This window comes from Artibeus jamaicensis, unplaced genomic scaffold (assembly GCF_021234435.1).
Source record: "Artibeus jamaicensis isolate MK-2021 breed Jamaican fruit bat unplaced genomic scaffold, CSHL_Jam_final contig_373, whole genome shotgun sequence".
NCBI classification, from domain to species: Eukaryota; Metazoa; Chordata; class Mammalia; order Chiroptera; family Phyllostomidae; genus Artibeus; species Artibeus jamaicensis.
Window position 1 is genome coordinate 13,525,970 of NW_026521807.1, and position 72,089 is coordinate 13,598,058.

At 34.2% G+C, this 72,089-nt stretch overlaps 1 pseudogene; it reads left to right on the top strand.

The window, feature by feature from the left end:
• Positions 1-8,659: 8,659 nt before the first annotated feature.
• On the top strand, positions 8,660-31,730 carry LOC119049870 (leucine-rich repeat-containing protein 57-like; annotated as a pseudogene).
• The last annotated feature ends 40,359 nt before the right edge of the window (positions 31,731-72,089 follow it).

Genomic DNA, 72,089 nt, shown 5'->3' on the forward strand with positions numbered 1-72,089 from the left:
GATGACCAAAGATGCCCACATCCTAATCTCTAGCACCTGTGAATGTTACCTTACACTGCACATGTGATTAAAGTACAAATCCTAATTTAAGGTTAAGATAATGGATGGGAGAAATGGATAAAGGGGATAAAAAAGTAAAAAGAAAAAAATCTTGATATGGGGAGATGATCTGAATTATCTGGATAGGTCCATGATAATCACAGGGTTTCTATAAGAGAAAAATGAGAAGGAAATGGTATTTTGTAAGCCGAAGGCAAATGCATGCACTCTCTGGCATTGACGATGGAAAGGGACTGGGAGTTAGTGAATGTAGGAAGGCTCTAGAAGCTGAAAAGGAAAAAAATAAATCCCAAGAATCTCCAGAGGAAAGATAGTGCAGCCAACACCTGGATTTTAGCCAAGGTGAAACCCATTTGGCCTTCTGACACCTAGAGCTTTAAAATAATAAATTAGCACTTTGTTTAGTCACTAGACTTGTGATAGTTTGTTACAATAGCAATGGAAAGCTAATACATTACCCTTGGCTGTAGAAGGGGAGGGATAGGAAGACATTAGAACATAGAGCACAGGAAATACATGTGTGTGTGTATAAAATCATCAAGGATTCTTGAGACTACCCTCATGAAAATTTTGCAATATGATAAGTTTGGAACTTATTTATTGAGATCTTTTAATTATATGCAATCATATAAAAATAATCACTCTATTATAATGATTTTACTTAGTTTCTCTTCATACAGGTTTGCTAAGGACTGAAGAAGCAGAGTTGACCACTGCATTTGATATATGTGTATTATATTATCACATTTTTATACTTCTCCACAGTCATTTTATGTATGTAAATCCCTTTTCTATGTTATTTTATTCATTTAGAAAATCTTTGTTCAGAGTTATTCATTCAAACAATATGTTCTATTTTTTTAACTGGTGACAAATAAGTTCCTGCAATATAATGAGGACCAATGCCACAATTCACATTTTCAAAATGAAATGAAAATCCTTTGATTTGCACTTGCTCTCAGTCTTCATAATTATCCTTGACTAATTCCACAGTATAAGCATCAGAGCAGTAACATGTGAAACTTCTCAATGTTTGTCAGAATGACATAACACCTGAGGAGAACTGGCCTATTTTAAAGAGAAGTTCAATCAAAGTAATCAATAAATGGAACAGAATTGTTACTATTCTCCTACCCACTCATCAATTCAGAATTTTCACACTTTTACAGATTACAATCTAAAATTATGATTTATGACTGTTTCACATCAAATAAAATAATATTTGCCTCTAGTTACTATATATAAATCATTCTGTGCTAAGCTGATATATACCTTCCTTATTCCTCAGACTCTTAATACTAAAGGTTAAGTAACTCATGCATTCACTCCATCCTCATAAAAATACAAGTCAAACTTATTAAAATGCCTACTGGGGGACAAGGTTAACCAGCTGCATGTAGTTGCTATTTAGAGTTGCCAAAACTGACCTGAAGTGTATTCAAACAAATTCCTCTAACACTCTGGTGTAACTATTTTAAATAAAACCGTTTTTTTTTTTCTCTCTCTGAACAACACGTCCCTCTGTTCAGGACATCCTCATATGGTTTCCTTCCTCTGTGTAATTACCAATGCTGATTCCTCCATCCGCACATCTCCCCCTTCCATTTTCATCTATCTCAGACACAACTCTAATTTGACAATTTTGTTCCTGAACTTTTCCTTGATATTAGGGGATTTTTTTTACTCAATTTCTTTCTGGACCTTAATATTATAGTTCTCTGTAGAATTATTATTCCTTCTCTACTATATAGTAGATGCTTATAGATGGAAGTAGTTATTCATATTCTGATCAGTTACATCCACAGTACTTACTCAGTGTGGGTTTAAAACAAAACAGAACATCTGTAATAATTAAGTGAAGAGTGTGGTTTTGCTCTCCTCCCTTACTAGGTTGCTGTACATTTACAAATGAATTGTTAATAATGCTCCTATGAACATCGAGGTACATAGATTCTTTTGAATTGGTGATTCAGGATGTGGGAGTACAAGAATGGGGTAGGGGTGAGCAATGGGGAAAAAAGGTGAGGCCACTATAACTGAACAACAATAAATTTTAAAAAATGACTTGTTAGCTAGCTTCAGATTTCTATTCTTATGGCTTTCTCTCTTGACTATCAATGACATTTAGTACTTCTTCAGAGTAATGTTGCTTTAAAAAAGAAACTATGATGTAGTCCCTTTGTTTATTTGTTTCTTTATGTCCCTTGCTCTAGGGGATATATTGGTGAAAATATTGCTGTGTGCAATATCTGAAATTTTCCTGCCTGTGTTCTTCTCTAGGACTTTTATGGTGTCATGACTTATATTTAAGTCTTTTATCAATCTTGAGTTTATTTTTGTGTATGGTGTAAGTTGGTGGTTGAGTTTCACATTTTTCAATGTGGCTGTCCAGACCTCCCAACACCATTTGTTGAAGATACTATTTTTACTCCATTTTATGTTGCTGCCCCTTTTGTCGAATATTAATTGACCATAGAGACATGGGTTTATTTCTGGGTTCTCTATTCTGTTCCATTGATCTATGTGTCTGTTCTTATGCCAGGCCAGGCTGTTTGATTACAGTGACATGTAATATGGTTTGATACATCAAATTAAAAAGCTTGTGCACAGCTAAAGAAAATATTAGCAAAATAAAAAGGGAACCAAATGTATGGAAAAATATATTTGCCAAGTGATACCTCAGACAAGTGTTAAATCTCCAAAATATATAAAGAACTCACACAGCTCTACACCAGGAAAACAAATGATCCAATTAAAAAATGGAACACAGGCAAAGGACTTCTCCACAGAGGACATACAGAGGGTCCAGAGACGTATGAAAGGATACTCAACATCACTACCTATCAGAGAGATGCAAATTAAAACCACAGTAAGATACCACTTCACATGAAATACCGGTCAGAATGGCCATCATAAACAAATCAACAACAAGTGCTGATGAGGTTGTGGAGAAAAGTGAAACCTAGTCTACTGTTGGTGAGAATGCAGATTAGTAAAGCCACTATGGAAAACAGTATGGAATATCCTCAGAAAACTAAAAATGGAACTGCCTTTTGACCTGGCAATTCCACTGCTGAGATTATATGCTAAGAATCCTGAAACACAAATTCAAAAGTTTGTGTTTACAGCAGCGCAATTTACATAGCCAAGTGCTAGAAACAGCCTAAGTGCCCATCAGTAAATGAGTGGATCGAAAAAACGGTGGTGCGTTTACACAATGGAATACTACATAGCAGAAAGAAAGAAGGAATCCTACCCTTTGTGACAGCATGGATAGATCTGGTGTGTATTATGCTGAGTGAAATAAGCCATGTGGTAAAAGACAAATACCATGTGGTCTCACCTATAAGTGGAACCCAATCAATAAAATAAACAAGCAAGCAAAATAGGACCAGAGACACAGAAAGAAAGTACAAACTGACAGTGACCAGAGAGAAGGGGGATGGTGGGGGAAGGAAGGGGGAGGATCAAGTCAAAGAACGTGTGTAAAAACCCCATAGACAAGGGCAGTGTTGCAGGGGAGGGTTGGATATGAGGGGGTGGGGAGGGCAGGGGAGAGTAATGAGGAAAAAATTGGGACAAATGTAATTGAACAATAAAAAGAACTTAAAGAAACTATGAGAAATGTCTAAAAATGGAGAAAACAGATTTCACATTATAGCTACTCAGATTTACTTTAAAATACCCATATATATTGTCTAATGTATCAATTTATAATCATGACTCACCCTTACTTTAGAGATGCTTCATATTTCAGTGAAATTATTTGGTTATGTAATAATTCACTTAATTTCATTATTAAAGTTTAAATTTTATTTTAAAATTCTAAAAGAATGCTATCGTATTTTTATTCAGATCCATATACCTGATAAAATATAATAAAAAACTTGTTAGGCAATTAATATGAGCCACTCTCATATATTAAGGCTCTCTATATTAACTAATTTGATTTTTACAATTGCTTTATAGTAAGTATAGTTGCAACTATAATCCACATTTATGGGGTTGGCCAAAATTTTTTTTTCATGAAATAAGATACATGTTTTACTTTCACCAATAACTTTATTGATTTGGATATTTTGAGGATATGGTATGATGTTGATTGCTCTCGATTAATGTCTCAATTTGATTGCTATCAACTTCCAATGGTCCACCCAACTGTGGGGCATCATCCAGCGAGAAATATCCAGCACAAAACTTCACAAACCACTTTTGACGTGTTCGATCATTTACAGCACCTTCTCCATACAGTGCACAAACTTCTTTTTGCATTTCAGTTGTGTTTTTACCTTTCTTGAAATAATAAGGCATAATCTGCTGAAACTGTTTCATATGTTCTTCCATCTTCTGCATTATAATGACTGCACAAAAATTCTGTAACTTTGATAAGTTTTTTTAAATGTACCCTGATACGACAGCTGTCCCAATACAATCTAACAAAATTGTTTAAAATGAAGTTAAAGACAACTAAGGGCTACTAGAGCCATCATATGAAAAAACCATAATGGACTTTTTGGCCAACCCAATAAATAACATGCCTAAGTAAACACAGCTGTTTACAGCAGCGTAGGGATTTGAACACACGAAATGTGGTTCTCAGCCACTATATCTCAGTGCCTCAGTACATTCTTAAAGGCCTTTCTTGATTTCTCTAGGATGAGATTCATGCTATTGTTTCCTATTTCTTCTGCCCTCCTCTCTGCTGAGTTTGGGTATGTTAAAGGGTTTTTTGTATATCGTAAGTACTCATCTTCTCAAATAGTCTGCGTTCACAAGATTCGAAAGCATTGAGAGCAGAAACAGTGTTTATCATACCCTTATCCTAGTTCAGCTGCATTGAATTCATGAGTTTTAGCTTTTTGTGTTTTTTCTGTAAAATGACAATGACAATACCCGTATCAAAAACTAATGAGGGTATCGACTGAGATAAAGTATGTAAAATGACTAACACACTTCCTAAATTATAATTGTTGCTCAATTACCTCTATTTCTTTTTCCTTTAGTACTTTCTACTTTAGGATTTCAGAATAAAATATTTATCTGCATAGAAGAAAGAGCATGACAACACATTCATAAAAATTTTAAAGTTAAAATGGTCTGGATTTGGTATGCAATTACATTTTGAATGCATTTCCTACTTGTTTTTTTCTTCATATGACAACCAGAAAGCTGCTCCTGTCCGCACTGACCTACATGTTTCATTTACTCATTGCAAATCCGTTGGTCTCAAACACCATCGGGAGATGATGGTGGATGTGTTATTGTGTGTGTGTGTTCGTGTTCATGTGCATATATTTCTAGTCTTTCCGGAAATGCATTTGCAGGATTAATTATGGAAATGAACATACAGATGTAATGTCTAAAGTGGGCATTTTGTTGAGTTGTAGTTCAGTAAGGTGGTTATTAAAGCTCTCATTCAGGTCACATAAACCATAGAGTATGAATTACAAAATATATTCTTATTTAAGTGAGTCTGTTAAACTCAGAATAAAATTAAAATAGTAAGCCTTTTTTTTTACTGAAGAATTTTCTGAACTATGGAAGATTGTTTTCTATCTCCGATTCACCTATTAGCACTTTAATAAAATAGCTATTGATATTCCACAGACCACAGTTTCAGATAAATCGGTTTGATATGAGACAATTGAAGATGTTAAGCCAATATTTCCAATGATATGTATGATATGTGAATTGTTACTTGTAAACTGAGATACATAGTCCAGTAAGTTTAGAAAATTAAAAGATTTTTCTTTTATTGCAGGAATTATAGGTAACTTTAATATATTAAGTACATATGTTATTAATATGCCAGTAATATATTAAAATCTCTAAAAGGACATCTGCAGATGTAGTTTAGCCCAAAATAATTTGAGTGTTGGTTGCTTTTCTGTTAAAATCTCTGTTAACATTTTATGGAACATATGAAGATAGTTTTAGAATCTTTGCACTAGATCACTAGTTCTTAAAGTGTAGTCCCCTGACCATACCTGTACCACCTGGGAACTTGTCAGAATGTGAATTGTGAGGCCCTGTCCTAGGTCCACTGGATTGAACACTCTGGGGCTGGCTCCGATAATCTGCATTTTGCCAAGTCCCAGCTGATGCTGACAAACACTACTGTTTGAAAATCACTACGTTATATGTTTGTAAGATTGACCATAATAATCAGTGCAAATATTTTAAACAAAACCCAAATTAGAAATGTTATTTTTAAATGAATAAGAAAAATTTAAAGGTTTTGTTATAAGCTGAGTGCATCTCACAAAAATCGATGTGTTGAATAAACACCAAGTGCCTCGTAATATGACTAGGCATTTGGAGAGAAAGCCTTTTTAAAGTGGTTATTAAGGTAAAATGGCATCACCTGGGTAGGCCCTAGGCTTACCTTAGGACTCGTAAGTCAATAGGACTGGTTTCCTTATAAGAAGAGGAGATCAGGAAACAGACGTGAGGGTTTCTACAAAGGGAACATCACATGAGGACGCATGTAGTACAACATGAAGTAGTACAACATGAAGTAGTACAACATGAAGTAGTACAACATGAAGTAGTACAACATGAAGTAGTACAACATGAAGTAGTACAACATGAAGTAGTACAACATGTAGTACAAGTACAACATGAAGTAGCCACCTGTAGGCCAAGGAGAGGCCTCAGAAGACAGCAAACCTGCAGACAACTCAGTATTGGACTTCTAGCCTCTAAAAACGTGAGTAAATAAATTTTTGTTGTTTAAACCACCCTGTCTGTTATATTTGTTATAGCAGTCCTAGAAAATCTCTGCAGGTGTATACTTAAGTTATTTAACTTCTGGACTTAGAATCAAATTGTTTCAATGTTTGTTGCTGTTATAAAGTGTTATGTTTACTTTGTAACTTCATGAAAGCTCACAAATGTTGCAATGTTTTTGGAGAAATAATACAAAGTATTATTGCAATTTCTTCATTATCTCATGGAATATATAAACCATAAGAGTCAAAAGAGAAGTTTAGAGTAGTTAGTAGCGTTTGGTTTGTTAATGTAATTAGACTTTTACTTCCTTTGTTTTGTCTAACTGTATAAGTAAAAAAATTATTTCAGTACCAACTCTTCCTCTTGGTTTAAGGTCTTTTAGTTTTTCTTTTTGCTTTTCCAAGTAGCAATGATAACATTTGATACTTAGTTTAGAAAAGAAGGGTTTAATTGGAAAACATAATTTATCTTGTAAAAACTATTTCTTCTAATAGTAGAAAAATACATTAAAATAGAAACATTTGTTTGGGTGTTTTTTGCTTCATTTAAAAAACATTTATCTTGCACACCAGCGATAGATTTAATACCATTATAGATTTAGGTGACGTCAATGTATTAAATGAATTCGGACTTATGTGGATAGAATTAATGCTTTCTATGCGGCTGCTTGTTATGAGCCTTTCTCTGACGTGTATCTCAAGAAGGCTCTTGTTGATTAATCTAATTATATACACATGGTTTTATTGGAGCTTTGTGAATCCAGAGATCCCCATGTTTACTTAATGTTCTACAAGCAGAATTTAAAACCCTTTAGGCTTACCAGGATTGTTTCCATAATCCTTAACTGAGAAAAAGTAAACCTTAGGAATTTTGAAATACCCTACCTAAATCAAGAAGCTTTGGGGACAAATTTTGCCATTGGATTTCTTTTTTTAAAGAAAGACTTTAAGAAAAGCTACATATTTAGTTTGTGTGTGAATGTCATAGAATTAAGTAAGTTATATTATTTCTTCAAGAGTACATACAAATTTCCTTGCATTATGGTCCTTGATTTTCAAATTTGAAGAATGAATATTGTGTAAAAAGAATATGCAAAATAAAATTACATCATAGTAGACAGTGAATAAAGAAATATTAATAATTTAATGCAAGGCTAATAACTTTAAATTACTGCATTTTATGTATGAAGATAAAATAGCCAGATTTTATTAATTTTAATAACTTTAAATTAGTTTCATTGACACTCTTGAATAGTAGATACGCATCTGTACATTTTAATTTTTTTACTGGTCTCCCTAATGTGTCAAGAATATCATCCTAATGCTTGAAACATGCAGTTGGGTCTCTGATCTGTGATTTATCCTTCTTTCTGCAATTTGAGCTATTTTTACATTTTTCTTTGTATTGCTTGAGGAATAGTTCTGACAAGTAAGATTACTCTGTTTTCTATCCACTCCAGTGTTTGGGGTTTACGGTGTCATTTTTTAACAGAGCTTTAGCTCACTGACAGCCCAAGACAAACCCGAGTTTTGAAATGCAGTTTCACAGATCTGTTAAATTTTTGTTGACTGAATCATTTTATTTTATAATCAAAATCTTGTGAAAAATAAACCAGCAAAAACAGTAATGATGATTGACGTCTCTTCCATAAATTTTCTCCTCCCCTCACCTCTTTAGCTGCAGGAGAAGACTCGGAATGGCTGTAATGGGGCTGAGCACTGGAGGTGTGGGTGGGCGGGCATCTGCTTCAAAAGAAAAAGTGAAACAAATGACTGACTTCTTTAAAAAATAAAATATATAGTTTTGTAGATCATAATCATTTCCTTTAAGCAGCCTAGGAGGTTTGTTTTCTCAGTGCTGACTAACCATGAGTGGAGAAAAGAGCTGTCTAATGAATTTTGAGAACTTGAAGCAGCAGTTAGCTCCTAAAAAGGGAGGTAAATAGGTTCTTCTGAAGTTTAATATCAATGAATGTTCTTATTTGCGGTGTAACTTTAAGAAGTTATCATTTCAAAAGGAAAGACATTTTGATCAACAGAATAAAAATTAAAAGAGCTTTATGATTCAAAAAGGTTGAAAAACAAACAATGGCCTAAGAATATATAAGTGGGATTCGGGTGTCAAAATGCCTATATGCTCATTTAAGAATGCCTCTTGTCACAAAAACACATCTTATGATGGATTCACACTTTTCTACACTATTTACAGTGCCTGGAGACATCTATTGAGCCTTTATTGTTAGGCAGTACATTAAGCACTGTCTTAATCCTCTTAAAACTCAGGAGGGTGGGCCCTATCTTTATCTTTATTTTACAGATGTGAAAACTGAGGCATAAAGAGGTTAAGTAATTTGCTGGTGACAGCAGGAAGGAAGCAGGAGTTCCTAGGCGTTTTGAATTCTTATCTCTGAGAAGTCTTGCCTAATTGTGAAATAATTGTTGAAGGTTTCAACATTAAGAAACTAGAACATCTTTAATGATCAAAACTCACACTAAACCAAACCAAGAATGCTAAGGTATTGGTAGTCTCTTGTTCCAATGGAAAACAGAGAAGGTCTGTTGCTATTTGGGTCTTCATACCTGCTCTCTCTACTGGATCCTTCTTAACCACTTTCACTGTATTAACAAAATGAATTAAGGTTTAAGAAGACATTGTGATATTTTCAATATAATTTTCAACCTATATACTTTTGGTTAAAACACATTTTCCTTTTTTCACCATTCAGAAACCTTTGTTATCTGGAAAGCACACTTCCTTAAATCTATTTATAATTGAGTTTTTTCCCCAGTGTTTTTAAATAGACCAAGGACTCGTCTTTAAATCTCTTAGTGATATTCAATTAGAAATTTAGGCAGTGATTCAGTTTTTGCCTATATGTAATGTTACACCTAAAGAGATGGAGAAAAAACTTGAAATAGCAGTTCCTTAGCTCTGCTTTACATCTGGATTAACAGTAGTGCCTTGAAAACACTGGTTAGGTTAACAATATGAAAATGTCGTATGCAGCTGTAGTTAGTGAGTTTGCTTTCTTATGTGCATAATAGGAGCTTGTAATGGAAGTAATGTCATATAGTATTTAACTCTGACATTTAGTGTTTGCCCTAGTAGATGGTCTTCCTTTTACTTAAGTGCCATTACTTTTATGTAGTCCATTTTCATTGCATTTAGTCCCATTTTAGTAATAATGCTTGCATGATTTACCAGGCAAATGCAATCTTTGCCCTGAATGGCACAGTGCAAGAAAAAAATGGAAGCTGTTAAGAGGCTGAATGGCAAAAAAGTATTATTGACCTATGCTGGCAGCCATGTGTTTCAATTATTTTCAAGAATCCATTTGTCAAATAAGTGAAGCGATGGGGGACGTCAAGTTCAAGCTGGGGTTAGTGCCTTTCTACATCTGATATGATGTATCTTCTGTAGCCATTTAATTGAATTACCCAATTTATTTTTCAAGCAACAATGCTCTACCAAGAGCCATGACATTAAACAATTAAATATGAGTTTAAAAGTCTGCATTTTGTGTAGTTCATCATTCCTCTGCAGCAGAAAGTGAGCCCGTGGGTCTGAGGGTTCCTGACTTTGGTTTAGTAAAAGCTTAGATTCTGGAGAACTCCCTACCTGTCCCATGCGGAAACATTTAAAAAATAATACTTAATAATTCTATTTCTGTAGCAGAATGGTGATGTAAACATTTAGAATTTAACTGAAATTACTCTAACTTTTTGAGAAATAGAATGCTATCAGGAAAAGCAAATTGGGCTGTGGTCACTTTACCTAATTAATGCTCAAGGTGTTTGGTTAAGGATGCTTTTCTATTTGAAGTGGTTCCCTTTTGTGAAAATAGAAGAAAAATCCTAATTTTAGAAAAACCACCAGATTTTCAAAAACTTATGAAGAAAATGCAGTTAAGGGATACTTATGTTTTCAAATCACCAAAGTATATTGGGCTATTTTCACTAAAAAGTTATGGCAACTTTTCAGGAAAAACAACTTTATAACTCTTCTATTTATGGGAAAGGGGTGAAAGGAGAGAAAGATGGGCTGGAGGGAGAGGAAATTCAGAGGAAATGCCTACCTACTTTAGATGGGATAACTATTGTGGAAAACCTCTTCATTTTTATTTATGTAATACTGGAGTATTTTATGACGTGTTAAAAGTATTTCATTTCAGTTTTTCTTTTGTTGCTAAACTTAGACATGTAGATTCTTTTGATCTGAGGAGCATACTGAAATGCAGGGAACAGAAGCAACTTCTACATTTTTTTTCAATTAACATTCAACAATTAAATTTTAATATGGTCAGGGAATTGTTCAGATCCTTTTGTATAGGGATACTGCACCTTTAATTATCTGCCCTCTGGTGCCAAGCCTTTTCTTTGAGTGCTTCCATAAAAGCTTATTGCAGCTAGTTATTGAGCAAATTAGTACTTGAGTTTTGGTGAAAAATGTCTTTATTAGTCCTAAAACCAGAGTCACTGTGCATTCCCAGAAGGCGTGATTTTGTTTGATGAATAAATCTAGTAATTATCCTGCTGTTAGGGCTGTACCACAAATGTCATAAGCAGATAAACAGAGGGAGTAAGCCTTCCGTAAATTCTCTAATTATCTATGTTGGACTACTTATCGCCTGCAGATGATTTATGAGCATATTGATATATCCTTAAGTATGTTCATTTGAGTTCACAGATGCAAATAATTAAGGCACTAGTCATTTACAAAGGAGGCTTCAGGTCAGGGTCATTTCATTATAAAATTTCAGCCTGGCTTGTACTATAAAATAAGATATAGATATAATCTACTTGACCAGAATATTTCCTAAGAGACACTTAATTTTCTTTCCTTTTTCCCCTCTTTTTTAGGTTTTACTATTTCACCCATTATTTTTAGGACTTTTCCAACTTTCTCATTTCACCTCTTTTATTTCATTTTAAGAAATAACTGTTCTATTTTTAATATATCTAACTTGATTAGTGAAACAATCACTTGGTAATACCAGGTTCTTTAAAATATTTAAAATGTTATTTTAAAAATTCTAAAATATATTCTTCAAAGACAGGGGTCTTACTTTTTTTCCTTCTTTGACTCCCTTGAGGTAACTGATTTTTTAAACTGCAGACAAGCCTATAAAGAATGTTTTATTCTTATACTTACTTTTTAACTGACTAAAAAATCAAATGCATAAATCATTGTATTTAATCATTAAAGACAGCATACCTGTACATGATAGGGAAAAGAGTTTACTCTGAAAAACTGAATGTGTGCATTTAATAAAAGTATTTACTGCCAGTTCTGAAACACATCCAATTACAAACAGTTTAAGAAGATGGATGATCCTAGGATGTTTATATTGGTACTTCTTGAGCTATGATATTTAAAATATACCAATTAAAGGAGATTATATAGAGACATTTATATATGTGTGTATGTATGTAAATTAAGCAAAACAAATTTTTTTAATATTACCAGGAGTCAAGAGCTAAGTAGAATCACATGGATGTAATCAGCTACCTGCTTACTTTCTTATGTAAAAGGAAGAATCTGTTTCTGACCAAATCCTTATTAAAGTGAGGTTTAGCTATATAATTTTTGAAGAAGGCTACTGACAGTGTTCTCAAGAAATTTATTTCAGTCTTAGGTCACTGTATTTCTCATCTGATAAGATCATATTGGAAATTTATGAATACTTAAAAAAAATCAAGGACATTCCAGGAGTTTCTAAATAAGAGGGACGGTGGCTTAAACCTCCACAATCAATCCAGACCACACAGAGCCCTTTATAACAGTGATTTGTCTCTTAATATTGGAAGCAAATTCTTAGCAGAATTGCTCTCAAATGCAAATAAGGATCATTATCAGAATTTGGTATATAAAGGGATATTTCTGTTTAACATATCAAGATGGTATTTTATGAATCTACCATAATAACATGATTTCTTCTCTTATGTTTGCTTGCATGCTTTTTCCTTCTTCCAAAACACCCTCACAGATATCTCTGTACCCTTGTCCCTGTGGCACAGATCACATTCACTTTCGTGGGATTCAATGCCTCAGACTATATATTCTTTCTCTTCCATCATGAATTAAAACCCCCGTTATAAAGCCTATTAAAAAGAAAAAGCCAGTCAGTTTTTATTTTAGCTTCTCTATAAAGATGTCTGAATGCCAGTCCACCTCTAGAAATTAGCTTCCGATGAATACAGAACTGTAGCTCTGTATCTCACCGTACATGTAGTGTATCAATAGTATGTCCCAAAAATTAAGTCTGAGAATTAGAACTCGCAAAAAGAACCACTTTTTTAGCATTCATATGCAAAATGACATTTTACGAGTATTATGTCTTTGAAACTTTCTTCTTGGCAAATTGCTTTTTGGCAGATTTCTTTAAATAAGGTGAATATTCCCTTAATAATAGTTGGATGTTATCAGAAAAACCATATATACTTTTTGTAAATAGAACACAGACTTATCAATTAAATAAATATAAGCTAGTACTTTAAGAAGTAATGTTCTTCAAATATCATTTCAGCTCATATGAAATTATTCATCTAGGAAAATTAAAATAGTTTACACTTTTGTGTGAAGTTAAGTGATTTATCCAAGATCATGCAGCTAGAACTAAATTAGCTTGTGAGTTTTCTGACTCGCACACCCTTTTCCCTTAGATCATTGTGTCCAATTTGCTCCTACTCTTTAGTTCTCTATAAATATACTTTTTACTCAAACTCATCATTCTCTTACCACTGATTAAATAACTCTAGAATTATGTTAAATATTAAAAATTCTGACTTTCAGAGTATGTTTTTGCTTCTAATTGCTCTACAAATTTAGTAAGAAAAGACTTTTTCTCACTTTCAGAAGCTTAAGTTTCTGTTTTACATTTCAAAATATAAGCATGAAGGTCAATAATAAGAGATCAATAAAATGTGTGGAGCAAATTTGTGAATAAATTAAATATACTAAAATAAGTGTTTTAATATGCGCTCATTTTTTCATGGCTACTGTCTTCTATATTATCCTATCTCATCTCTCATTCCTATATTCAGGGTGTTAAACTCATTTTCACATGGGGCCACATCAGCCTCATGGTTGCCTTTAACAGGTCGAAATAATTTTAGGATTGTGTAATGAAACTACTCCTTAACTGTTAAGGGTTGAAATTACACTCAGCCCTTTGAAGGCTACCACAAGGCCATTGTGGCCCTTGGTGAAAATGAGTTTGACATCTCTGCTGTATATGTTGCCATATGTAGAAAATATACAGTGTCAAGGATGTTAGGACGTGGCTTGTATCTTCTAGAAGAAGAAATAAAACTAGTATTTAACAAGTGTTTTCTTCTGAGTGAAAACGTATTTTACGTTTTGTTATGTATTTATATACAAAATATGTATTTTAGATATACAGCCTATCTACGTTATATAACATATATGGGTATGGATATGTGCATGTATTTGTGTGTCTGGGTCTAAATTACCACATAGCTATTGACTTCAAATCTGTGTTTCTTCACTGGAATTATTAATTTCTGAGCAAGCATTTTTTTATTTTTGAAAAGTTAAAAAAACTAAGTAAGCAGTGAACAATCACATGTGCCTAGAATCGTGCTGAAACTATGACATCTCAGATAACTGGGAGAGGCTCAGGCATCATGGTTGCCTAAAGGTATATCGTGAGAATATTTACTTGGAAGATTGGCTGTGCAGGACCTTTACTCTACTGTTGGGAGGACAGCCACCAAGCTGCTGGGTCCTGGGAGACAGAGAAGTATCCTGCAGATGCTTAAGAGCCTAGGCAATTCTTTCCATACTTCTGAATTTGACTTGGTCGAGTTGGGGTATGAATGTTTTCATCTCTGGAAAAATCCTTGGCAGAAATAATTTAACTTTCACTTTTCTCTTTTAAGAAGTTCCCTCCAATTCCTTTTTTTGTTGTTTTCTTGGTGATACTGTTAAAATAAATAAAATGAAAAAGAGGAAATAATATAAAAATAATAAAGTGTCATTGAAAGGGCTTGCATTATAAAGTAGGTTGTAAATGATTATTTTAACTGCCCCCCAACACAGATATTGGAATGCCCTTTCATTTAATGTTGGTGTCCGAAATTGGGAATGTATAGAGAAATAGGTAAACAGCAGTCTCTCTATGTGAACCTTCAGTCACTGTCTACAGTTATTTATACAGGTAATAAATTTACTTTCAAATTGATCTCACTGGAGAAAAAAATGTGATGCTAGAATTTAAATAGCAGCATACCACCTGACCATTGTTCATACATAAAAAGGAATCAGATCCTGTTGAATCTGTGATAGGACTATTAACTGACATACAAGGATGAAAGTGCAAAGGCAGAGATCTAATTCCCTTGCTCCCTGCCCAAGTGAACATTTTTCAAAAAAGCTAACTAGTTAGAATCATTGGTTTTTCTTCTTTGCTATTCTATGATTCTTAGCAAGGTTTGAGCTTATTCCTATTTGCATGACTACACTAAATCTCAGTTTATCACAGAGAAAAAATGTCTGGTAAGGAAGGAAAGGAAAGCTCAGGAATACTATAAAATAATTTGCAGTTTTTATAGTAATCTTGTTTGTCTGACACAATTGTCAGAGTATTTTCATGTTAGACATAGAACATTTCTCTAATTCTATTGTCTACTTCCCTGCCACTGAAGACTTTCTTTTGCATCTTCTTTTCAATGAGAACTTTATATAATTTCATTGTCGAGTTATGCATGTGTGTATGTCATTTGTTTTAGGATCATTGTCTCTAAATTTGTATTTGATAATCTACAAAAACAAAAGCAAACCCCAGTGCAGCTCATCATAATATCATGACACTGGGAACTGTGCTTCCACTTATTGAAGAATTATGTAATGTAACTGTCTTTCCCTACTAACATTCTGATTGGTTCACAAAACTCAGTCTTATAACTATTACTATACATTCTTCATACTTTTTTTCAATTTGTTTTATTTGCTTTTCCTTTTTCTCCAAGGGTATCAAACTTGAGAGGAGTCAAAACTTAGGAGAAAATTAATTAAGAAATAACAATAGTTTCCATTCTATTGAGACTTTTAGAGATTTTTTGTTTATAAATCCATAGATGTATTTTTAAATTTCCTAATGTTTGTTATCCTGAGGATTTATTCTAAAGCCAGCTATTTAGCATTGAGTAAAAGTTCATCCATAAGTAACATATGAATTGGTCAGTAAGAGACGTGTTTTGGATTTTGCCATGAGTTGAGTCATTTCAGCTTAGCTACTTTGGGTTCTGTGATTAGAAGCAGTCTTGCCTGTGGTAAGAGGGTGAGTGTATACTAGATAGAAAAAGCCCTGGTAAAAGCACAGAGGTGTCAAATTAGACCCGAATATACTAGCTGAAAAAGACATTCCTTTGCAGTGTACCACTTTGCCTTACTTGATTCTGTACTCCTAAATGTTTATACTTGTAAAATTTACTTCTTTTGGTCATGAATTGTTCACTTTTGAAAATACAGAAAAAAGTTGAATAAAAATCACCCATCTACAGACCAAAAAAAAGTCAAAAACCTTAGTACGTGACCTCCTTTTTAATATTTTATTTTGTATATTCTTTCACAGTATTTTGCAGTACACATAAAATATCAGAGTTGTGAAAATGACTAAATAGACTGACTTTTAAATGGAAGCATAGTATTCGTTACACAGTAATTTTAACTTTTATCTATAGTCACACGTCTGACTTGTTCTCAAATTTTTTATTACCAATTTATTACACATATTGCCTGCTGTACATGTATTCCCAAGTTTTTATTTTATATAAAGATGTTATTAGTATTTTCAGCCAAATACAAAAATTCATAATTTATTTTAAAGATTTAAATAAAGGTATAATTACATTTAGATCCAACATTCTATACCAGCAGAGTAGAAATTTCTCTGTATGTTATTTGGAAAATATAGATACGGACTGCCTGTGTTATTCCCATCACTCTGTACTGCCTACAACTTCATCAACAAAGAAACACTTTTCTATGTTAAAGCTTCCTGCTGGTATCTAATTAAATTATAATCAATCAGTAATCTGTTAGTAAAAATTAATTTATTCATTTTTTTCCCTGACAGCTAGAAATCAGAGTACTGAGGAAACAGAACACTTATTAAAGAGAAGGGATTCTTTACTTTCTGGGTGTGTACATAAAGACCACTTTACATTATTGGAATTCAGTCAGGAGGAGGATAACATAAAGAGTCTGTATTCTTAGTAAAAAGGAAAAATTCTGAAATGAATCTAGAAACGAGAACTCATGATATGTAAAATAAACACACAAACAACAACAGAAGAAGAACCTTCATCTATTTCTATTTCATTGAATTTTTTTTTACTTGCCTGAGATAACTATTTAAGGATTTGGCAAAGTGTATATTCTTGTTCATTTTCATGGTATTCATTATCTAATATGGATCAAGGAAAATAAATGCAGATAACACAAAACCCCACAGATCTACACAGGAATACAGACTAATATGCATGTCTTAACATGTGCTTAATCATTAGTATAATAACAGACATTTTCTTACATAGGTACCTTTCTTTCCTTCTGTCTCAGAAAGGTGCTCCATACTGGCTTCCCCATGTTCCTCTGATTTCACAATTTTTTAAAATATGTTTAATCTTTCCTGTGTCTTTAGGCCTTTATCTAAGTATCCAAACAGATCCTCTAAAACACTTTATAAACCACAATTTCTTGGCCTTACCATCTTATCAAAAGCCACTACTCAAAATCATCATTCACCATCAATGAAAATTGATTGGGAAAGTTTTACATATTCTTTGATCTTCCTTCCCAAGATGAAATGATGTTTCAGCACTTTACTATCAGGCTTATGCATTTCCTTCTGAAAATGCTCTCATGAAATGGTGCATATCTTCAAATTCACAGCCATTGACAGATCTTATCTTCCCTAACTTCTCTGAAGTCGTGACCTCTTTCCATTACTTCTTGGCTTTCTCATTCTCTGGCTTCCGGTAATTTTTTTGTTTTTTGCTTCACTTTCTATTCCTCTGACCATCCTCTCTCAGTCTACTTTTTGTGGTTCCTTCTCTCATATGTGTTGTTTAAATGCTGATAATTTCTGGAGTTCATCTGTGCTTTTCTCCTTGTTGTGCATGATCCCCCTGCAGGATTTCCTTTGCTGCCAGTATATTGTCTACCTTCTGTTTGCTAGTGTTGCCAGATTCTATTTCTCTTGTATCATCGACTCTCTTGGAAACATTACCTGTATTTCCATCAGAACGGTTGCCCACCCTGCATTTGAAAATATAACCAAAGACACTGAAATAGAGAACAGGGGGACAGTGACCAGAGGGGAGAGGGGAGGGAATTCCAGGGGAAAAAGGGGAAGGATTTGCAGGAACTAGTATAAAAGGACACATGGACAACAACTAAGGGGGGTGGAAATGGGACAGAAGTGGGGAGGGCTGGGGGATGGGCTGAGATGGGAGTAAAAGACAGAAAACTGTAGTTGAACAACAATTAAATAAAAAATAAAAAAAGAAAATTTATGTTACCTAACAAAATTTAATCCTTATCCTGTTTTCTTGGTTTCTAAACTAGAAACATTGGGACATTCTGAGCTAATCTTTCTCCTTTACTCTCTCTGTTTAACCAGTTGCCAAATTCCATTGCTTCTACTGGGGAAATATCACCAGTAACTGATTTTTCTCATTCATGTAGTTGCCCTAAACCTCATTAAGATTTTCTATGTGGAGAAATGACTCCTTGTCTGGAACAAAAAAAAAAAACTTGCACTTCAGTAAAGGAAACATACATGTAAGCTGGTAATACTGTCTAGAAGTGACACAAGATACTTTGGAAAGATAAGGACATATACCAAATTTGCCTTTTTTGCTAATCTGGGCTATTTCAATAGATTTCTCACTTCTTGACAGCAAAATCATCTTTTCTATTTTCCTTCCTTTGTATTGTAACTAGAGTATTTTTCCAAAGAAACAATGTAATCATTTTACTCTCTGGCCTCCTATTGCCTAAACAGAAACTCCTGATCTGGGACACTGAATGGCTTTCAGGTGCCCATAAAACCCCATGAGAATAAATGACAAATCGTGGATGTATACAAGGTCTGTATGGAAAACTCCAACCATTACTGATATAATGAGAACAATTTGCGTGACATAAATGTAACCTCACCCAAGGAGAGGGAACTGGAATGTACATGCATGAACAATAGTGACTTCACTGTACTAGTCAGCGGGGGCAGTAGATGCCATGTGTACTGTGTGGCTGTCACATTCAAAATGACAGAGAGTAGAGCAACAAATCTGCATCAAATTTTGCATTAAGCTTGAACATTCCTCCATGGAAACTATTCAGATGATCAGAAGGCCACAACTATGGGCAACTGGTGATTGGCAGCTTCACCACGACAATGTACTTGCTCATGTATCACATCTCCTGCAGAATTTTTTGGTGAAACATCAAATCATCCAGGTGACTCAGCCCCACTGCAGGCCAGGTTTAGCATCCTGTGACTTCTGCCTGTTCCCAAAACTAAAATCACCTTTGAAGGGAAAGAGATTTCAGACCATCAGTGAGATTCAGGAAAATACAACGGGACAGCTGATGGTGACTGGGAGAACTGTGTGAGGTCCCAAGGTGTCTACTTTGAAGGGGACTGAGGCATCATTGTCCTATGTACAATGTTTCTTGTATCTTGTACCTTCTTTGATAAATGTCTCTATTTTTCATATACATGACTGGATAATGATGGACACACTGTGTGTGTAATTGTGTATGTATATATATGTGCATATATGTCTATATATGTGTGTATATACACTCACAGATGTACACACACATATGCATTTCTGGAACAGGGTCATCAGATACCAAGTAAATAAATTAAAGTACCACCAACCAAAAAATGTAAAACAAGCTTTTATGGCTCATACACACAATTGTAAATTGACCATACTTTATTCCTCACCTAGTCTTCCTCCTTTCCATTAAATGAATCTTCCCAGGCAAACCAAGTTTTCAAAATTTTCCAAATAGTCTCAATTTTTCAAATGCTTTTGTGCCTTATTTATTGTCTTACAAAACTCAGAATAACAGTTCCTGTCACCATATTTCTGTGAGTTGTTAGGATTAGTAAGACCATTCTTAGAATAATATCTAGGAGTATTTGTTACTAGATTCTCCCTGTTTTTACAGTATTTTTACAGTATTTTTTGTTTAGTTTTGAAAAGTTGTGCTTTGCTAAGTTCATGTATGATGCCAGTTATTCCTCCATGACTCTGTGATAGTTCCCACTGACCCTTTTTTTCCTGAGGAATGACTATCTTGATTCTTAAAAGTGTTTTATTCCTTTTCTTGGTAGATTGCCTGAATAAACATTGCTCAATATGTTAGTTGTTGCATATGGATTCTTAAATATTTTTAGTCCTTTGCTTCTTAAATATTGATTCTTAAATACCTTGATTCTTAACTTTTTTTTCATCCTTTGCTTAGTAGATTGTCCGATGAATAAAAATTGCTCTCTATGCTAGTTGAATAAACTAGTAAATATAAAGGAAATTTGAAGGTTGTTTCTAAACCAAGACCATATTTCTGACATTGATCTGGTAAGAGGGTAATAAAGCAAAGCATAGGAAATTTTAGCAGGAAAGGGTACTTTAAAGAAGGGAATTTTTTAGTTTAAAAATATGAGGCCCAGCTTCAGAGTGTATTAGTTCTGATGGAAAAAAAGATAATTATCAGTGAACTATTGGAAGAAGATAACTTTTCACTGGTTGGATTCTATTTTTCTCAACTTTTATTCCACAAATATATTTTAGTAAAGGTATTATATACTAAATATAAAAAATACTTTTTGGCCTCTTATTCATAAGTGGTTTAAAAGCCAATAAATAGTACAAGGATAAGAAGTATATAGCTTGAGGCAAAGCTATGGAAATACTGAGAATAACACTGTGCCTAGACATTTACAGGAAAAAATAATTTGGTTCCACTGGTGGTTGGATGTAAGAAGTGATAAAAAGGACAAACTAAAGATACCAACATGGAAGTCAGCCATGCTACCTCTGGTAGTAAGAAAGATGGAGAGTGTGTTTTCTGTGTGGTCAGAGGAAGGGGTATAGGGACCGACATAATGAAATCTGGGATTTCACCTTGTGAAAGACTCAACATAAAATATTGGATAAAGTTAAAAAATTTAGAGTAACTTTCTTTTAAAAACAGTATAAAACAAGCTACAGGGTTGATGTTTGTATATCAATAAATCCAGGACTAAATAATAAAAAGGATGATGTATAGTTATCCCACATGCATCATTTATTAAACCTTTATTATGTGTTAGGAATGGTACTAAGCATTTTCTTCTTCACTGCATAACAACCCAATGTACTAGGTACTGTTATTACTCCAATATTGCATTAAAAAGGAACCTGAGGCTTGAAAGGCTAAGGGACTTGCCCCAAATCACATAGCTAGAAAGAGGAAGAGCAGGGACTTGAATATAGAAACCTTTGTCCTGAAATCCATGTTTTCCATTAGTAGCATTATATTGTTTTCCTCTTAGACTGTTGAATGAACATTTCCACTCTTTCTTTTCCTTTTATAATTTTAATATTTTAATAATACATTTTATGTTGACACAGCTTTATTAAAGATTATATCCAATCCTTCAGAAAGACAGTACAGAAATATTTCCGTTATCTTGCATTGCTAAGAGTTTTCTCTTACTAAGTTATGTTTTTATTTGAGTAGTTTAATCTTATAATAAGATTATAATCTTAATCTTATAATAAGAATTGTATATTCTATCTTGACTAATATTGGACTTTTAAAAAGCCAGTTTAATGGATATTCTCAAGACTGTTTCTCTTTGGTTCAATATTTATAATTTTATAAATATTAGCTTTTTCTTAACATTTTGATTCATGCAAGCAATCTGTATATTTGAGTTCATTTTTATCCCAAATTTTCTTTAGGATTAATTTTGTCATGTGTGTGCATGTGTATATGGGTGAGTGTGTGTGTTTGGAGTTAATAAGCTTAGATACTAGGGGGGAAAACAGTGAAAAGATTATACCACAGATAATTAATAAAAATCAATTAGTTTGTTAATGAGTACTCTGTCAGTACCCAAGGTGGCAGGAAGCAGCTGGGGAAACAAATCAGGATCCCTGGGTAGGACATTGAGAATGCTTGAGTCCTGCTGAGAATTCAAGAGGAAATAACTGTAAGAAGCACTATTGGGTTAAAACTGGCTGAATTTCCTCTTGAGATTGCAGTTCCTCTAGCTAATAAATCTAGTAAAAATGTGATTCACCTTTAGTGTATGCCATAAAGCATTTTCTGAGGCTTTAAGTACATTGCTCACTGCCCTGTATTAAAAACAAACCCACAGTTGTAAATGTCAATGACTAAGAATATTAGAGTCCTTGCATCTTTCTCATGTTTGTAGAAAAGCTGGAAGTACCCATTACCTCTTCTATGACTTTTTACATTGTATTTATATAAATGGCAAAAGTCAAACATGAGCTGACAGGGAAATATAAAATCTGTCTTCCAATGGTCCTTGGACAAAAAACCCAGAAAATTCCTGTGATAGCAATTGACCTTCATAGAAAGTTTTTAAGAACAACCCAGTCTGCACATTTTTAATGATATTTGTGTTAAGATCATTCTCTCCAGCATAAGTTATCATGGATCATTTATGGGAGTAACACAGAAGGAATGATTTACATGAAAATAAACTAATTACATTTTCTATATCTTCTCTAAGGATTAAGGAAGAAAAAATAAGTGTATTGTAGTAGACACATAACTTTTGTGTGAATTTGTATATTTTTATTTTAAATAAACACAAATTTCCAGCAATTGGTATGAGCCTAAGTATGACTGCTAATGGATCTTTAACCCCTTTTGGATTAAAGACAAAATTAAAAAAAGATGTTTTTAGTATTGGTTATTCTTTATAATGAGAGTTAAAAATTTTTGTTTCAAATTCTCTCAAGTGGATTTATAGTATGGAATGAAGTATGTGAAATTTCAATAGAGAACTTTTACCTAATAACTCCCTCTGATTATGAGTCAGAGTCCTAAGGGTAAAAGATCATTGATTTGACTTATTCAACTAGTTAGCTTTTGTAGATAACATGTTCCCCTAATTGCCTACACAATGAAGAGAGATACCTCACACATTGGTAGGAGAGAAAATAGACTGGATATAGACAAAGAAATGACTTTAAGTAACTTTAGACTATTTTTAGTCAATAAATAAGTTAATGCTTTCTCCCTCAAATATATGTTGCTACAGTTTCTTTATAATATGTACAACTATGTGCTTAAAGACCACAATTGTGCAGTGAGCAAAAGCAGTGTCTGCATTCATTTAAGTAAATCAAATTATGAGTTCCTTTATAGCACTCTCTTAATATTAAGGTATTTCTTCTTTTTCTTGTAGTACAATTTTTAATTTCCTAGGAGGCAACAGTAATAGTCTCACTTCTATGACCTTACATTTCTTTTAATGCTTGGGATTTTTCAAATGTTCTAGCTTCTGGCTACATATAAAATACAATTAAGCTTTATTTCAAAATACATTAAAATGAACAAATCTCATATTCATTTTAAAAATAGAGAGATATTCTCGGACACATGAGAAATTTTTCTGTGAATAGGTGAATTTTAGAGAATATATGTTGTTAAATTTACCATTTTCTATTAACCTTTGCTATTCCATCAAGAAATTGAATAACATTTCTCACACTCACTAACTAGTTGTTTGATTTTTCTCATCACATAAACAGAAGCCATTCTGGAGACCTTTTCTTAGTTCCTAGAAGCCATGTGAGTTCAAAGGGACAGAATGGCCTGAACCGTGGGGTGGTGGGTCACCACCTAACCTCATTCACAGGTGCATGGCCCCTGAAGGGTGGCAGAGCCCCCGCACACTTACCACAGGATTAAATGTTAATACAGAAACCTCAAACATTAGCTACTGGAACACATCTCACCTCCGTCTTTAGTCATTACAGACTTTTGCATGGGAAATATCTGATTTTACACTTCCTCTTTAAAGATGACAAAATTGAGGACTTAAATTATTAGCATTGCCAGACTTGTGATTGAACCAATGGGCTTTGACACCAGAATGTTGAGGTTGAGATGCCTATTCTATCCCTGAATACTTGGACAAACTAATCTCTTTGTCTTGGCAAGTTTATCTGAAAATAAAGGTAATAATGGCTGTTTTATAGGGCTGTTGTCAAGTTAACACAAGGTGGGTTTTTTTTGAGAATTTATAATAAAGCATAGTGCATAGTAAGTGCTATATAAGTGTTTTCAAAAGAAATCATTTAATCATGCTAATGCAATCACAACATATAAACCGTTTCATGCAAAGATCGCCAACCAGTGGAGCTGCTGGAGGTAAACATTTATCTCTTCATTCCACATTAGCAGTTGTAATGGTAATTCAACAAATTGTGGAACCCTTAGCATTTGCCAGAATTACTGTTTGTCAGTGAAGATGATTTATTAAAAAATGACAGTCTCTACCTTCACAATCACATTCTGATTGAAGAGATTGAAACATACATGTAAGTAAATAATTAAAACACAGTATGATTGGTGCTATGGAATAGTGTTGGAAAAGCTATAAATTTCCTCTTGAAGGAAGGCCTCAAAAAGAATTTTTAGTGGTGCTTGAAGTATTAGAAATATTTCCAGTGAAGAAAGAGGAAAATATACCTTCATTAGAGCAAACAGGATGGTGAGCCAAATCTTTTTCATCTCTGCTGTCAGACTTCCTGATTCAGGCACCGGGTTAGAGGAGCAGCCCAGTGTGGGACATCCCCACTCTCACGCAAAAGGAGGAGCAGGAGGGTGAGCCAAATCTTGCACTCACATTTCTGCTTCGGTTCAGGTGTGGCGTGTGTCACATCTCCCGAGTTCTCTTAACTAAAGGAAGTCACAAGGCTGAGCTCCAAATCAACGAGGTAGTGATCAATATACTGCATACTTCTCTCCCAAGAATATTAATAGGCATATGGAAATGAGTAGGGGTTATAATCTCCTTCTGGAGATAAAGAGAATGAATAATTATAAACCATAATATAAACTATCACAGGCATTTACAGAATTGTAGTAAATTTGGTGTGTTGTAGTGCAGACTGTATAAACTGTGTAGTAAATAGAGATAAAACAAGATGCCACGTTGTGAAACATCCCATGTATTTTGCTAAAATACTTTGAACTTATCCATGATCAGAAGTACATTTTTGTTAATACAACCCTGTCTAAAGCATTGAGGAAGGCCTGGACAAGGAGAAAATGGAGGAAAAGACCAGTTAAGGGCTGAGATGTTATGGTAGCAGCAAGGAACTTACAAAATAAATTCAGAGTGACTAAAGAAGGTAGAATTGATAGAATCAGAGCAATGTGGAAGGTAAAGAGTATGAATTTGTAAAGAAAAAACTAAAATTATGAAGGTTTCAGCTAGGATGGCTAAGTAATGGCATTGAATGAGCTGGAGCATATAAAAATATCAGTTATTAGCAGAGAAGAGGAGTGGGTTATTCTGTCAAGATCAGGTTGTAGAAAAGATGAATGGAGGATTCAGAGAATAAGCCCTCTGAGCTGACTTCACAGGAAAGGGAATGGCTTTAGTGGAGTATACCTGGAAGAAGGGAACAGTGTATTGCAATGCATACAGATATTAACGAGTACTCATGTTCAGAAATTTCAAGATAGTATGTCCACAAAAATGATTGTTATAATCAAAGAAGAAAATAATGAAATAGTCAAATATTCTTGAGTTGTAGGGTTCTGGTCCATTTTCTTTCCCAATTTTTCATCTTGAAATATAACAGCATATGCCAACTGAGCATGGCATAAATGCAACAAAAAAAAACAAGGGGTAAAAAGTTTGGTAAGCTCAATAGTGTTAAAAGCCAAGTAAAAGTCAAGTTAGACATACGAGTTTTGAAAATGACAAAAAAGATAAGAAGAAAATATAAATTTAAAGATCGATTTCATTTTTGTATTGTTGTTCAAGTACAGTTGTCTCCATTTTCACCCCACCATGTCCCCCCACCCTACCCATCCCCACCTCCCACCCTCAAACCCACCCCCTCTGGCTTTGTCCATGTGTCCTTTATACATGTTCCTTGATGACCCTTCCCCTATTTTCCCCCATTATCCCTTTCCACTTTCCTCTCTGGTTACTGTCAGTTTGTTCTTTATTTCAGTGTCTCAGGTTATATTTTGCTTGCTTGTTTATTTTGTTGATTAGCTTCCACTTATAGGTGAGATCATATGTTTTTTGTCTTTTAAATGGATCAAAAAACTATGGTACATTTCCACAATGGAATACTATGCCCCAGAAAGAAGGAGCTGCTTCCATTCATGACAGCGTGGATGGAACTGGAGAGCATTATGCTAAGTGAGATAAGCCAGATGTTAAAGCATTTATTCTCTAATTTTTTAATATAAATCTATTTGGTTATCGACCTTAGTTTTACTTTCTTAAAGAATTGTGCATTTTATTTTAGAAATAGAGAAAGGACCCCTGGACAAAGCCAAAGAGGTGTAGGATTGAGGGTATAAGTTGGGGGTGGGTGAGTTGGGGGGAAGTGGTAGTGAGGGAAATGGAGACTACTGTACTTGAGCAACAATAAAAAAATAAAAAGGCAAAGGATTCACAGGATCAAGTATAAAGGACACATGGACAACAACTAAGGGGGGTGGACATAAGAGGGAGGTGGGGAGCACTGGGGGGCAGGCTGTAAAAGACAGAATACTGTACTTAAACAATAATTAAATTGAAAAATAAAATAAGTAAATATATAGTCACATAGAAATTGGTATCAGTAATTAGTGCTGGGTCTCTGTGATAAATTAGCCTTCATGATTAAGTGGATCTTTTATGTTTCATTTAGTTGATATAATCAGTCAATATTAATACTGTAAATATCGCATTATTGTCGTATAATGCTGATATAAGGAACAGAATAAAATTTTATAAATAAAAGACCTAGGCTGGCAAGCTAGTTTGGTTGGAAATGAGCAGGTATTCAAAGTCCTAATGAGTTTAAAACAATCTCAAGTCAGATTCTCAACATTTCTAAAAATTCAATTTGAAAAGTTACTCAATTATTAAATTCTGGAGGTCTGACTCAAGTTTACTTGTGATTGATTAATCATAAACACTAAATTATAAATCATAGTATTCATTTACCATTGACAAAGTACTATTTATTTGCATATGATGCTTTTTTAAGCTGTCATTTAGAATCAAAGGACATCTAAAGAGCTTCCCAGCCAAGAAAAAGCTAATGGCATTCATCACCACCAATTGGTATTACATGAAATGTTAAAGGGTCTTCTTTAAGAAGAAGGAAAAAAAGATAAAAATATGAACAATGAAATGGAAATAAAAACATATCTATCAACAATTGCATCTAAAAAGCAATAAACAAGCAGAACCAAAACTCAAATGAAGTCATACATAGAGAACATTTTGATGGTTGCCAGATGGGAGCAGGTTTTGGGGGATGGGTGAAAATTGAATGGATTAAGAAGTACAAATTGGTTGTTACAGAATAGTGATGGGAATGTAAAGTACAACTTAGGGAATATAGTAAATAATATTGTAATAACTATAGATGGTGTCAGATGGGTACAAGTTTTATGGGGATGATTGCTTAGTAAGTTATATAAGGTCTAATCATTGGGGCGTATGCCTGAAACTAATATAATGTATGCCAATTATAACTAACAAATAAAAATTATTTAAAAACATGGTAGACAATTCACATAAGAGAATACTATGTGCTTTGTATTCAAGCAAAAAGAAAAGACTTTGAATTGCTAGCGAACTAGGTAAACTGAACAAGACACCATTCTGTAGTCTAAACTTTAGGCTGTAAAGATAACTTTATCTGTATGTACAATATTGACTGAATTCTTGAGGCATGTTCCAAATACAGTGACTCAGTTCCATGGGTGGGACCAGAAATATAACAACTTGTCTTGGAGGATTCTCGTCATGAGGTACATTTTAGAAACATTGGCATGATAAATCTGCACATGCTTCTTAATTCTCCTTTGCAAATATGATCCATGCAGATTTCTGACTTCTATTACCAGGATATTAAGGTAAAATTTTATGTGGATTATAGCTCATTCCTAAGAACACTTCTTGAATGGTAAGATTCATTTGAGAAATAAGTATATCTCCCAATTTATGGAAACTTGGTCTCTGTAGTACCATGCTTATGTACCATGTACTGATGGGTTATTGTGCAAACAGTTGGTCTCTTTTATTTCATGTGGCTACCAACCACCTGAACTTCAAAGGTAAATTTTGGAGGGCCTGTGCCTAAATACAAGCTATATTTTATAATAGTTGACAATTAGTAAACTACACATACACAATAGCCTATCCAAAACCCTTGCCAATTGATATATTTTAAAATTCAGAATGATTTAAAGTTTACAAAAGAAAAATGGAACATATCCTATTTATTACATTATACACTGAGTGTGGTAGGAGTTATGCTTTATAATCAATGGAGAAAAGTGTTTCTGGAATCATGTGTGCGTCCTCCTGCTGTTGGGTCAGGTCAAGTTCTTACCAAGTAAGCCTGCCATGTCAAACTTAAGGAAAATCTTGAAATCTTTTCTTGTTGCTGTTATTGTTGTTTGACTTTTGAATAACAGGTCACAGATTGTAGCCCTATGAATAGTGATATATTAATGACAGGGATAAGAGAAGTGAAATGAATGCCTTTAAGTTTTAAAAGCTTCTTTTGTTTATTCATTAATTAAATATCTCAGTGCCTATCCCTTCTTTGTACCAGATACTGTGATTCCACATAACAAGAAGGGTCATAGTCTTCTTCTTAATACTGACATGATTTGAATTATATTAACTTGGACATTTCCCTCTTAGTATTTGGAAATATATATTTCTCATCTGTAATGTCCATTTTGTGTTATGTCTTTCCAAATTTGATCAGAGTTAATGAGCTGAGACTTTTCCTGGAGAATTTTACCTCAGTTTCAGAGACCAGGAAAGCCCGAGGGCCCATTCTCCTGTGCCAAAAGCAAGAATAGTAGCAGGTTTTGCTGAAATTGATTATGACTGTCTCCAGCTACTGGCAAAGCTGAAGTACGACCTGTCCATAGCCATGTAAGGATAGAGCAGAAATTAAAATGAAAGCAGGACATGGCAAAGGTAAAGTGAAAGATTTTGCTATTAGGCTAGTGCTTTGATCATAAAGATTCAAACATATCTATAACCCCACATCTGTGAGAATGTATTAAAAGGTTAATGAAGTTTTGTACCTTTTTTGGACTTAAAACTACATTGTCAGGTCAGCAAATATGAAGAATTTTTGTGCTGTAGATCGACCTAGGTAATTCTCCAAGGAGGGGGGATAAGATGCCTTTATGATTTATTTCAGAACATCCAGTATCTTAAAACTGTTCTACATGATTCTGAAGCTGTTTCAAAGGAACTATGTAGAGCTAATCCTGTTTAAAAAGAAATTGGGAAGGCTCAAGAAAATCCCTTAAGTGAGAAATCAGGACCATATAGTACTATGATTGAGATACAATTTATAGACCTTTGAATCAGATATTCACTGTTTTAATAATTTCAGGGAGACTACTGCTTTGCAGCAGTCTGTAGCATAGGCTTCCATCATAAGGCTGTGCCTATAATAGTGATACTGCCATGGGTTAAATGAGCAGAGCTTGAAGTGTTATTTTTTTTAAAAATTGAAAGGTTGTGGCAGTAATAAAAAGGTTGAATGATAATGCCTCTAATTGAACAGTTAGGCCTCTTTCCTATTAAGTCACTCTTTCATCTGTCTTTTTAATTATTTCATTATCATTTTGTACTGCAGTTCACAGTGAAATGACCATTTGTGTTTAAGTGAAAGCTAATTATTAGGACTGAATTATTGTGCAGTTTATTGATCCCTATGGTGGATTAAGGGCTCTAAGTTCGTCTAGACAAAATAGTTAGCAAAATGACAAAAGGAAACATATAAGACCCTTGGGAAGAATCCCTATGCTCCATAAGCAATTAATGCCTACCAGGTAATGGAATTTAAGTTTATACTAAATCCAGCAGAGCTTTGACATTTCAACTGCCTTATAAACACATTAGTCTAATGAATGAAGACTTATGAATTGTGTTTAGAAACAAGTAGGAATAGTAAGCTCAGGATATTTTTAGCCTTCCATTGATTGAATGAAAAATAGATCATTTTCTCTCTGAATCTGATGAAAAATGGAATGCGTTCTTTTTTAAGTTTATCTCTGTTTATTCTGTTCTCTCTTGATGGATGTGTATTAACAATTTCCATTTCCCAGAGAACACTAATCTCCCTTATGGATGTGAAAAGTATGCAGTGATAAACCAAGAAAGAAAAAGAAAAAAAAAGTATATATACAAGCATATCCCACACATACTGTGGGTTTCATTTCACACCACCTCAATAAAGTGAGAATCGAAATAAAGTGAATCATAATCTTTTTGCTGGTGGAAGGCCTTGCTTTCAATTTGTGATAAACACAACATCTGTGAAGTGCAATAAAATGAAGCACAGTAAAAGGACGCATGAATATACAGGGTGGGCAAATGTAGGTTTACAGTTGTTCATATGGAAAATAATAATGAACAAATAATCCAAAAATAAACTCTTGTTTACTCAAAACTATAAACTTACTTTTTCCTCAGCCTATATATAGATACAGGGTTTGGCACAAATAACACTCCTCTTTTATTACAAAATCTTTTATTACAAAATAATAAGCATGTAGTTCTGTAACATAGTATCACAATCAAGCACAGCACATGACATTTTAGGTGAAATGTTCAAGTTAAAACTATAAATTATTACAACCATATTATTACCCTACCAACCATAGTCAAGCATGTGCTATTTCTGCTAGACCCTGTATATATAATAATCATGGTATATGTTACTTATAGTATATAGTGTATAGTGTATAGTAGTACATAGTATTTGGTATATACACGTACACTTCTCTAAGTAAGAAGCCAGACACCTCAATTCAGTGTTGGGCAATTTTTAAAGCAATCTGTCAGTGATAAGCTCCACTGTTGTTATCTATAAGAGCGTATTCTTGGGGCTATACCCTGAATCTTCCTGTTCAGAGCCAGCTGTGAGCTGGAGGGCACCTGAGCCCAGTACCAGGATGGGAGACACTGCCTCCATGCTCTAGTGGAAACTGCACAGAAAACCGGTGTCTTATCAGCTTAAGGACCTGGGCTGAATGCCCTTCAGATTTACAGAAGCTGATGAGCAATCTAAGGACCATTGACTTATCTAGCAACAAAATAGCCTACCACCTATGATGGTAGGAAATTTCACTCTGCTGAAGAGCCTCTCCTTGAACAACAAACTATCTTTTTTGTTGAGTTATACAATCTGAAAACACTAGAGACACTAAGCCTAAACAACAATCACTTGAGAAAGCTGCAGTCTACCTTTGGGCAACTGTCTGCCCTCAGAACCCTGGGCCCGTCTGGGAACCAGCTGTGAGTACTGCACCCCAACTTCATAGCCTATAGCACCTGGATGTGGTGGATCTCTCCAAGAACCAGATTTGGAGCACACCCAACATAGTGGGGAACCTGCGGGCCATGGAACTCCACCTCAGCCTGAATCAGGTATCTCAGATCTCAGTAAAGGTATCTTGCTCTCCTTGTCTTAAAGTTCTTCACATGGGAGAGAACTTCCTTGAGCTCAGCATATTTCCAGAGCATCCTCAGTGATTCCCCAATCTGTCTGCTTGCTGTGAAAGGCAACCTTTTTCAAAGAAAGAAACTTTAAAAATGAAAAAGCTATGATAGGTACATGGAGAGGTTCATGGCCACCAAGAAAAAGTTTGCCTGACATTCTCCATGAGCACGGGAGTCCCTGTAGGACATTTGGAATCTGTTGCAATGTGACTGAATCAATCTCTTGTCAAGGATATGTGTACCAAGGAACTGATACTTCAGGAGATAATACTTCATTCAATCCCTTTTCCTTCCCCAGGTTTATCTTAAATAAGCTAAAAGGAATTCAACAAACAAAAAGAGTTCTCCACTTTGTCACAGATAGTGCAGTGGACAGTGTTGATCTTCAAAATCATCATTCATTTGGCTTTAAGAAACCAGCAGCTAGTTGCTATTTATACAGTGAGGGGTTGCTGCCTGGTTGCTGCTCCATACCACAGCTTGAAATTTCATGTTTGGTTTCCATGTGTTAGCTTTCATAAAATCAGCTGCCATCCCACCTCTGTTGACATTTCACAGTTTTATGAATTTCAAATAACTGGTGAGAAGCTGCTATGGTTAATCTAAGGATTTGTGTTTCATTCCAGTCCATCAGTTCAATTTTGGTATTTATACTTGGAATTTAAGATGTACATAAATATGTGACTGTCTTGATTAAAAGTGTACTTTGTCAGAGAAGCACCAATGCAACAGTAAGAGACGGTCCCCAAGGCTGCAGGAGCAAACTCTTCACTATTGTACCTGCCTTATTGGTAGAGGGCTTGGAGAGCTGAAACCATGTAGGCAAAACTTGTAAGAAACAAGGAGTTTTAGTGATCAAGATTTTCTTGAAGCTTTGAGAGAAATCATGTCTTATTTCCAGTAATCCTTCCCCCCCTTTTATATTTATAACTCTACTAATCAAATTGCCTATCAAAAACTACTACAGTATTTTTAAACAACCTATGTTTATGAAGTTTATTCTCTGAATGAGAGAATATATTAAATAAATAATTTTCTTGCTTCAGTTTTGGGAGATTATATTTTTCTATAAATTTGTCCATTTCACCCAGGCTTTCAAATTTCTTGTCTTATGGTTCATGGTAGGTAAGGTCTTACAATCCTTTGTATTTCTGTGGTGTCAGTTGTAATCTCTCCTCTTTCATTTCTGAATGTGTTTATTTTGGTCCTCACTTTTTTCTTGATGAGTCTGCTTAAAGGCTTGTCAATTTTATTTTTTTTAAGAACCAGCTCCTATACTTATTGACCCTTTGAATTGTTCTTTTAGTCTTTATATGGAAAACTGTATGGGATTTCCTCAAAAACTAAAAATGGAACTGCCTTTTGACCCAGCAAACAATGAACATTTCTCCAAATATTTTATAAGTACCTATCTAATAAATCAGAACTTATACATTTTTAAAAAGAGCATAATCTTGAGTGGACTTTGAGGAGACCTTACCTAACCCTTTAGTTGTATGACTTTTATCCTGAAGTGCCCTGTGTTCACAGCTCTACTGATAAGATTGGCATAAAGTTTTTAGAACTATAACTAAAGCTCTTCTTACATCAGTAAAGACTTTGGCAAGAACTATCAGAAACCATTACAAATCATTGACATTGAGTTAATATTACTTAGTGCCAAACTTGCTCAGCTTCTTGTCGGCTGCTGACCACCTAAACTGCCTCAGTTTCTCACCACCTGGGCTTCTCCCTAAGGCAGTTCACACTACAGCAGTTTGTTTTTCTCAGGCTAAGACAGCAAGAGAGAAAGATGACTCAAGATGGTAGCCTTTGTCTTTATGTAACCTAATATCAGAATGCCCAGAGGACATTTCTTTCACGACTTTATTTTCAGTTTCCTATAAATCTCTTAGTGTACCAACCATATTTAGTTAAGGCTAAATAAAGATATTTAATTTATATTTAATAAAATTCTACTATATACATTTTACTTCTCTAGACTTTGAATTTGCAGACAGTTTTTGTTATGAAAATTCTGAAGAACATTTTAAGAACAGCTTTCTATGTGTCTTAAAAATATGTGTATTATGTCAAGAACTATTCAATGAAGAGGCACAGTTTAAATGTGAAAGTATATTTATACAAAATATAGTTTAGGTGTTCATCATATAAATTTGATGAATTAATCTGAAGACATTCATATGCACAAGATAATCTATTTAGCACTTGCAAAGATGTTTGCTTTCATTATATTTCTGCCAAGTTTTATTGCTTACATTTGACAGTGGCAAAGTAGCTAGTTTAATAAGCAAGCGTAAGTTTTTATAGCAATGATTATGGACTTTTATGGTATTTAAACTAGATTAATCAGTGAAGTATGATAAAGTTGAACGATTAAACAGACTGTGCACTTAAATATAAAACACTAATGGGGAAATCTTGCATGAGGCAATATTTGTTATTATGAATATATAATAAAAGGATGATTTGTGGGGTTCTTTTTCTAGAAGAAATAGATTTTCTCAGCTTAAGAAGTCAAATTAATGTCTAGGGAAATAGGGCATCCTTCTCCCATGTAGACATGGTACCACCTACATGAGGATCATTTGATTTTTCAAACCTATGCCTCACACTGTGCCACTATATGATGAAAATGGAAGTATAGTGCTAGAGAAAAACATGCCAAGCAACCCTCCTAGTTTTCATTTGTGTAAAACTGCACATACGCTCCTGGATACAAATATTCAAATGTGGATTTAGAATACATTTACATGATTGGAAGGTCGTTTTCTGTTGTGAAGAAAATATATTAAGTCATAATGAACAAACATAAACTATTTTTCATAAATTTTGATGTTCGAATGCCTAAAATATATAGGTGAGGTTTAGAAATAAAAGTTTAGGTGAACAGTATTAATGCAACAAAAATAATTTGAGATTCTTAACCATGATAGGCATCTGTCACTTAAAGTTAAATGAATCATACCATAAACTTATAAATACTAATAGTTGTATTAATTATCTACTACTGAATAACAAATTACCATAGAACTGAGCAGTTTAAAATAGCAAACATTTATTTTCTTATAGTTTCTGTGAGTGCTTCAGGAATCTGGGAACACTGTATCTGGGATTCTCTGGCATAAGGAGACTCATGAAGTTTCAGTGCAGCTGCCAAGAGGTTTAGAGTTTCACCCAAAACCCTATCCTTTTTCAAACTATCTCATGTGTCTGTGGACAAGGTCCAGCTTCTTGTTGGCTGTTGACCACCTAAACTGCCTCAGTTTCTCACCACCTGGGCTTCTCCCTAAGGCAGTTCACACTACAGCAGTTTGATTCTTCTCAGGCTAAGACAGCAAGAGAGAAAGATGACTCAAGATGGTAGCCTTTGTCTTTATGTAACCTAATATCAGAATGCCCAGAGGACATTCAACGGCTTCTGCTGTATTCTTTTACTGGAAGTGTCAAACACGCTCTGAGGTGAGGATTCACAAAGTTAGGCACACCAGGGGGTGGGGCTCACTGTAGACCCTTTCAGAATGGCCTATTGTAAAACTTACGACCTAGCAAAAGAGACAGACAGGTAGTGAACATTATAGCTTAATGCTGTGTTGCAACAAAAGTGTGCACAGAGTGCACTCAAAGGAAGGATACCCCAACATACTAAGTGTCTTAGGTAGGCTTCCCAATGGGAAAAGTGATCCAAAAAGGTTTCGAAGGACCTGTAGCCAGGACTCATGCAAGAGTGGCAGAAAAGAGCATTTGTGGTAGAGGGGTATGTAAGAGGCTTTCAGGTAAGCTAAAGATTCATGGCTACAGCTAGAATACAGTTTATGAGGAAGATTTAGGCTTATATAGGTAGGAGGTTACCAAGAATTTTTACATTAAACTTAGGGTTTGAATTTCATTTTTATAATTGGGGGACACAGTGATCATTATAAGCTCGGTCAACTTTGTTTTTAAAAAGATCACTCTGGCAACAGTAGAAAAAATTGAGGTATAATAACTGGTTTAGGATACTATTGTGGTTATAGAGGAGAGTCAACAACTGGAGGCTCAGTAGAAGCGGCAATAGAGAGAATGGCATGAAACAATAGTTACGGTGTTCTTTGGATATGAGGCAGTAAAAGAAGATTAATAAAATATATCTGGAAATAAACAGAGTGAGTAACACGGTAAAATTTGTATGTCCCAAAAAAGGGTCTGGCAAATGGCAAATTGAGTTTTTTAAAAAGGAAGTAAAATTGTTCTTATTTGATACAGTGGTTAGTTTATATAATTATCAATGAGGCTTGGCTCTTGGATATCCAAGCCAAGGAGGCACTGGACATTATATTCTAAGAACCCTGGAACACCAACCCCAAAAAACTTATGCACCCCAACGTTCATAGAAGAACAACTTACAATAACCAAGAGTTGGAAGCAACCTAGATGCCCAGCAGTAAATGAATGGCTAAAAAAGCTATGGTACATTTACACAATGGAATTCTATGCAACAGAAAGAAAGAAGGAGCTCCTACTCTTTGCAACAACATGGATGGAACTGGAGAGCATTATGCTAAGTGAAATAAGTCAGGTGGTGAAAGAAAAATACCATATAATCTTACTTTTAACAGGAACCTAAACAACAAAACAAACAAGCAAGCAAAACATAACCAAATACACTGAAATAGAGAACAGGCTGACAGTGACCAGAGGAGAGAGGGGAGGGAATTTCCGGGGTAAAGGGGAAGGATTTACAGGAACTAGTATAAAGAACACATGGACAAAAACTAAGGGGGGTGGAAATGGGAGGGAAGTGGGAAGAACTGGGGGGGGGTGGGCTGGTATGGGAGTAAAAAACAGAAAACTGTATTTGAATAATTAAATAAATAAATTTTAAAAAGTCATGAAAGGACGCTTACAATGATTTTCTTATTTTATGGAGATAAGCCTCTTATTAACAATAAGATATCAGATGATGAATCATTGGTATGATGTACTTTCATATTCCAAGAAAATGTTAGGCTGTAGATTTATTGTATTCTTTGCACACCTTCATTTTCATCCTTTGTGCTCCTGGAAGTTACAGTAACTTTATCTAGCTTCATATGGTTGATACAAAAAAATGTGTAAGAATGAGGCAGAATTCCAAGATCTTAGCCTTGGATAAACATCCAGGTGTCAAATGGTGGCAACTCTGATTAGAAGATTCAAGCATACATAAATAATGCTTCGAATTATAGAAACTAAAATGCACATGCCACTTAATATGGTTCTCCAAATCCAGAAATAATGAATAATAATGTACATTTTCAGACAGTTACTAAGTCTATTGTTAAATTGTGCTTGTTAGTATATCTTGACCTTGAATGATGACTGTAGTAGAGTCAGAGCAAGTGATGCTACAGTGTCAAGTAAGGATCATAGCAAAATTTATTTCAAATCTGTTTTTTTTTATAAGACCTCTAATGGCATCCATTGTCCTGTATAATTTGCGGAGTATTTTGGCATTTTACTAGCATATTGTTTTTTAAGATTTGAGTATGTTAGACTCAAAAGAAAAATCTAAATGGTTGCCCTGTATCAAACCAGAACTATTAAAGTTTAGGTTTTGAAGTATCATATCCAGTCACCTCTTTAACATACACACCCACCTACAATAATAAGTTCAGATTAACAATGAACCTAGTTATTGCCTGGAAATTTACACTGAATTCACAAATGGTATTTAATCACAGCAAAGATAAAGAAAAATGTTTCAATAAATACACCAGTAGTTAAACATTGAGACTTTTCCTTCTTTATCTTCTTCAGGAAAAACAAAATTTCATAAATTTTTAATCAAACAAATGGCAATATATGGTTATACACTTTACAGTTCTGAATAAGAAAATAGAAAATAAAAAGTATATTTTAGATTTCAACTCAGGAACAGAATTAGATATCATGGTTTTGTATCCTGGTTTCATTGCTTAATAGCTGGGGGATTTTTTGAAAGTAACTTCTAAGACTTAGGTTAGTCATTGGTAAAATAGGAATAATAATAGTATGTATCTATTTTACAAGGGGATTGTACAGCTGATATGAGTAACTAGTGAACAACAGTTAACACAACACCAGATAATAAAACCACTTAATAAATTTTAGTTCTTATATAATAAAATATTCTTTTAGATAACATTCTTATTTGGTTTTATTTTTACGTTCTTGGTTTCATGCTTTATATTTATTAAATAATTAATATAAATTTCAGGACACTTTAAAAGAGCATATATTAAGCATTTATACATGGAAAATTCTAATGTGCTTAACATGGAATTAATTCAATGCTTTACATTTCAGAGTACCCTATAGCTTCTTATATCACTCATTTACTATTTATTTTATTAAATCAATATGTACTATCTTCCTACTGTCTGCTAAATCACTGAAGCTACAGTGGTGAGAATAAGCAGACATGTCCCTGCCCTCATGGAATTTATGGGCTTTGAGATAGTAATTGCATGAACAAAGAAGAAATTAAAACTGTGGTTACATACTTAGTTACAGAATTTGTTGCACTCTAAGAATAAAATAGATACTGGACTTCTGGCCAAGATGGAGGTGTAGGAAGACACACTGTGCCTCCTCGCACAACCAAAATAAGGACAACAATTTAGAAACAAAAGCAATCAGTACCTACAAAAAATTGAACTGTATGGAAGTCTAACAATGAAGGAATTAAAGAAGAAACATTCATCCAGACCTGTAGGAAGGGCAGAGTTGGGTGGCAGGGGGGAAAAGTCTCATAGCAAAGTGGTAGCTGGAGGATCCCGGGCGTGCAAGGTAGCAGCTGGTGGACCCAGTGAGGCAGCAGATTGCGGAGGGGCATGGCGTGCAAGGCGGCTGATGGACCAGGTAGTGCCACATTCACATGCAGATAAACCAGGTCAAAACTGGGGAGCAAGACAGACCACTCAACCCAGGGTCCCAGTGCAGGGAAATAAAGCCTCGAAACACTAAATGAAAACACCTGTGGAGGATGAGGTGCTGGGAGAAATTCCCAGCCTCACAGGAGAGTTCATTGGAGAGACTCGCAGAGTCCTAGAATGTACATAAGCCCACCCACAAGAAAATCAGCACCAAAAGAGCCCAGATTAATTATTAATTATGGAAGCAGGGGAAGTGACTGAAATCTGGCAGAGAGCAGAGCAAGTGCCACTGTTCCCTCTCTGACCTCTGCCCCATATACAGCATCACAACCCAGTGACTGGGCTGCCCCACCCTGGTGAACACCTAAGGCTCCACCCCTCACTAAGTAATAGGTATGCTGAGACAAAAAAAAAAAAAGGCCTAAATGAAAGAACAGATCAAAGCTCCAGAACAAATACAACTAAGCAACCAAGAGACAACCAACCTATCAGATGCACAGTTCAAAACACTGGTAATCAGGATGCTCACAGAATTGGTTGAATTTGGTCACAAATTAGATGAACAAATGAAGGCTACGCTAAGTGAAATAAAAGAAAATGTTCAGGGAACCAATAGTGATGGAAAGAAACTAGAACTCAAATCAATGGAGTGGACCAGGAGGAAGAAAGAAACATCCAATCAGAAAAGAGTGAAGAAACAAGAATTCAAAAAAATGAGGAGAGGCTTAGGAACCTCCAGGACATCTTTAAACATTCCAACATTGAATTATAGGAGTACCAGAAGGAGAAGAGGAAGAGCAACAAGTAGAAAACTTATTTGAACAAATAATAAAGGGAAACTTCCCCACTCTGGCAAAGGAAATAGACTTCCAGGAAATCCAGGAAGCTCAGAGAGTCCCAGAGGAGTTGGACCCAAGGAGGAACACACCAAGGCACATCATAATTACATTACCCAAGATGAAAGGTGAGATAATCTTAGAAGCAGCAAGAGAAAAGGAGACAGTTGCCTACAAAGGAGTTCCCATGAAACTATTAGCTGATTTCTCAAAAGGAACCTTGCAGGCAAGAAGGGGCTGGAAAGAAGTATTCCAAGTCATGAAAGTCAAGGATCTACATTCAAGATTGCTCTATCAAGTAAAGCTATCATTTAGAATGGAAGGGCAGATAAAGTGCTTTTCAGATAAGGTCAAGTTCAAGGAGTTCATCACCACCAAACCCTTATTATGTGAAATGTTAAAGGGGCTTACCTAAGAAAAAGAAGATAAAATAATGTACAGTAAAATGACAACAAACTCACAATGAGTAACAACGACACCTAAAACAAAAACAAAAGCAAATTAAGCAAACAACTAGAACAGGAACAGAAGAACCACAGAAATGGAGATCACATGGAGGGTTAGCAACAGGGCAATCAGAGGAGAGAGGGGGGGAAGGTACAAAGAATAAGTAGCATAGATGGTAGGTAGAAAATAGGGGGAGGGTAAGAGTAGTGTGAGAAATGTAGAAGCTAAAGATCTTATAGGTATGACACATGGACATGAACTAAAGGGAGGGAATGTGGGTGAGAGAGGGGGCAGGGTGGAGGGGAGTGAAGGGGGGAAAGTAGGATAACTGTAATAACATAATAAAATATATTTTAAAAACCTGACAATGTAAAAGAGAAGTAAAACTTATAATAAAATTTGTATAATGATGCATAAATGCTCAGGAATGGCTACATTATTAGACATAAATAAATGAATGTGAGTGCTACAAACAAAAGAAAAAGATAGATATTCATGCTAAGAATATTAAAGGTCCATATGCCTGCAGTTTTGCTAATAATGTTAGTAAATTTTATAAATATGTATCTTTATTTAAATATATGGTTAAGTAGAGCATAAAACATGTAGTTTAGTGACTGATGCATAATCAGAACCTAATAAATATTAGCCTAACATCTACCCATAATTATATGCATATTTACATGTATTACTATAGTGGAAATCATCATTTGGGGCCATATGCAGTGTTAATCCCAATGTACCTCCCAATATACTTTGAAATGAGTTCTTTCTACCATTATCATAATTATATATGTACTATAAATAGCAGTGACACTCATAGAGATGTTACATGTAACTGAAATAAGGATTATTTTTAATACTGATATATTTGTTATAATAAAATTCTTAATATATAACAAAATATTTAAGTGACTTTATTTTTACTACCATTTTTAACTGTTGTTCAAGTACAGTTGTCTGCATTTTCCCTCCTCCACTTCCCCCATCTCAGCCATTTCCACCTCTCTCCCCTGATTTCAACTCCCTTAGTTTTGTCCATGTGTCCTTTATAGTTGTTCCTGAACACCCTTCCTCCTTTTCCCCCCATATTAGAACTGCAGCCCCTTAAAATCTACTGTCTAAATTTCTCAGTTCCTGTATTCTCACTATCATACATTTGGAAGATAGTTAAAAGTTTAGAAAGAATTCAAAGATATTTGAATTTTACAATAATAAGTTGGAATAAACAGAATGATATACATTCATGTTCTTAGGATAATTCAGCATTGTAAAAATTTAGTTCTCTTCAGGAAAATGTGTAAATCAAATGCAATATTTAAAAAATTGCTTTAGAAAATAATCAAGTAGAGATTTTTATAAAACCTGAAAAGGTAGAAAAAATGTTAAGGGATAATTCTGCCATATATATTGCAACATAATATATGAAATTTCTATTAACAGAGTGTTAATTAAAGTAACATGTATTTGGTTTATTAACAGACCAATGGAATAGAATGAGCATCCAGAAATAGATCCTAGAGTATAAAATGAAATGTGGTATATGATGAAGTTGACCTTACAAATACATGTGTGTTGAGGGGGAAGGTATACTTGAAATTGTGAAGGTAACTGGATAACCATTTAGAAAAATATAAATGGGTCAGAAACCTGTATTTAAAATAAATGAAACCATCGATTTACTCAATGAAAACAAGGATGATTTTTTTATAATATTGGAAAATTAGAGACCTTTCCAATATAATTCAAAATTCAGCGTTGGTAACAAATAAAATTGATAAATTCAAATACATTTTTTAAAAGTCTCTGTGCATGGGGGCTAAGAGAACTTTTCACAAGCAAAATCAAAACTGATGTACTAGAAGAAAACATTTTATCTTTTTCCACAAATGATGATTTGGTCTCCAAATAAATAACTGTTAAAACTGAGACTATCATAAAGTAATAGAAACAGGGGAATAAATATGAGGATAAATTTTTGAAAAGAAAAGTAAGTAGATGACCCATAAATGTATGAACACATGTTCAACATCACTTACATGAAGAGAAGTGTAAAACAAAATAACATTAAAATGCTATTTCTTACTAGCAGATTGGAAACTATTAAAAAAATTGACCACAAACTCACCTGGCAGAACTTTGGAGAACAATCCTTTTCATGTATTGCTGATAAGCATCAAATATTACATAAATCCACTAGAGGATTATTTGGCACTTTAAAAAATAACATATGTATTTTTCCTCTGACTGAAGAATTCCACGGATTATCATTCATGTTTAAGGGAAATCTCTACAAATATGAAGTAAAAGGTACACACGGGTTTCTCATGTAGGTTTTAAGAGCGAAAGACTAGATGTAAAATGTTCGTCAAACGGGGACTGTGGTACAGATTCAAACTGATGAGCCTATTTATATAAATTCAGGTACCTTTTTTTTATTAAATCAAGAAATCTGTCTACACCACTGTACAGTTTGATGCTTTTGGTTTTTCCTCTGGAAAAGTAATGCTTTTTAATGCTTAAATCAAACTGCCATGTGTTACCTTTTTACATGTTACATTACTTAGCTTTGAATCTTTTTTACGTATTCTGGATTTTTTATGTATTCTGGATAAGTTTCCCGAATTTACTCCCCTTACCGCTGACTTGATTTTCTGTGATGGAATCCAACTGGGACCACCTCCAATGTGGATGTTTATTATGCCACTTGCGTGCTGCCAGCCCCTCTCCATCGCAGCTCAGTCAGTTTTATCCTTCAGGCTTCTTGCTTCTGTTTTCTATAACTCATTTTCTCTTGAATTATTTTGAGGACAACAAGCTGCTACTTGCTTTTAAAAAAGTATATAATATCTATTTTTCTTGTGAAGGCTGTTTTCAGTTATTTTTTCCTGTGACTATTAAGTATAGTAGTCATTGTAAATCATTCATATATTTTTATTTGCTTTGACTGGGCAGAGTGGTTGGTTGCCCTCCGGGTAGATGCCATGTCTCACGGCTCCTGTTACTATTTACATGAATGGTAGGGGGTTTATCCTCTTATATATTTCAGCCTGAAGCACCACCCTAAGCTTGATTTGCAATTTCTAAAGTAGTTCTGTAAATTGAACTTCATCATTTGGAGCTTCAGTGCTAAGCTTCTCCAATTCCAGTATTCACTTACTGTTGGAAGTCTGAACATAAAATGCTATATCCTTACTTTTTTCCCATTACTACTCCTTGCTTTTCTCCCCATTTTTCTACTTCTGAATGTAATATTTGAATCAACATAGTTCTACTTTAGTATAAGAGGGAGAGAAGCCAATACATGTTGCAGATAGGACTGTTCATGATTACTGTGTTCTGAATTTTTGTGCATATTCGGTTTTATTTAGAGGATTTATTTTGGTCCAGAATGTGGATTGTTTTATATGTAATGTAAGAATATATCATAATTTATTAAGCCAAACTTTAACCCACATTTATGCCCATAGCCTTTTCTTTGGTTTACTTTGGGTTATTGTTAATCCTTCATAAGCCCTTTAATTGCTGATTGGTACAACAATATTACACATGTGTTATCTACCACCATTTTAATCCTGAAGTCTTAGTGTATTTTCTGTATTTGTTTCCTTTTCCGATGGTGAATAATATTAGCTCTCCCTCTAGTACAATAGTCTTGTATTTGTGTCCCTTTCTCCCTACCTTGCAATACAAGCATTGTGTTTAAAACATGTACCTGACTTTTCCTTGACTCCTTGGGTGTATATATATATATATATATACACTCACACACACACACACACACACACACACACACACATACATATACATACATACACACATTCTGAAAGGTATTAGTAAAGTTCATATTTGAGGCCAATCCACAGTGTCTTTGCATAGCATATTAATAAACCCATAGCATATTAATAATAGCTGTTTAAAATCCCCTTTCTGACAATTTCAACATTCTTGCCAGTAGAAATTGGCAAGAATGCCTGTTCAGTCTCTTCAAACTGTTTTTATGGCTTTTAGTATGTCTTGTAATTTTTGGTTGAAGCATGGGTATCACAAACTGAGTAAAAGAAGCTCATACAAATAGGCGTTTAGTGATGGGATGGTAAGGTGTGGAGGCAGGGTATACATTTTACAGTCCTATGATTGGGTATGAGACTTTTGGTGAGCTTGTGTTCCTGGGCTGTGAACCTCACAGTCATTCTCGGGATCCCCCTCACCCTTTAAGTGGGACAGAGAAGCTAGACGTGACTGGAATTAGATATTTCTCTTCCCCCATGTGAAAAGCTACAGCCAGGTAGAGTTTGGTGCATTTCTTCCCCCTGGCAAGTTAGGCTTTGATAAAACCCCAGCAACATTGGCTCTGGTAAAACTTTTTCTAGGGCAGAAGAACAGAATGCTCTTGCATATTTGAAAATAGTTACTTTTCTTCTCATTCTTCTGGAAGTATGATAGAATTTTTCTTTATTTAATCCTTTAAAAAATTTTCAATGTTGTTTATTTACAGTTGTCCCCGTTTTTCCCCCTTTACTCTCGCATACCCAACCCACCCCCCACCTCCCACATTCAATCCATATACACAGATCACAGTTGTCCTCATCCATGGATCCTTTATACGTGTTCCTTGACTTAACTCTTCCCCTTCTTTTCCTATTATCCCCCATCCTACCTCCCTCTGGTCCTTGTCAGTTGTTTCTTTATTTCCATATGATGGAATTTTTTGATATTGACTATAAGAATCAGACAGAGTGTCTAGAGGTGAAATTCACATAAGTATAGAGCCCTTATATGACTGGGTACCCTTGGGTTTTTTAACTCTAGTTTGTCCACATTGAGCCTCTGGCATGTTGTTGATTCAGTTTAGCCTACCCGCCCTAGTACTGCTGAGGTGTGCATTTTAGGGTTTCTCCTCCAGCAAGTTTGGATGATCTGTGTTCTACCTTTCTTTTTCATTTTGGAGGCAGCAGTTTGCCCTGGGACCTCATTTCTCTGATGGATCATGTGTTGATTCCTATTTACAGTTTATTTAGCTTTTAGCACATCAGTAGGATTGAGTGGCAGCTTCTAAGCTCTTTACATAATATATTGGAAATTAGACATCTAAAAACTATTTTTTAGTGAAATTTAAAAAAATGAGCTCAATTAATTATATAAAACATCAATATATAAGTTAAACATTTCACTTCTGGCCAAGATGGAGGTGTAAGTAGATATACTTAGCCTCTTCACACAACCAAAAGGACAGCAACAAATTTAAAAACAAAAAAATAACAAGAACTGCCAGAAAATTGAACTGTATGGAAGTCCAAGAACCAAGGAAATAAAGAAGAAACATTCATCCAGACTGGATGAATGGGTGACTGGATGACTGGTAGGAAGGGTGGAGTTGGGCAGCCTGGGCAAAGAGGACTTAGGCAAGGCAGTAGCTGGAGGACTGGGGAGGTTGAGGCTATAACTGGTAGAGTTTGCCTGGTGAGGCAGTGGCTGGTGGACTGGTCAGTCCCACATATGTGTGCAGATAAATTAGGAGGAACAACTGAGGCATGAGGCAGACCACACAACCCAGGGTTCCAGCACAGGAAAAGAAAGCCTCAAAACCTCTGGCTGTAAAAACCTGTGGAGGTTGTGGTGGCAGGACAAACTTCCAGTCTCACAGGACAGTTCATTGGAGAGACCCACAGGGTCCTAGAACATACACAAACCTACCCACCTGGGAATCAGTGCAAGAAGGACCCAATTTGCTTGTGGATATCAGAGGAAGTGACTGAAAGCAGAGTAAGAACCGAGCAAGTGACATTGTTACCTCTCTGACCCTCCCCAACATAGAGCACCACAATGAAGCAAATTGGTGATTGCCCCACCATGGAGAATATCTAAGGCTCCACTCCTTATATCATAACAGGTGAGCTGACACAAAAAAATATGGCCCAAATGAAAGAACAGATTAAGGCTCCAGAAAAAAATACAACTAAGTGTTAAAGAGATAGCCAACCTATCAGATGCAGAGTTCGAAACACTGGTGATCAGGATGCTCACAGAACTGGTGGAGTATGCTCACAAAATAGAAGGAAAAGTGAAGGCTATGAAAACTGAAATTAAGGAAAATATACAGGGAACCAACAGAGAATGAAAAGAAACCAGGACTCAAATCAATGATTTGGAGCAGAAGGAAGGAATAAATATTTAAGCAGAACAGAGTGAAGAACAAGAATTCACAAAAATGAGAAGGGGCTTAGGAACTTCCAGGGCACCTTTAAATGTTCCCACATCCAAATCATAGGGGTTCCAGAAGGAGAAGAGGAAGAGCAAGAAATTGAAAACAAAATGAAGGAGAACTTCCCTAATCTGGCAAAGGAAATAAACTTCCAGAAAGTCCAGGAAACTCAGTCTCAAAGAAGCTGGAACCAAGGCAAAACACACTAAGGCACATCATAATTATGCTAGCCAAGATTAAAGATAAGGAGAGAATCTGAAAAGCAGCAAGAGAAAAGACAGTTACCTACAAAGGAGTACCCATAAGACTATCAGCTGATTTCTCAAAAGAAACCTTGCAGGCAAGAAGGGGGTGGAAAGAAGTATTCCAAGTCATGAAAGTCGAGGATATACATCCAAGATTACTCTATCAAGCAAAGCTTTCATTTAGAATGGAAGGGCAGATAAAGTGCTTTTCAAATAAGGTCAAGTTAAAGGAGTTCATCATCACCAAGCCCTTATTATATGAAATGTTAAAGGGACTTACCTAAGAAAAAGAAGAAGATCAAAAATCTGAATAGTAAAATGACAACAAACTTAAAACTATGAGCAACTGAACCTAAAAACTAAAACAAACTAAGCAAAGAACTAGAACAGAAACAGAACCACACAAATGGAGGTCACATGGAGAGTTATCAGTGGGAAAGGAGGGAGAATGGGGCAAAAGGTACAGGGAAAAAGAAGCATAAATATTGGGTACAAAATAGACTGGAGGAGGTTAAGAATAGTATGGGAAATGGAGAAGCCAAAGAACTTATATGTATGACCCATGGACATGAACTGAAAGAGGGAATGCTGAGGGTGGAGGGGTATGGGGCAGAAGGTGATAAAGGGGAGAAAAAAAAAGGAAGACTCTAATAGCATAGTCAATAAAATATATTTAAATGAAAATATAGTCACAGAAAAAATAAGTTAAACATTTCATTTTTTTTGTTCTTATAGATGAATTTAATTAAGGAATAGAGTTTATAAGGGTGAAGTGATGAAGTAAAATTGCAAGTTATAAAAACAGTCATGGGGATGTTAAAGTTCAGCATGAGGAATATAGTCAATAATATCGTGATATACATAGTCATCACAATGTCAGATGGGTACTAAACTTGTTAGAGTGATCACTTCATAAAGTATATAAATGTCTAGTTATTTGTGCACTGGAAACTAATATAATATTTTATGTCAACTGTAATTTAAAAAGAAATTTTTAAAAGGAAATATGTTTTCTAAATTATAGTTTCCCCAGTGAATGCTCCAGGTAGATTTTTCTTGCTTGAATTGTGACTGGGCAAAACTTCTAAATCCTTTTGTGTTAGCCATTCTAATGGGAATATTAAGGACTCTTTACCAAAAATCCTGGAGTATCTTAAGTCACTTAATTATGTACAGTGTACAAATTTCAGTTTCATTCCTCATTTATTATTGTCAGGGGTGTCCAGACTTTTGGTGTCTCTGGGCCACACTGGAAGAAGAAGAGTTGTCTTGGCCATACATTAAATACATTGTGACATGTAATCACAAAAAGAAATCTCACACGGTTTTAAGTAAATTCATGATTTTGTGTCAGGCCTCATTCACAGCCATCCTGAGCTGCATGTGGCCTGCGGGGTGCAGGTCAGACACCCCTGGAATGTGTCTCAGATTGAAGAACATGTGACATAAACTTTCAAACTGCTCCTGTTCTATATGCCCTCATGCTGACCATCCCAGATCAGGTACAGAGATCAACAAGAGAATGCTAGAGTTGAAGTAAGATTTAAACGTAAGTGGAAATAGCCACTTCATTACTCACCTCAATACTCACCTCATTAGTTTTTACTGCAGGTAAACCTTACTTCAATACTCACCTCATTAGTTTTTACTGCAGGTAAACCATTTTGCCACATTGTTTTATGTACAAATGAAGTAGTATCGATTCATTTGTACAATCACTCTAGAGTGAGTGAAAGGAACTTTTTATCTCTCTTATTTTCTGTATGTTGTCAATACTAATCTTGCTGTTCAACTATCCTAAATCCTGGTTGCTGGAGGTTTTGGCATTTTTATTCCTGCCCAAGATTTTAAAAATATTATTTATTTATTTAGAATGCTCTTTGGGGGACAGAAAGTAATAACATTTAGTTTAACTTATTGTGGTTATTTTTATCTGTTCTTTTATTGCCCTGACTTTTCATATTGCTTCTCTGAAAAAAAATAAACTTTATTCCACTATCATTAATATTTTGTGCATTGATTTCCATTTCAACAAACATATCTCCCACATAGTGATATATTTTAAAGAAATTTTCAGCAGTTCTGACTTGCATCTGGATCAATCAAATTAATGAAGTTGAATGTTACAGAACTCAAAGTTACTGAGCTGTTCTCTCCTTTTTTCATCTGCAGCTGAAAGTTACTGCAAAGATAACTATATCTGTGTTTCCTAATCTCATGAAATTTTAACTTGTGTTTGAAGGTTAGAATTATAGCGCTGCTTTACCAAGTGACTGCACTTGTCTTTGTTGTTTAGTGTGTTCCATTTAAATATGGCTCAGCCTAAGTAATCAGATATTTTTGAGACACCCTATTAATGTTCCTTTGTAAGAAGTAGAGAACAGAGGAATTCACCTATTCTCAGAAGGTCAGACTATTCACTTGTTTTTTTTCCAGGTTTCAGCTATAATAGTTACAGAAGAGTAGAAATATATTCTTTGGTCTTATATTTGTAAACTTTATTTATGTTTATTACTCATGATATGAAAACATGATTAAACAGAAAACATTCTTCTACTCAATATATTTTGTAAAATTAAATTAATGTATTGCTAGTATTATGTAAGTAAATGTGAAAATAATTTTTGTTCTTGTTCTACTTATAAAAATGATCCCCACTATAAATGGTTCCAACCATATTTGGTTATTAAATTAGATAGAAAATTTTATTTTTTTTCTGGTTTTAATTTTGTTGTGCATCAATATCATTTGAAAAATTGTTTAAATGTAGCATGACTTTATTTATCCTTCATCTTTTCCCAAAACATGTTTCTTCGTTATTGTTTTTATACATCTGTAACTAATAAAAAATAATCTCCGGTTTGAAAATGAATATTTGTGAAGATCATACAAAAGTTTCAAGTTTTCCCTTCTTTAGGGAATGCTTTTTTTCCACTTTTTAATATAAAAAAATTTAATTCATGTGACTTTTGATTGATTATATAACAGATGTGATATGGAAACATCTTGGTTAGTTGCATCTAGCTACTAGCTAAAAGGAGAATGTTTTCAGAAAAAAAAATAGCACGAAATGATGGAAAGTGATCTCCATGGGGAGGAGCACACATCAGAATGACCTTTCACATCTCAGGCTTCTTTTCTGAACTTGTGCTGACATCCTCTGTAGAAAGAATACATTCTAGAAAGCTTTGGAAATGTTACGTTTTGGTCCTTTTTCACCTACAATTATGATAAGTGAAATTTTACATGGAGTTTCATCTTCAAAGTTACTATGTAATAACACTAATTTGATTTTTCTTCAAAATAACTGCAAAAATATTTTATGAACTAATTTAATAGGTTTTATTTATCTACATAAATTTTCACGTTTTCTATTTTGTACCAAAAATGATGTGTTCAAGTGAGTGATCACTGACTGAAAACACTTTTTAATTTACTGAGTCTGGTCTCTTCTTTGAGATTATAGGTTTTAAATCCTGATAATACCATGTACCTTCATGAAAATTTATTGGGAAATATACTTTCTAAGGGAACATGCCGCAGTGTTTCTAATACTATAAGACAAAACTTCCCAATGTTATTACACCTGGTTAAGAACTTTCTTGAGAACAGGTTTAATGCGAACATTTAAAGTGAACTAAAGACACATTAAATATTTGTTTATTGATTTCTTCAGAACCATATTAATTCTATGTACATAATTTGTATATTCAATAACTTGGGGCTGTGTAATAAATTATCTCCAGTCTAATAGTGTGAATCATCCATGTATTCTGATCATGACTTCTGTGACTCAAATCAGACAGGGTATAGAAAGAATAATTCATTTCTGCTTTACAGTGTCTGTGACATCAGCTGGAAAACTTAGACTGAGCATTAAATCCATCTGAATGTCTATTTGTTTCCACAAGTGGAGGCTGGTATTGTGTATTAGCTGGGGCCTCTGTTAGGCAAGGCTCAAGATGGCTGTTTCATATCTAAACGTTATATTCATAAGCCAAGTAGAAGTTACATGGACAGAGACAGAAAGGGGATATCCCTTTGTTACAGAATCTAGCAATGTATCACATGGATACTCTAGAAGCAATTTGAAGAAGCAAGTATTGGGCACAGAGCTGCTCTGAAAAGAAATGTGGTTTTATAATCAAGACATATTAGAATGTATATTACATGGGCACCTGTCCATATCTGTCACTCTCGGTATTATCTAAACCTGCCTCTTACAGCTTTGAGTTTTACTTTTCTGCAGAATTTTATCTGTTGCAAAGCTTCTAATTCAATTGCAGCTTTTTAAGGCTAGAGATAATTATATTCTAGTTGAAACCATATTGAAATGAATTGTTTATCATTCTGTCTTCATCCATCCAATCTTCATGATGAGTTTAAATTCAAATTTATGGTTCCAGCCCCCTCTGTTTTATGGCTGCCCAATCACCAAGATGGAGTCAAAAATGGGAAAAATTTGGTATGTTTTCCCTTAATTGTATCTCATAATCAAGCAAAGATATGTTTTATTAATAGATTAATGGTGATATATTCATGTATAGAAGGAGTTACATTTTGATAATGAAATGTTACCATAAACATGCTAGCATTCCTCTTATAAATGTGTACTAAACTAGCAGTTAACCCTAACTCAAAGGACTAAGAACTCCTACTTGAATAGGAAGTGATCTGGTAGGTGTAATAACTAGTTTTGTTTTAGCATTTCACATCCTGTTAAAACATTCATCTTGTGTTTTGATTTTAAACTTGAGTTTTTCTCTCAATTTTCTTAGTAGAAAATATGACTAGAAGTGATATATTGGTTTAAAGACCCTCATACATAATATTGAATATAGAAAGTATTACAACAAATAAACTAAACCAGGTGTGTAAGTCACTCTTTAGCTTATGAGGATTTCAATATCAAAGTAATTTGTTAATGGATGTAGACTACCAGTTATCTTTTAAACATTTAAAATTTATTTCTTTCTCTTTTTACTTGTGTTATGAGTGTACAAGAAAGGAGACCAAAATTGTCTCCTGAAACTAAACCAAAGTTATGTGGTAGAGATCATATCTGATCTCAGATATTTCATATCTGATATGATATAACCCATATATCATATCACTTAATCTTCCTTGGGGTTTCACCAAGCCAAGAAAATTTAGGGAGAAATGCTTGTCAAGTCACAAAACTAATAACTTTATTTAGCACCTTTTCTCTCTGTGAATTACTGTTTCAGGATTTTACGGCTTAAAATACAAGTGCCGCCCTGGCCAGGTGGCTTAGTTGGTTGGAGCATTGTCCCATACGTCAAAAGGTTGTGGGTTTGATCCCAAGTCAGGGCACGTACCTGGGTTGTGGATTTCATCCCTGGTTGTAGCCATAGGGATGTAGCCCCCAGGGTTGTAGCCACTGATCAACTTCTCTCCCTCTCACTCTCTCTCCCTCCTCTTCTCACTCTCCCTATTCCTTCCTCTCTAAAATCAATAAACATATCCCCAAGTGAGGATTAAAAAAATAATAATAGCAAAGGCTTATCAAGTCACCACAATTTGCCAGATGCTGAGCTATAAAGACCCTTGAGAGAGAGAAATTAGTTTCTGGTTTTAAGCATAACAGAAAATAGAGATAATATAGATAATTATGGGAATTATGGTACATGTAATAAGTACTATTTAGATAAGCACTGTTTGTTATGAAAATTGTGATTTTGCCAGTTGAACACATTGGGACAAATTAAAATTTGACTGTTACAGATACACAAAGATTTGGCTTCTGTTTATGTGAAGTAAATGGCATTATATTAAATGCATTTTTATTCCTTTTCAAAGAGTATTTTTGCATATCAAATCTAGTAAATGTGAGTCTTGCTAGGACTTGGGGGAGGAAATAGAAACTTTGTAAAGGCTTAGTCAAAGTAGATGCTAGATTGAAGAACAGAGTGGGAAGCTCGAGTGCCAAATGAGGAAATGTGCAGTGTATGTGAGTTTGGAATAAGGATGTGTCTTCTATATTTGAGCAAAGAGTATGAGAAAAGAAAACAAATTAAAAAGTCCTTTTCCCAAAAATTCCACAACCTTAACTTTAATGCTAAGACTACACTTCAAAATGACTCATTATTTCAAGTCAGAACCATCATTTTAAATTTAATCTGCCTCCTTAAATTTCTAAATCCCATCATGAAATGCCTTCTTCTCCTCCCTTTCTTAAAATTGGAACTCAAGTATGTTTTCTTAAATTGGAAAATGAACTTTATAACATACTAGTGAATATTATTACTATATCTGGTTGAAAACCCATGAGAAATCCAGAATGGCCTAAAGCAAATGCTACTTATTCAGGCCATATATTCCAACCCAGCAACTTCATGGAGCAGGGTCCAGGGCACTTCTTTTGAATTCCACTAACCTCCACCAAACTTCTTCACTGCCTATTTCTAGTCTGTTCTATATTTTCTTTCCTTCCTTCCTTCCTTCCTTCCTTCCTTCCTTCCTTCCTTCCTTCCTTCCTTCCTTCCTTCCTTCCTTCCTTCCTTCCTTCCTTCCTTCCTTCCTTCCTTCCTGTTAAAGTTTTAGTCTTAACTGGCCACTGCTTTTCTCCTTTTCTCCTCTTCTCCTATGTCTTCTCAGGTGTCCATAACTTCTTAGGTTACTTCCCCAAAATGCTCACCTTTTCTCTGAACCTCTAATATTGATTACCATTTCTCCAGATAATTTTACCTTCATTCTACAGAAATCCAGGGGTGAAGTGTAGAGAAGGGTATGGAAAAAGTCAGATCCCACAGATACAGCATATTCAAGACAATCATGTCCTTCATGGACCCACAATGGAGTGATGGAATCTCTCTCTCTCTTTCTCTCTCTCTCAATCTCCCTTATAATAGCCAAATAACCCATATATCATTTCACTTAATCCTCCTTGAGTTTTACCAAGCCAAAAATCACTGGGGATTTTCAAGTCACAAAACTATTAACTTTATTTAACATTTTTCTTTCTAATTTTGACTTCATCTTTGGAAAAAATATTTTCAATGAATTGTTAGTAAAACTTTTTAAAGATTGACATCATTTACACTAAATAAAAACTACCCTGTTCAAATATTTAATGCTATCATTTTAAGTCTACATGTTTCTAGAATGGACATTTTATAGACTTAATGAACACTAATTATGTGATAGTCAAAATTTAATCTCAGTGTTAAAAATAAATGTTTTTTTCTGTTGCAACATCTTTTATATAATCTTCCAATAAGAAACTGTTGACATTTCTTGCTTGTAACTTATAGAATTTCTTTTTGTTCTCCCTAAGGAAATCCCTTTGTTCTTTTTCCCCCAATCAATGTTGGCTCACCCTTCTTAGAGATTTTTCATTTCCATTGATGTTCTTGTCACAGCTTCAGGTGAGAGATGAACAATACTCACATATCCTTTGGAGGGGGGTGGCAGAGCAGCTTTTTGACTGCTCCTACCCTCAGATATTTTGGAAACAAAATGTGTTTTAAGTTTAGGCAGTTTTAGTTCAGTCTCATAGTTTCTCTGGCCATTCAGCTCTCTCAAAAACTTAGTAGGCTTCTTATTTAATGACTATCAGACCTTAGTAGGATTTTTCTCTGAGGCATTTTATCCTGTTAAAATAATTATTATTTGCCATACCTATAATTTGATCTTCTTTCTGAGTCTTTTAATTTTTGAAAATTTTAATGGGAGGTATAAAAACCACATGTTTAGTTTTCTCTTTGTATAAAAGCTGGTTTTAACTACCTGTGCCACTTAAAATAGTTTCTCAATTGTATCTTGTAGTATTTTTTTAATCTCAGAGCACTTAGTTTGTCTCATATTACAAATTCAAAATTTCTTGAATATCTGTTTTTCTTTCACTTTAACCTGCAAATTAGCCAAATCTTGTCTGAGTATACTCATTTTTTAAAAAATTTTATTTAGTTACTTTTCAAGTACATTTTTTTCTTTTATCTATTTCTCCCATCCCACCCCACCCGCCCGCCCGGTCTCCCCCCTCCCTCCCATCCCCCCCCCCCCCAGTCCTCATCTCTGTGTCTTTCATACTTGTTCCTCAAAATACCTCCCCCTTTTTCTCCTTAAGTTCCCTTCCCTCTCCCCTCTGGTCGCTGCCCTCTTGTTCTCTATTTCAGCGTCTTTGTTTTTATTCTGTTTGCTTGTTTTATTCTTTAGCTTCCTGTCAAAGGTGAGATCATATGGTATTTGTCCTTCAATGCCCAGCCTATTTCACTCAGCATAATGCTTTCCAGTTCCATCCATGTTGTTGCAAAAGGTAGTAGCTCCTTTTTTCTCTCTGCTGCATAGAATTCCATGGTGTATATGTACCACAATTTTTTGATCCATTCATTTACTGATGGGCACCTAGGTTGCTTCCAACTCTTGGCTATTGTAAATTGTGCTGCTATGAACATTGTGGTGCATAGGTTCTTTGAAATTGATGTTTTAGGATTCTTGGGGTATAATCCTAGCAGTGGAATTGCTGGGTCAAAAGGCAGGTCAATTTTTATTTTTCTGAGAAAATTCCATACTCATTTTTATATTAATAGTACTCTGTCAAAAGCAGATAATAGCAATTAACTCGTAACACTAAGTTTTCAAAAATCTTCTAGTATTACAAATTCATTAATTCATGATCTAGCTCCCAAGTCATGCTTTGATACTACAAGCAGTAGAAAGACCACCATTTTTCAGTTTACAATATCTTCTTTACCCTATCAATAAAGCATAGTCCCATATTTCAGTTATTTGTTTCAGAAACTTCTAACTTCTGAGATAAATTTCTGTGTTAGGACACACTAAATACATTCTAACAAACCATGTTAAATTCTCGGTGGACAAGACAACAAAAATTTATTTCTTGTTTCTGTAGACCCCACTGTAAGCTTAGGTGAATTCCCAAGGAAGCTGTCTTATGGGCAATGAGTAAGTAATCTGGATGACTATGGTCCCCACCGTACCATTTTTCCACCATCTAGAATATGTAGCCTCAAGTTTGTCATGAGAAGTAAAGGTAAAGCTGAAGGGTCTCACACAGCAATGGAATCCTTTTGCCCAGAGGTGATGTGCACAACTCTTCTCACAGTCCAGTGGCCAAAACTTATCATTCGTCACATGGCTCTGGTTGTCTGTAAAAGAGCAGATGTGAATGAGTACTCTTGTGCCCTGGCTTTGCAAATTTCTGCCTCTTATCTTCTGAAAGTGAAATCAGTATCCTTGTTAGAAAGCAGATGCAGAGACAGAGGTATATATTTTTTTGTATGAATAAAATTTAAAAAAATCTAAATTCATGGGTATTGACTATGGATATTTAGATTATTTCTTAATTCCAAATGTTAGTTGCTATCAGATAGCTTATTAAGGTATTCATGAAAAAGACTTGTAACCCCCTGCTTAATGGTTTCAAACTGTACTGCTATAGAATTTCTATGTAAATTATTTCTTGTTTAACTTTGCTACTATTCTTCCGCAGTTGTTGAACATTATGTGAAATATCTTTTTAGTTCGCAAGCATACACTTCCTTCTCTATTTCTCAGCACTTTCCTAAATGACAGAATCATTGAGCATTTGAGACAAAGTAGGTTTAAATTATAACAATACAACCTCAATTTTTATAATAGTCATCTCTATGAAAAACAATTCTCTTTTAAGTGGTTTTTGATTTGCCCCCTTTTCTGCTCTTTATTCCCTTACGTAAGTTGTCTATTACCGCCTTTTTCATTGTTCTTCTCTCTCAGGAGCGAGAACACTTATATATCTTATTTTCTTGTCCAACACAATTAACCTTTGAAGCGTTTAACTCCAGATTATTACCCCTTCTCTGGCACTAAGAGTAGAGTTCCACATTTTCATTTATAGCAGGGCGAACTCACATTTCTTCTGGAGTTTACATTTAGCCCTCGGTAACTCGATGACTGCCTTCCACTTAGGTACTAAGAAAGACATCACACAGATGTGGCTGCTAGAAAAAACAGTGTTTCAAAGAAAGGATTAGATAAAGAGTTTATTGAAGGAAGAATCAGATTTGATTATTCACTTTGAAAAATAGATTACCATCACCTTGTAGTTTAGTTTGATATTAGGTAAGGTGAGTCCTCCAACTTTGTTCTTCTTCAGGACAGCTGTTGCTATGCAGAAGCTGTCTTGAAAAATGTATATGCTATCCATATACATTTTTGAAATGTTCTAGTTCTGTGAAGTGTCATTGGAATCTTGATAGGAATTGCATTGAATTTATAGATTGCTTTGGATTGTATGGACATTTTACGAACATGGTATGTGCTTCCACTTATTTGTATCTTCTTCAGTTTCTTTCCCCAGTGTCTTAAAATTTGCTGAGCACAGGTCTTATACATCCTTTTTTTTGAAATAATCATGAGTGGGATTGTTTTCTTAATTTCCCTTTCTCCTAGTTCACTATTGGCATATAAAATTGCAACCGATTTCTGCATATTAATTTGTATCCTACTACTTCACTGAATTCATTTATTCATTTTAGTATTTCTTTGGTGGAATCTTTGGGGTTCTGTATGTACATTATCATGTCATCTGCAAATAAAGACAGTTTTACTTCTTCCTGTCCAATTTGGATTCCTTTTATTTTTTCTTATTTGATTGCTCTGGCTAGGACTTCCAGTACTATGTTGAGTAAAAAAGGTAAAAGTTAACATCCTTGTCTTGTTCCTGATCTTAAGGGGAATGCTTGTAGTTTTTGCCCACTGAGTATGATATTGGCAGTGGGTTTGTCATATATGGCATTTATAATGTTTAGGTATGTTCCCTTTAGTCCCACTTTATGGAGAGTTTTTATCATAAATGGGTGCTGGATTTTATTAAAAGCTTTTTCTGGATCTATTGATATGATCATGTGGTTTTATCCTTCATTTTGTTTATATGGTGAATCACACTTACTGATTTGTGAATGTTGTACCAACATTGCATTCCTGGAATACATACCTCTTGATCATGGTATTCGATCTTTTTGATGCATTGCTGTATTCAGTGCTTTAATATTTTGTTGAGGATTTTAGCATCTAGGTTCATCAATGATATTGTCCTATAATTTTCTTTTTTGTAGTATCTTTATCTAGTTTTGGAATTAAGATAATGCTGGCCTTATAAAATGGGTTTGGGAGCCTCCCCTCCTCTTGAATTTTATGAAATAGTTTAAGAAGGAGAGGTGTTAGTTCTTCTCAGAATGTTTGGTAAAATTCAACTGTGAAGGCTTTCAGTCCAGACCTTTTGTTTGTTGGAATTTTTTCTACTACTGTTTCAATTTCATTATGTGTAATTTGTTTGTTTGGATTCTCTGATTTAGTTTTGGAAGATTGTATGTTTCTAGGACTTTATCCATTTAATCCATGTTGTCCAGTTTGTTGGCATATAAATTGTTCATCACATTTTCTTTCAATCCTTTGTATTTCTTTGGTGTTAGTTGTTATTTCTCCTCTTTCATTTCTGATTCTATTTACTTACATTCTTTCTCTTTTTTCTTGATGAGTCTGCTTAAAGGTTTGTGAATCTTGTTTATTTTTTCAAAGAACTAGCTCTTGGATTCATTGATCTTTGTATCATTTTTACTGACATAAAAACAGACACATAGACCAATGGAATAGAATAGAGAGACCAGAAATAAACCCACACATTTATAGTCAAAATTTGACATAAGAAGCAAGCATATACAATGGGCTAAAGATCGTTTATTCAATAAAATATATTGGGTAAATTGGGCAGATAAGTGCAGGAAAAAAAGAAGCTAGACCACCTTCTTACACCACACAGAAGAATAAATTCAAAATGGATCAAAAACTTAAATAGTAGACCCCAAACCATAAAAATTCTAGTAGAAAACATAGGCAGTAAAATCTCAGACAGTGCTCATAGAAACTTTTTATCAGATATATCTGCCCAGGCAAGGGAAACAAAATAAAAAATAAACAAATAGGACTTCATCAAAATAAAAAGGTTTTGCACAGCAAAATCATCAACTGAATAAAAAGACAACCCACAGACTGGGAGAACATATTCACCAATACATTTGATAAGGGGTTAATAGCCAAAATTTATAAAGTACTTACAAAACTCAACGCCAAAACAACAAACAAGTCAAGTAAAAATTTGGCAAAGGACCTGAATAGACACTTCTCCAAAGAGGTCATACAGATGGCCAATAGATATATGAAAAGATGCTTAATGTCACTGATCATCAGAGCAATGCAAATTAAAACCACAATGTGATATCATCTCACACCTGACAGAATGGCTACCATCAATAAATCAACAAACCAGTGCTGGTGAGGATGTGGAGAAAGGGGAACCCTTTTGCACTGTTGGTGGGAATGCAAATTGATTCAGCCACTGTGAAAAGCTGTATGGAAATAACTCAAAAAGTTAAAAGTGGATTTTCCTTCTGACTCAGTGATCCCACTTCTGGGAATATATCTGAAGGAACCCAAAACACTAGTTCAAAAGAACCTAAGCACCCTTAGATTCATTGCAGTATTATTACAATACCAAAATACGGAAGCAGCCCAAGTGTCCATCAATAGGTGACTGGATAAAATAACTATGGGACACTTACACAATGGAATTCTCCTTTAGCTGTAAAAAAATTGAAAGAAAGAAAGAAAGAAAGAAAGAAAGAAAGAAAGAAAGAAAGAAAGAAAGAAAGAAAGAAAGAAAGAAACAATTTTACCCTTTGTAACAGTATAGATGGACCTGGAAAACATTATAAAATAAGCCAGTAAGAGAAAGACAAATACCATATGATTACACCCATTTGTGGAATCTAATGAACAAATTGAGCTAACAAGCAAAACAGACATGAACTCACAGGTAGAGAACAGATGACAGCTAGTGGATGGGGGAGCTTAGGAAGTGGAGGGATTGAGCAAAAAAAAAAAAAAAAGGATTTATGGACATGGAAAACAATGTAGTGATTGCTGGGGGGAGGTGGTATATGGGTATTAAATAGTAATGGGAAAATATAATAACAATTTCTATTTTAAAAAAGAAAAGAAAAATAGTATATAAAATTTTTAAAGTTTTTAAATATGTTTGTTGATTTTAGAGAGGAATGAAGAGAGAGAAATATTAACTGGTTTCCTACAATACGTGCCCCTACTGGCATCTCAACCCAGCCTAGGTATGTGCACTGAGCAGAAATTAACCCTCAGCCTTTTGGTGTAAGGGATGATACTCCAAACCAACTGATCCAACCAAGGCTATAAAAAAGAAATTTAAATATATTTATTAATAAATATCTGGGATCTTGTTAATAAATATTCAAGAGTCATAAATACTGATAAATTCTGAACTCATATAATAGAAAGAATTTCAGGTCTTATAAATGACCAGTTTATCAGAACAGTGCAAATTAAGACTTTCAATCTCAGAGGTAAAATCTACATTCTAATTGCAAAGAAAGAATTGTTTAACAGAGAATAAGTTTATAATTTTCAATATATATTTATTTTGTAAAAGAAAACCACCTGGCTTTCATCTTATATTTAATCCTTTGTGACACACCTTAAAATATATTCAATTCAAAATTCTAAAGAAATATCTTCCTTCATGTGACTTCTTAGTGGCAAAAAATTAGATTGCAGGCTTATGTGTAAAAGGAAAAAAATTTCATAAAATGCATCTCTAGGTTCATTTCTAATCAACCTTTATCACCTATTATACACCCTATCAAAAATGAAAACGGCAAACTTGACAGGCATGTCAAGATGAATACTTCAAAAAAATACATGTCAACGTTTAAATAGAAAATATCATGGAAATGCTAAATTATGGAGTGCATCTTTAGTCTTTCCTTTATACAGAGATTTTAGGAAATGAAAGATAATGAGCAATTTTCTGGAACTATGAGCAGCAATCCAGTGATGAGCTATTAGTGCTGTTTCCTCTTGCTCAACAATCTGCTTGCTGGGTTGGGATGAGCTAATATGGATAGGCTTAATTTGTAGAGAGATTATGTAAAACACTGAAACTATGTACTGATTAATGAATAATTTTATAACATATTTTTGCTGGTTATCCAGAATTTTTTTTTCTCCCTTTTTTTTAAAGAATGCTCTTTTGTTTCACAGTCATTATACAATTTGAGACCATACAATATCTCTTTAGTTTCTTTAAATAAATATTAGAATTACACTAGTTGATTGTAAGTACTTAATAAGCATTTGGTTTTGATAGAAATTTATGATGTAGTCATGGGTACATGCAAACTCGATTTAGGGAATTTAGGGGGGGCGGGTTAGGAATTAAAGGTAGAAATGTAGGCAAAAACTCTTCACTAAAAAATGTTTGTTAGTGTTCAAATGAGGGTAGTAATGATATCCAGAGAATTTACACTACCATGTGAAGTATTAAATTTAGTAAAATTACTTCCTAATTTTTCTCTAAGAATTCTTCTGATACCTTATTACTTAAAGGGTCTGACCATCTGCAGAATGACCTGCAATAACTCTTACTACATAAAGATTTTAAATAGATGTGAAATTAATTGGTATACACAGTACTTCAGTTAGGTGATTGACTATGACCAAAAATTAGTATTCTGGTCTATGTCATTTTAGGAAATGTAACATAGAAATGATCCTAACCTTAAACTAAAATACTAATCTAAAATTAATTTCAGTGCATATTTCCTGGTAATTTTGTTAAAAAGAAATAATTTTATTCTTATATGATGCAGGCCCTGGCTTATGGGGTCTGCCACATTGTGGATGAGATATGAGAAATTCACACAGACTACTGAGTCATGTGGAGGAAAAGGGATGATATGGTTTCTCTCTCAAGGGGAGAAAAAGCCTAGGCCTCCACCATGACAGGCCTTTATTTCTTTTTCTGGTCACATTACATGATGGTTCTCATTTACTATGCCAGGTTCACTTTAGGTGATGCTGCTAATCACATCACAGAAAAGAGATATTTGCAAATGAAAAGGGAAAAGTGGTTGAATTGGTTTCACTTATCCTTGGAAAGTTTAGCATGGATTATAGGAAGTTACTCTGCAGTTAAAATGTTTTATGCCTAAATTCAGGGTGAGGGAGTTTTAGCAAAAGCAAGCCTCAAAGTGGACTAGGTACATTGCAGGCCTGATTCACCACAGGAGAACCTATCTGTGAGCATGGGTCCTGTGCATCACACCTTACTTTCCACTGGGAGCTGGGCCCATGCCGTGCAGAATGGTCTCCTACACTTACAGGTATTTTAATATATTAATATGGTAAAAACAGATGATCATTAATCAAGAAAGCTTAAAGAGCATGTGGGGATTAAGAATAAGTATACCTTTAAAAACATGTGGTGATGGAAAGTAATAAATATAGTACTCTTTAGATTAATCCACTATGCGTAATCTTAGATCTATTTAAATAAAAGTTTAATATTTTTTATTAAAAATAAAATGCTCCAACTTTAAAAATGTTTTATAGGAAAATGAGATTAAAAGTTACACAGATTCTCTAAAATTCATTGGATTTGTAGAGATAATGTTTCAGAAATGAAGATGGGAATGAAGATGCAGAATGTCTGGTGGAACAACTTCTCATTACATTCTACCAAAGAAATTATAATGGGGTACTGCTGTTTGCCCTTTTTGCCAGCTCTGTTTAGCCTTAGTTTCTGAGAATGAATCCGAACTGGGCTGTATTCAACAGTACCTTGCTTACTACTCTGAGTGCATTCAACTACGTTCCTTACCAAAAGGTTGCTTCCTAGACAAGCAGGCTCTTAGAACATTGACATAGCAGAGAAACTTTCTGTAATTCTGCCAAATGGGGTAAAAAGTGATATATCCATTAAGCGACTGAATTGCAAATAAAGTAATTTAAAATTATATGAATATTAGAAATTTATGCTTTGTAAAATTCCAGTTCATAATTAGTTCTCAGATAATCTGACACTTAAGAATCAATTTCCATGACTTTACTAAAAATCTTCATAAAGGTTTGTCATCAAATTTGTCCAATTACTACTGTAAATTTTGCCAAACCAAGGACATTTAAAAGTTGAAACATGGCCAGTTTAAAGAGTGTCTAACTTTTTAAAAATTGTATGAAATATGAGAGCTATGGGGAAGGGAGGCAGTAAATGAGAAAGCTCTTCAGTTTTCTCATAACAGAGTAGGTACAAAGTCAAGATTTTAAAGAACATTGAAATAGCTTTCCAAAGATGTTGCTAAATAAATATAAAATGAATATATTATATATCTGTAGCAAATAAAACATTATTTTTACATATTTATACATTTCATAATTATTTCTTTCTAGATCTGTCCATATTTTATACTCATCAATGACAGAAATTATTTCAAATTAAAAAAATTAATTTATGTTTAAAATGCAGATAAAAGCTAGGATTAATTACATTGGGGAATTAGTTATAAATTGTTATTAAAATTTTAGAAGTAAAATATAAGCCTTGGAGTTAAGGTGTACAAATAGAAAAAAATACTATGTATTTCAGGATTTTATAGGAAAATTATAGTGACATTTTAAAAAAAGGAAAGTTGAAGTAAAACTTTGCTATAGTTTCACTTAAAATCAATTTTAAGGAATGCATCATCTTTGACTATGGATCAAATCAAAAGAAATAACCATTATATTGAGGAATTTTGACTTTAAAAAGATTATGTGGTGAATTTATGAATAGACCAAGGCTGTTATAGTAGATAAGAACAGTGCTTCTCTCTTGATGATAATTTATAGTTGGTATGGCTGGCCCAGTCTTGTCATTCATTTCTCATAAAATGGCAAAGATCTTTATTTAGCAAATTAAAAAGAGGATTTTTATAGAGGTTCATGTGTCATAATTGTAACTAAATATTAAAACATGAATTCAGAGTACAAATAAATCTTAGTTGATACAGAATGGACTTGATAACTTTATTATTTTACCACCTGAGTTATCATTTTTAATTTTACTTTAACCATCTTTATTAAAACATGATTGACAAATAAAATTGTATATATTTAAATTGTATAAATAATTTATCATATTGTATGATTTGATATATGTTGAATGATTCGATACATTGTAAAATATTTACCACAATGCAAAGCTTCCCACATCTGAGGTGAGAGACTTTCAGGTACTGAAATTTATAGATCCTTATACAGATTCAACCATTATAGGACTTCACTGAGAAATATTATAATAAAACTATCAAAAATAAAAGGTAAGAAAAAAATTCTGCAAGTATGGGAAGAAACTTTCTTTTATACAAAGAAACTCCAATAAGAACATCAGCCAATTTCTCAGCAGAGAGAATGGGATTATATATTACAAGTGCTAAGAGAAAAAAAAACCTGCCAACCTAGAATATTTTACCTGGCAAAGCTGTCCTCCAGCAACGAAGGAGAGCTAAAGATTTTCTCAGGAAATTAAAAGCCAAGTGAAACTATTAACATTAGACCTGCTTTGTAAGAAATGCTTCAGTGAGTTTTTAAATCTGAAATAAAATAGCATCAGTTAGTAAAATGAAAAAGGCAATAGGTATATAGTTTAATTCAGAATACTCTAATAGTGCAATAATGGTATGCATGGTAAATCACTTTAATATGAAGTTAAAAGAAAAAAGAGTCAGAAATAACTATAGCTCCATTAATTTGTTAATGTATACACAATATAAAAAGATGTAAATTGTAACACAAAAACACAAAATGGGGAAGAAGGCAGAAAAAGGTAAAGTTTTTATGCAATTGAAGTTAGCAGCTTAAAAAAATAGACCATTATATCTGTAAGGTGTTTTATGTAAGCCTCAAAATAAACACAAAGCAAAAAAAAAGCTATAGTAGATACACAAAAGGTAAAACTTACATTTAATTTCATGCCTTGGTTTCTCTAATTCTGAAATTTTGACCCAGATAAACCAAGTTCATTCTTGAAAACCAGAGTAAAAATATTTCTGTGTATGTATGTGTGTATATGGTGACCCTCACAGAAACTCATGCAAACGAATGAATGATTGAGCAGATTAATGAATAAAAGTTCAAAATTTTCTTAAAGTTGATGTCAAATAGGTATATTTAATTTCTCAAATCTAGTTACATAAACTATAGATGTTTATTCCAAATATATTAGAATTTTCTAACCTGAAGACACAAAGGCACAGAATTTTAGGATAACCTTTTTTAAAAAAACATTTGGGGTGTTGGCTGCTGTGTCAACAGTTGGTTGGAGTGTCATCCAATAACTGAAGGGTTGCAGGTTTAATGATTGGTCAAGGTACCTGCCTAGGTTCTGGGGATGATCTCCGGTGGACCACGTGTGTATGGGAGGCAACCAATGGATGTTTCTATCTTACATTTGTTTCTCTCTCTCATTTCCTCTCACTCAGAAAGCCAATGAAAAAAATGTCCTCTGGTGAGGATACAACTGTTTTTTAAATACTTGTGATCTTTAAAGTAAAGTAAATTGGGAATTGAAGTTCAGTACTTTTCCCTGTGGCTGGAAGAGAGCCTATTTTTTATTATTTCTAAACATTTATTTTGCCTTGGGATTATTGCAAAGTAATGCAGGGCCTCTAGCCAGACATCGAATGTTGATCCAATTCAGTCCTCTTATACTCCGTTGTTTTCGAAGTTGTTCCAGGTATACGTGAAAACAATTTAAAGCAAAACAAAATAAAAAATAAAGCCCAACACTATCTGTTTTATTGTGAATCTCATTGAACCTGAAATTTAATTATATTACTTTGTGGGTTTGTAATGTGAATTAATAGTCTTACTGCACTCTTGTGATTAGTTTCTGTTTGTTCTCATTTCTTTTTCTCTCCTTCCTGACCTCGAGGTGAAAAAACACAGAAGATGTATTCCTTTAATTTAATGCCAGTTTGAGGTGTTTCTCCTGCATCATCAGATCAATGGAAAGTAAATAGCCTACACTTCTTGTTTCACAGTACGGTATTGATCTTTCTTCAGCTTTTGCTTCCCTGTTCCCTGCGTCTTGTGTCTTTCAACCCTTGGGACTGAAGTGATTGCCACAGATTGGACAAGCTAACAAGCACTTGATAAGGAACCAGTGTTTTGTGGCAAACTCACATACACATGCTTGGTATATAAAGCCTGCTTCCGCATTAAAAGAAAGGTGCCATTTTGTGTGCGTGGCACAAGCCACTAAGAGAAAGAACTAGAAGGAAAAAACAAGGAAGAAAGATATTTTTTGACTATCTCAAATCTTTTCAAATAGTGCTAAATCAGGTGATGAAACTGCTTTGATAAGTAAAAGACAAGTTAGCCTGCAGGAAAATGCCATGTGCTTTAGCAAATGACTGGATGCTGGCAGCCTGTGGGTAAGTCTCTATGATCCTTTCACGGCTATGCTTTCCCAAGAATGTTTGTTATTATGCATTTGTCTTGTTTGGCTTTGGCTTTGGTTTTGATTTTTAACTTAAGGCTAATTGCTAATTTTAGAGTTTGAGATATAGTTATAATTTGGATTTTGTGTCTAACACCTAGAAATATATACTTAAGCCACATATTTTATTTCACGAGCAGAATTAGAAGATATGTTTGCTCTTTTAACAATTTGACTTATTTGTGGCTTTCTTTTTTTGAGGTGTAAAGATGTGAACTGATCTGTTTTGAACATGTCAAGTAATAGAAACAGAATAACTTTATAAAGCTCAGAAATACTTGCTTTGTTCTCTGCCTGTCTTTAAGATGCTCAATATAGGGATGAAAATCCTGCAAGTTTTGGGTACTCCACGTCTATAGATTTCTCTAGCATTGAAAAATAGATAAATGAATAATGTGATTTTATCACATATTATTGTCTCCTTACAGAAAGATATTTATGCTGTGCAGCTCAAGTTTTCTGACATTATTTTAGGATGGTAGGCGTACAGTTCTTTACTTATTAGTCCTTGGGTCCATTGTTAGTCAGCTCTGTAAACATATAAGAAAGTTACCTTTTAATTTCTTTTTGTGCTCTCCTTCCTTAATTTACTTTGAGAATCTATAGTCATAATATTATTCTGGACTCTATTAGTGAAAGGAAGGTCATGTGAAGGAGGAAATAAACAAAGCTTTTGCTTCTTATGGAGCAACTTTTACCTCTGTAAGTGTTGTGGAGGTATGAAGACATATACAATGTTTAGCTTGTTATTAATTTAAGGAAGAATATTCATCACGCGCATGTTCTTGATTCTGATATGCAAATCCCCGTACAGTGATATATGGGCTTTATATGGACATCACTGCAATGCAACTTATCAGCACATTTTTTTCAATGTGACGTGTTTATCATAAGCCTTTTATTTTTTGAGTAGAATATAGTGTACATGGAACGAATGAAGCATAATGTTTCTGAAGTTTTTGTATTTTTTCAGGTATTATAGCATTTTCTACTTCTTGGAGTTGGGTGATTTTTCTAACTCAAGCTATTATGTAATCCTTAGGGTAAACCTAGTGCTGATTTGAAAGCTATTAATTTTCTATTATAGTGTGCTAAAGATGTTCTACAGTGTGGCACTCACCTGCATTATTAAGTCAATGACCAATTGCAGAGTTGCTCTGCAGTGGTTGGAGCTTAACTCAACCCTCTGGGATCTCATTTATTATTTGCAGATATTGATTTTGGAAAAAGAAAAGCTAAGATGTGTGAATATAACACTGGCTTAGACCAGGCCTAGAGCTGTTAACTCTTAATGGTCTGCATATTACATGTGTTACATGTAACTCTATCACACAGTTTGTGGTTTTAGCTAAGGTAAGTTATGCTGTTCACAATAAATATTAGTATCTGTCAGTGTGTAAACATTGAATCCCCAAATGATCTTGCCATATGTTCGCAGAATCTAAATATAGCTCTTGTTATATTTATAATTTTGTGATATCTTATAAATGTAAATAAAATAAGGTTATTTACTTATATCATAAAAATATACTAAAAACAAATTCCCAAGTGTGTCTGGGATATGATTTCTAATGAATGTGCGTGTGTGTCTGTGTGTATATAGGAGGAATCAGTAATAAGTTATTTTTTGTAAAGAAACATTATAGTTTGGACAGTTCTAAGACTTCCCTCAAGCAACCTCAGAAACTGTAAATAAACAAAAGAGCACTAAAATTTGTGGGGAAAAAAATTTCACCTGAAGAAATCTAAAATTCAGAATAAAGCTGGGGCAATCTAGTATGGGTGATCATTTAACTGAAGGGACCTCAAGAGCCTAATCTGACATCAGTGCTCCTATAGGCTGACACATTTGCAAAGATGTACACTTGTGAACTACACATCAATCGTCACACCCTATGCCTTGTGTTTATAGCTAAGGCTTACATAGCACACATTTTCTCAAAAACTGAATTTTCTTCTTCAAATGTCTTCATTATTTTCATGAAAATGACATTTCTAGGTAGCCAAATTTGTTTGAAACATTTATAAAATTATTTTTATTTAGGGTAAATGCTATATTAATGAAATTTAATTCATATCCATCACTTTTATTGAATAATGAATATAAAAGAGCAATATCTATTGTATTAAAATTTGAAATCAACTAGCTTCGCAAATAATGAGAGGGGATTATGTTGTTAACAATCCATTTATTTGTACAAATCATCTGAAAATATTACCTAATAGGACATATTTAACTACTTTCTTGTGAGATTTACATGTTCAAGAATTACTCTATGCCATGAAAAGGATGCATGGCATTTGCATTGCTCCCTCTTTAGCATTTCTGTACAAAACTCACCAGTCCTGTCTCTCATTTGCAACTAATGCAAATGAGCATGTAACTAAATTCATGTATTCATTTTTAATTAAACAAATATGCTGTATTTATTGTGTGTTCAGTGTACTGGATCATAGAAATATAAAGAAAAACCAGATTCGCAATAAGAATTCAATATATGTTAAAGGAAAGCAATAAGACCAAGTTTTTTGGTTTTTTTTTAAAGTTCAAGTAGACTAATAAAAAGCTACAGTTTATGAAGTATAACTTATGATAAGAGCAAAAAGAATGTACTGTGCTCTGAGAATACACTAAAATATAAACTTTAATATTTTTCAATATAAATTTAGTATTTAATATTTGCCTTTTGTTTAGTAATATGTAGAAAGATGTCTAGAAAAATTGCTTAATGAATGTGATTATTTATTAAACCAATATTTACTTAGTATCAGTTATTTGATAAAGGCTAGATGGGTAGAGAAAACAAGGTGCATTTTAGCTCATACAAGGATTCAGGTAAGAGAGTAAGACACTTGAAGTCTTAATGTACACCCGCCCTTTGGGGCATCCACTCACTACAGACTTTTTGGTGAAATGTAAAAGGAAAAGGTGAGTTTTTCAGTATTTTTTTCTAACCATTATTTCATAATGAATTGATTTTCATTTTGACTTTAAATAATCAAAATTGATGCCATAATTTTGTTGGTATATATATTTTTTGTATTACTAATGTAATATTTTAAACATAAGATGTGAAGGCTTCTGTAGGTTTTTATTATTTCAAATATTGAACAGACTGGGGCCAGTGTAAGAATTAAGCAGAATTTGGCTTAAATTACCAAATACCTAGTAGTGAAACTAGATACTAAACTCCAAACATGCTAACAATAGACACAGCTGCTTAAATGGTGATATGGATATGATAAGACATCTCACAGAAAAGTTTTAAGTAAGGTAGGAATCCAAAATCAAAGCTTAAAAACTAAATATTAAATGCTTCAGACTTATAAGTGAAAGGTACACTTTCAATGATATATCTGTGATCTGACACTAAAAATATTTTCTAAGATGCTTAACATTTTCTCATTTAAAGTAATTGACTTCACATATTTTTAATATAAACATATAATTGAACAAGTGTCAGTGTTTTTAAAGAATGTATGTATTTATTTATTTATTTAGAAGGAAAGGGAGAAAGAGAGGGAGAGAAACCATCAGTGTGTGGTGCATCTTGCACACCCCTTACTGGGGACCTGGTGGGCAACCCAGGCATGTGCCCTGACTGGGATTTGAACCTGCCACCCTTTGGTTCACAAGCCAACACTCAATCCACTGAGCCATGCCAGCCAGTGCAGTATTTTTAATGACTACTCTTTCCTATTTATTTATTCATCAACAAATGGCAGTAGCAACTGACAATGGGCAGTAAACATAGTAAATGGTTTTACATGATTAACTGTGAAATCATAGTTCAGGTAAATATCTCTGTCATTCCTTTAGGTAAAAATGGAAGCAAAATGGCCCCATCATGATACTAATTTTTGTATTATTTCCTAATTTCCTCATAAAGACTATGAGGGCATGGCTTTTCTTTTTTTTCCTTTTGTTGCATGATTATTGTGACATTGCTATTGTACATTAAAAACCAACATATGAATAGCAAAAAATAACTCTGGGTATGTTATTATTTTATTACTTTAGAAGATACATTTTTCTGACATAATACTCTGTTATATGAACATCATCTTGCAGTATGAACTGTTTGCTTTTAGTGGCTTTTGAAACAGAGATCATAATAATGGAGGGTTATTAGTGGGGAGTTGGGGGAAGAACAGGGGTAAAGGTACAGGGAAAAAGAAGCATAAATGGTAGGTACAAAATAGACAGGGGGCAGTTAAGAGTAATATTGGGAAGTGGAGAAGCCAAAGAATTCATATGTGTGACACATGGACATGAACTAATGTGAGGGAATCATGATGGAGGGGGGCTACAAGGCAGAAGGGAATAAAGGGGAGAAAAATGGGACAATTGTAACAGCATAATCATTAAAATATATTAAAATTTAAACAAAAATAAAGTAGAAATAAAGAAAAAATATTAGCATGAATTTGCCTCCAATACAAAGAGCTTCAGCAGTGAGATTTGAAGCAGTCAGTTATGCAAAAAGTAAAGCATTACTCAAAAGAGGCATCTAAGAAAATGGTCATTGCTGGGCTCGTATGAATAGGCAATGAACACACAGTTTTTCTATCACTGTCCATCCATCCACTCAGAGATGCTTTTGACCCTTGATCAGAAAAGATGCCAGTGCTAAGAATGGCTCCTACTGCTTTACTGTAATTTACCTACGTGTATGTCTAGGACCCTATGGCAGCAGTCAGCACTGAAATGTGTATGGCCCAGGCTTTTAGCCAAGTCTTGATGTTATCTAAGAAAATTACTTAAATTCTCCCTATGATTAAAATGTAATTTTCTCCCCCTTTGATTCTCAACTATGCCAATTCATACTCTTTCTCCTTGTACATTCCAAAAATCAAAATTGCATGAGGACTGAAACTATCATAAATTTATGCTCTCTAATTAGATCTTTAGTGCTGCCCGGCTGTGCTTTTGTTAAACCTTCCATGACTCTTATTCCCCAGGGACTGAGTCAACCATGTTCACGTACTTGCCAAATTCAAAAGCCTGCCTTCTCATGGTCTTCGACTTCTAGGCCAGTTCATTTGGTTCTCCACTGTTCTGCAAAAATTATTAAACTTCCCCGCCTCCTTCTTGTTAGGTGGGTGGGCCAGAGGATTTTGAGTAGAAATGGACTGAGTTACTCTTCGGGGAAAATATCCAGCATTCTCCTCCCCTGCCTTTTGTGACCTGGAGACCTTATGATCCAAATGAGGAAGCCACAGTGTAGTAGAGTTTGTAGTACAGGCTTCTCCCATGCCTGAGCTGTCATGGAAGAGGCAGGAAGGCTTGTTGTCACAGAGCATCAGATTTTCATGAATAAGAAAACTTTGTAGTTTGAAGACACGAGATGTTGGAGATGTTTGTTTTACATAATAGCCAAAGATATCCTAACTAACACACCTTTACATTTAGGTGATAATCCTGTTTCTTGTGATCCTAATAATGTCAGATAATAGAACACATTTTCTTTGACCATAAGATGCTTGTATTTATATACTTTAAAATAGTTCTGTATCTTTCTGTGCATCAATGTCAAAGGAAGAATTGTATAGTGTCAATCCTTTAATTATAATTCTTGTACAATGATCATCAACTTCTTCTGAGACAGTGTTACATCAAGTAAATGTCTTCAGTGTAAACATTTTAATGAAATATGGTCACAGTTTCTTCACTTCAATGCAACTTTAAAATTGATATTATCGTATATAGCATATATAAGTATGTATATATTTGTGTATACTTATCATGTATAAAATTATGTAACCCACCAACATCTTTAAGGTCACACAGCTGATATTCAATGGACCAGAATTTGAGACCAAGTGTTTGTGAGCAGAAATCCACGACTCTCTCCTCTCTCCCACACCACCCTCTTTGAAATGCCTTCATCCCTTGGTTTGTGCAATATGTACATACCCTAATTATCATTTTATCTCTACAGAATCAATCTATTACCTATTAGCCATTTCATGCTACTTATATGACTTAAGTAAATAACTTTCTTGAAGCTAATTTTACTCAAGTATGAAGGGATAATAATGTCTAATTGACAGGTTTTCATAACTAGGTGAAGTAATATAAATATAACTTAGTTTCTGATACATACTGATTTTTGAGAAATGTTAAATGTATGTTTTTTTATACTTTTGCTTATATTATTATCTTCTTCCTGAATTGACCTTTTCTAGTTTCTTTGGTTTCTATGAAGCAATTATCAACGTTTAGACTTGTATCTAATTATCTCCCTTCTCAACTATTTGCTGTTCTCTACTCAAATATTTGTATTTTTCTTATTTTGTTCTATTTTTCTATTATATACATATGCCCTATTTCCAAGTGGATTCTGACTTCCCTAAAGATGAACTAGCATATCCTCATTTTTCATTTATTATCATATAAGCATATCTGATGCAGCTGCTGAGATTTTTCCAATGGGTGCATATTATTTGGATCTCTTCATAAGAGAAATACCATTTATGTTAAATCATATTTATCAAACTCTCCTAGAATTCTAAAGATGGTATAAGGCCAA